At 53.0% G+C, this 70,071-nt stretch overlaps 2 protein-coding genes across 2 annotated transcripts; one reads left to right on the plus strand and one right to left on the minus strand.

The window, feature by feature from the left end:
• The first annotated feature begins 547 nt into the window (after positions 1-547).
• CDCP1 (CUB domain containing protein 1) lies at positions 548-38,742 on the plus strand. Its single transcript, XM_054594592.1, has 9 exons — positions 548-629; positions 21,453-21,656; positions 26,857-27,219; positions 28,124-28,492; positions 29,817-30,038; positions 30,990-31,382; positions 32,983-33,345; positions 35,862-35,949; positions 38,313-38,742. Exons 1-9 carry the CDS (start codon positions 548-550, stop codon positions 38,740-38,742), a joined length of 2,514 nt encoding a protein of 837 aa, XP_054450567.1.
• Positions 38,743-51,500: 12,758 nt separating this feature from the next.
• Positions 51,501-52,373, minus strand: TMEM158 (transmembrane protein 158). The gene has a single exon (XM_054594620.1). The coding sequence runs from the start codon at positions 52,371-52,373 to the stop codon at positions 51,501-51,503; it is 873 nt and encodes a 290-aa protein (XP_054450595.1).
• Between the last annotated feature and the right edge of the window lie 17,698 nt (positions 52,374-70,071).

The raw sequence follows: 70,071 nt of genomic DNA on the forward strand, positions 1-70,071 counted from the left end.
CTCGCAGCTGAGGCGCCGGCTTTCGAGTCCAGTGCGCTCCGCCCCAGTCCGGTGGCCCAGGACAGAGCACGGAGGAGGAAGTCGGGGCTTGGGGGATCCGTAAATACTCCCGTGGGAAGTAGGGGGCACAGTGGCCTCTCTGCTGAACAGCGAAGGGAAGGCGGACTAATGTCCGCCAAGAGCGACCACCAAGGCTTTAGACCAAAAAGGAAAACAAAGCAAAAAACAAACGAAACTCATCACTCTCAACCTTGAGAGGACTAGACCCCAGAAGGTGAAGCCAAGTTCCAGTATCCTGGGCTCTGAAGAGGCGGGTGCTGAAGCAGGAAGAGGAGGAGGGGAGAGGGGGCGGGACAGGTCCCGGCAGCTGGGGCTCCCGCGGCGCAGGGCGGAACCCCCGGCCGGCCCGCCCGCGCGCAGGTGAGAGAGCCGGGCAGGGCGGAGCGCAGCGTTGCCGCTGCCAGGCTCCGGCGCCCGCGCCTGCGGTCGCAGCTCCGAACCACGGGCCACAGTCGCTTTCCCCGCCGAGGCCGAGGCCCCCGGAGCCATGGCCGGCCTGAACTGCGGGGCCACACTCCCACTGCTGGGGATCCTGCTGCTGGGAGCCGCGCGCCTGTCGGTCGGAGCGGGTGAGTGCGGGGCTGCGGGTGCGCGCGGCGCTGAGGGGCCGAGGTGGCCGCCGAGTGGGCTCCAGGCGAGGAGGGGAAGAAGGGCGGCGGGGACAGCGGGTACAGAGTTGGGGTCCGGGGACGAGCAGTCGTGGTGCGCGGGCGGCGCAGGGTCCCCCGGACCGCCCGATTTACGGGCGCGGCACATCGGGCGCGGTGGCCGTGCCCTCCTGGATTTCAGGCGACTTCGCCCTGGGCGCAGGTCGCGGCGGCACGTGGGAGTGGCCCCGAGCCGGGAGCCCCGCAGTCTAGGGCAAGAGCCCGGCGCGGATCGGGAAGGAAAGAAGAGCGCGTGGAAGCCGAGCCCGATACCTGCCGCGGTCGCGCGCCGCGCCCGCAGGGGCTTTAGCTGGATTATTGGGGGGCGCCTGGGGAGGCAGGGAGTGGGGAGGGAACTTTCCCCACTCCCCGTCCCTCTCACCCCCACCTCCTCTACCAGAGCAAGGAGAGGTTCAAGGAAATAGGGTTTTGGCTTTGGGACAACCCAAGGGAAGTTCACCTTTTCCCCTCTCCGCGCGCTCCACTCTCGCTCCCCTGAAGTTCAGCAACACTAACAAAAAGTGATAGCGAACGGCCGCCGCGGAGGTTCCTGGTTCCCCGCCCCCGCACCTGGTGCGGGGGACCTTGACTGCTGCAGGGGTCGGCGGGGCCAGGCGTTCCCGATCTCTCCAAATTTCGAGCTGTTCAGGTTGGGGGAGGGCCCGGCACAGGCCAGCTGTTTGTGCCTTCGAGGAGGTGTTCCGCGGACGCTGGGACTATTTAAACCATAAATAACCTGGTTTCTTGTAAGAACTTGATTTGAGGCCTTTCCTGAGACTAGCACAGGTTTTGTGGTTTGTAAAGAGCTGTCCCGGAAGCGATCTGGGTCGTTGATGATCCTTCTGCTGCGCCGAAGAGGGGTGTTTGTATGTGGCAGGGAGGTAAATTAGGGTCACTTCTAAATTAAGGAATATAACTGAGCTGGTGAGGTGAATTTGGGCGTTTTGGTTACTGCCGTCGTTATAAATCCGAGACAGGAAAGCTTCCTGGTTCCTTTCTGCCCGGTAGATAGAATATTTAAAGACGTCATTTAAAACATTGTGTGCATTTTTACTTTAATTCAAGACTGAGTTTTCAGGATGTCCCTTGAAGAAAAAAAATCAGGTTAAGAATAAAGAGTAATTTATGCGCTGGTCGGGACGGCTCGGTTGATAAGAGCATCGGCCCTGACGCGCCAGGGTTGCGCGTTCCATCCGGGGCCTTGATACCAGAATCAACCAGTAGTGCTTAAATAGGTGGAAGAACAAATCTATGTTTCTCTCTCTGTCTCTTTCCTTGCCTCTCTTTCTCTCTCTCAAGTCAATAAATAAAAAAATTTACAATAAGAATAAAGTGTAATTTAAATGTATGAACGTCTCCTTAATATACTGTATTTTACCGTATATCATGCGCTCCCATGTATAATGCGCACCCACGTTTCAGTGGTGATTCCCATGTATAATAAGCATCTTTATTTTTCCCTCAAAAATTTGGGCAAGAACTGCACATTATAAATGGCAAAATACCTTATCGATTACAAAGCAAAAAAAAAAAAAAGAAGAAGAAGAAGGAAATAATTTAGAGAACGAAAGTGTGAGTGGCTACGTGTGAGAAAAATGTGCGCCCACCCCACTTGGGAGCTGGGTTGAAGCTCTGGGAATTATTCGAAATGTTTCCAGCGGCCTGCGGTAACAGCTGAGAACTCCCCCAGGAGGAATGTGGTGTTCATCGAGCCATTCCTAATGACAGCAGTGACAGCCAGTTCTGAACTGGCTTCTATTAGCATCCGATTTCTCCCTGGAGACTGGAGAGGCTGCCCTTTGGTCTCTGTAGCTCAAATGGAGCCCCTCCTTCCAGGAAGTTCTTAACCTGGGCACCCTGTCTCATGGTTCCGTGTGCAAATAGGATGAAACCTCAGCACTTTCATTTCACGTTCTTAAATCCTTTCTGTGGCCTCCCGAACTGGCCCTGTGAGGCCACATGACAGACTTCCGAGGGCTGTGCCTTTGAGGTTGGAGAAGTTGCCTATGAAACATCTGCTTTGCCGAAGTCTCAGGGTTGGTCTGACCCACCTGGGCCTCGGAGAGGCTGCTGGAGTTGGCCCTGAAGGGAAGGAGAGAGCCAGACAGAGCCCTGGCACTCGTTACATAGACTTGGCAGAGTGAAAATGAACCTGGCGGAGCTGGAGGGTAAAGGGAAGTTCGCTTCTTGCTGAGGCGTGTTTGGGTGAGTTGGGTACGGGACCAGCTCCCCTACTTCCAAGAGTGCAGGGCTGGTTCCATTGGAATTCAGTTATTAAAACCTCAGCTTAGCATCCTTCCAAGCGCCATCCAGATACCAGAGTCAGGCTCAGTGACCCCATTCTTGCCTCTATTGTTTCTGGCCGGAGATGAGAGCAGACATCAAATGACGAGCGCCCTCGCCTGGGCGCGTGTTCATCATTCTTCACGTCCAAACGGGGAGCTGCCAGCTGGTGTGTGCCGCACGTGCCTGGCAGGCCTGGGGAGCACCCCTCCCCTGCACCCCATGGGTTTGCAGGACTTGGAGTCAGATGCTGCTGTTTCGTGGGCAACGACGGTTCCCTGCCCCGCCCCCCCGCTATTCTAGGGATTCTCCCAGGCTTCATCACGAACCTGGGCCGTCTCGTTTCAGAGAGCAGGCTGTTAACCACCCCATGCTGCGGCCCACTGCTTCCTGTATTCCGTCCAGTGGAAACTAAGCATAGGCTTTAAGTGAGGGAAGTGCGCTGAATTTCCTTTCAAATATTTACTTTCAGTTAAGTGGCCAGAATGCCATGAGCACTAGGTATCAAGGAGACTGAAGACAGGCGTGGGCTCTGGTAGCTTCTCATGTTTACATTGATGAGTAATTAGTTCTTACTGACTTTTTTACATCGATGAGTCTATATAACACACTGTAATCTGGTGTAACACACTGTAAGCTGGTGTAACACACTGTAAGCTGCTGTAACACTCAAACCCAAATGCATGTGCTGGCTCAGACGCAACAGGTGTCTGTTTATTTCTTGCTCATGTAAGGTGGCAGCCAGGGACCTGGGCTTTGCCCACTTTCTGGGTCCCCGTCTCCAATAGGCAGCGTCTGTGTCCCACCGACGTCCCATGCATTCTGTCTTCCCCTCTGCCTCACCCAGAGCCTGGGGTCTTCGCAGCATAGGACACATCTCTCAGTCTCTGCTCATTTAAGTGTGTCCAGGAGGGAGGAGAGGGGACTGAAGGTGGGTTTGCAGGAATGCAGCCCCCCTCCTGGCAGGTTTCAAGGGAATAACCAGAAAACGGTGGTGAACGGCCTGTGGAACAGTGTAAGCAGGGTGTAGAGGGTGTGTATGTGCAATGTGAGTCTAGTCGTGGTATCTTGCTGTCTTCCTGGCTAGATCTCACATGAGCTTAGGGGAAGAGATGGGAAGGAATTGGTTACACTGGATGTATCTGGCCTCGCGGTGTAGCTCAGCAGAGGCCGCCTGTGTGAAGGGCAGATGTTGGCAGCCCTCATGATCATGACAGGGACTTTGTATTGTTCTGCCATGATAGTCACATCGCTCCGCGGTCCCCCAGCTCGGTTGGTTTGGTTTGGTTTGGTTTGGTTTGGTTTTCTCTAAATGGCAATGCTGAATTGGTGAGAAAATACAGTCCAAAACCAGAATTGGCTTTACAGGTTTGCATTTCACAAACTTTTATGAGATTAAAAGTTCTTTCTTCATTTACAATAATTACTTTAAAAATAATCTGCACTTACCAGCTCTCCCCTGAGTGCGGCCCAAGCCAAGGGCACCGCCGAAAGCCTCGTTGGTCTGATGAGGACAGGGAGGGGCCGTCCACTCTGCCACGCAGGCTTGCAGCTCGGTGGCACGACTCTGGGGCCATTATTGCTTCACAGCACAGCGTAAACATCTTTGAATAACACATTTGGAAATGTCTTTTTAAAAAAACAAATGAAAACTGCACCATGAGCACCGGCAGTGTAACTTGCTTGAAGTTTCAACTGAAGTGCGAACACTGCTACCCTAGATGACAGAAACCTTAAGCATTCTGGGTGACCTGTGCCATTTCTGCAGAAAGGTTGGAGGTGCCAGCCTGCTGCCTTGGTCTGGGACACTAAAAAAAAACAAACACAACAGTCTCCAGAAGTGAGTTTCGTTAGCTTCCCACATCCGCAGGCTACGTAGTGCTGAAGTTGGGCTGTCATTTTTGCTTTGGGGCCTGCCCACTGGGCCTTGTGAGATGTCACACAACTCTTGGAGCCACAGAGAGGCTCCTGCAACACTTGACACCGTCCGGTCCAGCAGGGAGCTGGGCTGCGATGGAGTAGGTCCAGGCACGTGCCGGCTTCCCCCAAACAGACACCTTGTCGTCTGTTACTGATCCCAAGGCAGGAATATCATGCTCTTCTAGACGGGGATGTTTGGCTAAAGCCTTGCGTAATCTGAGAACAATTCACATACTTAGCTGAGGGGTTTCAGGACATCACAGAGGATGCAGAGGTGGTGAGGTGAAGCCCCTGAGTTTGAAGGACTCGGGGCATCTCCTGCACCCAGACAGACGCTCTGCTCTTGTGCATGGGCGTCCAGCCACGGAGAGGAAGCCACGAGCCAGTGGCCTGGAGGGAGGGGTGATCGGATGCCGCTGTCCTGCTGGAGGCTCCGGGCAGCCGTGGGCGCTGTCTCTGGAGGACCACCCTGCAGTTGGGTCTTGGAGCATCTCTGAGGCACAGACCCGGTGTCTTTCAGTCACTCTCAGCCTCCGGATTCCTGCCCTCCCCTGCATTTTCATTTCCACAGGCCACACGTCCCAGAAGGCTCCGACTCCCACCTGCAAACTGGTGGAGGGAGAAGGGCAGAGATCTCTCTGGGATGCCGGTTCCCTTCTAGCTTTTTGGAGACAACCGCATCTGACAAGCTGTAGAACTGGGCAAAGCTTGGTTCAAATCCTACCTTCACCACTTACTAACTAGTCACGTGGGCAAGTGACTTAGCCTGCCCAAGACTCAACGTCCTTAGTTACCAAACTGGGACTCCAGCACCTGGTGGGTGGCAGGATGTCTGAATAAAATAAGAGGCGTAAATCACTCAGCCCAGCGTCTGGCCTCAGACAGATTCCTCCGTGAATGGGAGTCGTTCCTACTTCGATTATGTAAGTTGGGCCCCGGAACAGCGAGATTTTCAACAGCAGACGGTCCGGACCCCTCCGCCAGGGCAGGGCCCGTGCGACCAGGCCGCTCCAGGGATCCATTGTTTTCAGGCTTCTGCTGCCATCCACGAGCCCCAGTTACCATCCCAGTGCGGCTGCTGTCGGGCATTTCTGAGCAGACGGGGGGCGAAGGTTCTAGGACCGAAGCTGTTAGAGTAACAACGGCAAGAAATTTTCTTAGCCTGGAACAAGCTTTTAAAAACTGTTTGCAAGTCTGCACTGTGCACCTGAAACTCATATAATAATGTATGTCAACTGTAATTGGAAAATAAAAAACTAATAAAGTGTTTGCAAATGGCTTACACACGCGCATGCGCGCGCGCACACACATACACACACTTCCTGTTACTGAGGAACTGACCGGACCAGTTTTTTATAATATCTGTGTGAGAAATGAATGAAAACACCCCACTGGCTTCTGAGGAATCAGCTCGGCTTCTGAGCAGGTGTCTGCGGGGCTGGTACGGGCCAGGCCGTGAAACCAGTGCTGGGTCTTCCGTGGAGCTTGGCAGGGCCCCGGCCTTTCATCCTCGCTGAGAGTGGAGGAGGGTTGCCAGACGGGCCTGAAAGTTGCTGGCAGCCTGAGCGGGCACTTCAGCCTTGGGCCAACTCTGTCAAGGAGAAAGGTCTCAACATGTCAGAACGTAGAAGGCATTTTTCAAATGCAAGCGGCGCTTGGATGTCTTGCGGAAGCGGGCCACGGCCCAGCGGACTCCCATCTTCCGCCTCCTCGGCCGCTGCCTCTGGGAACGCAATCCAAGTTCCAGGCGGGAACCTGGGGGGAGGGGGAGGCGTGTCCCACAGGCACTTTGAAACTCTAGATAGGCATCTTCTGCTCCTTGCCCTGTTGCTGGAGAGTGGCAGCAGCCCAGCGTTGTGAGAAGGAATCCTGGGTAGATAAAGTATGGCTCCGCCAAACTGTGGGATGCTCTGCAGCCATTTAAAAGGATGGGGTACTGCTTCTCCGTGTACTGATGTGGCCGATCTCATGGACAGAACACCTTCCCTAAGAACCATCCTCTGATGTAACAGATTCCATAATGGCTCTCCTCATTGGCACAACACCTCCCGGGGCTGTCCTCGTCCCCCCCGGTGAGGAAAGCATGTGTCTGCCTGCCCCAAAGATTTCCTGGGGAGTGCAGCCTTCCTTTGCTGACCTGGTTCCCCCACCCCCAGGCTGCTTGGTTGGCCAAAGGGACCGCTTTATTGACTGGGACCGAGGTCACTGAGAGAGCTTCATTCAGAGACTTACATAGTCTACATCCTCGTTACTGAGTAGCTCAGTTGCTTGGAGGGTCATCCTGTAACTGAAGGGTTGAGTGTTCAATTCTTGGCGGGGCATGTGCCTAGGTTGCGGGTTCGGTCCCCGGTCCAGACACGTACATCCTTGGTCAGGGTGCTGACCCCTGGGTCAGGGTGCATACGACCCCCGGTCCAGGCATGTAGGGGGAGGCAACCACTCCATGCTTCTCTCTCACATCAGTTCGATGTCTTCTCTCTCCCTCAAAGCAATAAAAAAAATGTCCTTTGGTAAGGATTAAAAAAAAAAAAGACTTATTGTCCATGTCATGTGGGTTGACACCCCTTTAAGATGGCTGGAAGGAACAATAACAATAAAAGGTACTAATCCCTAGTCCCTAAAACAGGAGGTTTACGCAGAAGGCTATATTCCCAGTTGGCCACCCTGGCTCCCAGGATGGTGATTCACCCACAACCCCCAATCACATCCCCCTAAGTGATGAAGAGATTGGGCCCTTGCAGTGAAGAAGGAGGTGGAGTCCTGGCTGGTGTGACTCAGTGGATTGAGTGCCGGCCTGCGAAGCAAAGAGTCGCGGGTTCGATTCCCGGTCAGGGCACATACCTGGGTTGCAGACCAGGTCCCCAGTAAGGAGCACGTGAGAGGCAACCACACATTGATGTTTATCCCCCTTCCTCCCTTCCCCTCTAAAAATAAGTAAATAAAAATCATAAAAAAATAAAAAGGTAGACGAGGCACTCCCTCCCCCAAAGACCAGACCAGTTTCACCAGCTGCCACTGGTGAAGGCGGAGGGCCCAGGTGGCCACTGCCTCTCACGCCCTGGCTGCCGCGGGCGGAGGCTGCAGTCCACCCGCCTGCCAGGTGCCCCAAGGCTGGAGCACGGGCTGCGGCAGCACCTGGTCCTCCTCCAGACGAGGTAAGGGCAGCGTGCAGACGGCTGCCACCGTCTCAGGAGTAAAGGCAGTGAAGGAGGCAGTGATGATGGCAGAGAGGATGGCCAGATGTCACCCCTGGTTGCCCAGGACCTGTCATTCCTGAGGCCCAAACAAGTCTCCCTGCCGTCTGCCCCTCCCTAGCCTGTGGACCCGCGGGCAGAGATCTTGGAGAAGCGGCAGACGTGTGGGCCTTGGAGTCAGGCAGTCCTGGGTGTAAAGCTCAGCTGTGCGTCTTCCCAGCTGTGAATCTGAAAATAGATAGATAGAAACTGAACAAACGGGGGCTGGTCAGTTACTGCCATTTTTCCTAGATGTCACCTCCGACCAGCCTTGAGCCTCAGCCAGCGCCTCTGCCGCCTAACACTTCTGCACCTCTTGGGGTTTGAGGCCAGGCTTCAAACCTTCCCTGATTCCTGCTTTTCGTCCGAGCTGCCCGCAGGTCTAGGTGAGACGACCGGTCACGAGCTCTTTCGGCTGCAGCGTCACCTTCTCCTGGACCTGCTCCTCCCCGTCACCTTCCAGCATCTGGACACTAATGTTGTATAGTAAATTCGGTGTTTTTAGACCTCCTCATTGGTGTGCCCTGCCATACAGGCCGTCCGCATGGCATAACCCCATCCGTAGTGGTAACTCAGCTCAGAAGCGGAGGCTGGGGTGCCAGACGGTACCTTCTACTTCTCTAACCCCCTTTCCTTGAGCAGCTTCGCAGGTCCTGCCTGGTATTCCATCTGGTTCCAAGTCCTGTATTTTCTCGTGCCGCATGCCAAATTGTCAACAAACTTAGCGACTTAAAACAACACCCATTCATTAGGTGACAGTTCTGTAGGTCAAAAGTCGAGCTGTGGCTCGAGCTATGGCCTAGGACGGGCAGGCGTTCTCTGCTCAGTCCCACAAGCCTCCAGTCAGGGCGCCGGCCAGGCTGCGCGCTTATCTGCTGCTCGGAGTCTTGGCCTAAACTCCCGTGGTGGCAGCAGGACTCAGCTCCCTGGGCTGGAAGTCTGAGGTCCCCGCCCCCTGCTGGCCGACAGCCAGGGCCGCGGTCAGCAGCTAGAGGCCACTCATGTTCCGTGTCCTGTGGCCCTTTCTGTCTTCAGAGTTGGCCGCAGAGAATCCTTCTCATGTTGAATCTCATCGCACTTTTTGAATCTCTTTCTCCAGGGAAAGCCCCGTCTCTTTTAAGGGCTCAACGGGTTTAGCCCTTCAGGGTAAGGCCACCTGGGCCCCACAGGGGACATCCATCTCATTCACAGCCCCACACTCAAGGGGATGGCAGGACCAAGGGCACGGGCCATTGCGGTTCAGAGACTCGGTCGCAGCTTTGTCCCGCCTGTAGGGATGGTGGTGACGGCGGCCGTCAGAGCCCCGTTCTCTGTGCGTTACACATACGGTCTCATTGCAAGGCTTGTCGAAGCCCCCACGCAGTTCATGTATCTGGCCAAATGTTACAGTTGAGACACCTGTGGTGCAGGGAGGCAAGGCGGCTTGTGCAAGTGGCCCAGCGAATGACCGAAGTGCCTGTGCTCATGAAGCGGGAGCGTCACGCGCATCAGGTTTACTGATGGAGGTCAGTACTCCAACGTCCCCAGAGCATGTGTCTGTCTGAACAGAACCTTCTGTCCCGCTCCCCCTCCCCGCTGCCTCAGGGGTGGGTTTTCAAAGCTGCAGCTGGACTTGAATGCAAGGTGGAGGGTTTAATAACGAACATTTTCCTGCCCCCTCCTGACTTTTGATTCTCACATTATCCTTTGAGGGATGATGAATAATAAGGTAGCAATGGGCTAGTGTAAGCTTCTGGAAAAGCCCGTTTTAAGTTGAACTTATATTTAGTTTAGCCAGCTCACGGCTGATGTTCAGACAAGTAAGACAGTTTTCTTTTATATCGCTCCTAATCGCCAAGGAATGCGGCCCTGTCAGGATGATTCTCCAGGTGGCTGTACGTGCCTGTCACCAAGCCCAAATCCATCATTCAAGGAAGCCAAGGACAGGAAGCAAGTGCCCCTGAGCGCTAGTGGCCAGAATGTGGTCAGATCGGACCACATTTTTACTTTGCAGAGACATGCTCCTGCTTATTTCTCATAGCCTTTTGCCATCTTGTGAACTTCCTAGTTTTTGGCATCGTTTTTGGTTCAGAGAACAATTCCTCCCCCTCTCGCAAAGCGATGAGTATGTGTAGGTATGACTTTGCGTCTGCGGAGTTTAGCTCAGTTTTTGGTGGTTATTCAAATCAACGATCAGCAATGAATTCCCAGGTTTAAAAGCAAAGCACCCCGACAGAATGCTGCGTGACAGGAGCGAGACACGAAAGGGCGGATACGGAACGATCCCACTTCCATGAGGTTCCTACAGTACCCAGGCTCTGCGGAGGCAGGAAGTAGAATAGCGGCGGCCAAGGTGGGCGAGGGAGGGGGCACGGGCAGTTAGTGTTTGGGAGGGACAGAGCTTTGGTTTGGGAAGGTGAGAAAGTTCTGGAGATGGATGGTGGTTCTGGTCGTACGATATTGTGAATGTACTTGATGAACCACACACTTAAAAATGGCTACCGTGGTAAAGGTGGTGTTTTGTATACTTTATTACAGTTAAAAAAAGGAAAAAAAATGTTTGCAGGGCTTACCCATGCGTAGTAGAAAGTGCTTTTTCCTTTTTTGCTTTATTTTTTTACCCTCCCCCCTCTGCCTCCTGACACACAAAAGCAAAGCCAACTTTACGATTTCAGGGCTTGCTTTGTCAATGTGCTCGTGTAGCTGACTGTAACCCTGAGCTCAGAGGAAGTCTGGACACACCCAGGGACCCTCCTCTCACCCGCCCCGGGACATCACTCAGGCTTCAGACCAGACTCCGCTCCATTTACTTAATCAGAAGCCAACAGGCTTTTCTCCTCCATCTTCGGAGCAGGCGGACAGCAGGTTGGTGTAGCAGGAAGCGTGAGGCTCTGCCAGAACCTCGGTCCCTAAGGACAGAGTCTTTGAGTCATTTGTCAGGAGACCCCAAGGCCAGCACCCCACGGGCACATGGTTGACTCGGGAGGGTGGGGCGCCTGCCCAGAGGGCCAAGAGTGTTGAGCGTCAGAGAAAGTTTCAGATATCAGTTCAACGGTTTTCCTGAGTTTTAAAATTTGTTTTAGTGAGGCATACAATAAGTACACAGATCTTAAGTGTACAACATGATACATTTTACAAATACGCTTGTGTATCTCATTCCAGCACCCCGGAAGTTTCCCTCTTACCCCTCCCCAGTTCATACCTGGCCCCCAGAGGCTCACTTAACCAGCATGGATTGGTTGTCTTCTTCGACGTGATGTAAATGGAATCATACAACATGTAGCTTTTTCTTGTTTCATCATCTCCCTGCTTTTTATCAGAAGACTTTGAACAACTATTTAATCTCAGATGGCAAGGTGAGGCCCTTTAACCGAAGTCCTCTAAGGCTGGAACACTAAAGACGTCGGAAATTCTGTAACCCCTGAACATTTAGCCAGTGGGGAAGGGGCGCCACGGCCCACCGCTCTGCGCCTATCCCTGGGCGCACGTACACGTGGGACTTCTAAGCTGCCCTCGATTCTCCCCGTCAGTGCGATCCTCGCAGACGCTCACAGCCCTCACGACTCGCACTTCCCGGTCTGACAAAACGAACCTTTCAAACATTGCATAAAACGTTCAAGTGACTTAAATGGGCCCTGTGACATTGTAGCGTATCACTGTGAATTATTTACAGGGGCCATAAACTGACTTGTATTTGTTTAATTCTGCAATCCTCGCCTTCCCGGTCGGTTGTGACGCAGCTTTTGCTACCTCTCTGGTCCTCTTGGAAACCATCCCTCCAGCCAGCGCAGTTTGATTCAATATGGAGTTAAAGTCTGTGTCTTGGGTTGGCCATCTAATGGCCAAAGGGGCTTACACACACACACACACTCTCTCTCTCTCTCTCTCTCTCTCTCTCTCTCTCTCTCTCTCTCTCCAAGTGAGTGTGTCCGTTTGCTGCACACCGTGGCCCAGGCAGGGCCCCCAGCGTAGCTGTGGGTCTCTGATGTGGCACGTATGTGACCCTGGCAGGGAAGAGACACCGGGAGGGTTTGGGTGGTTTCTGAACAAACCCTTCACTGCATCAGAAAAATAACTCTCAGCCCAAGCGCTGCAGACAGGTGATCGCCAGTATATCCCCTGCAGAGGAGCGTTTGGTTACTTTAGAAAATAAAGAACTGGCATCGTTGCCTATGAATTTAAGTCCTGAACAGGTTGGGGAGTGAAGGTAAGGAGTGAATGGACGCACATAACAGTCCCCTGTTCTGAGAAGTCAGATTAACTAGGAGTTCCGTTGAACTCTTTGAACTTTATGTTCTCTCTGATCCTCTAAGAGCTATGGAAGCAATAAACTATTTTAAAGGGAACTGTGGGTCTCTCACCCCAACGAAAGGAGAAGGACATTCGGAAGATGGGGGCTTGGGGACTCCTCGAAACGCAGGTCGGTTTCGCCCATGCGCCTCACTGGCGGCGGCCTGGAAAAGGGAGCCCCACGATGCGGCTCCGCCAAGGCCTGGCAGCGGCCCTTCGCACCCAGCGCTTTGCTCCTGGACCCATGGCCGCTCGCCTTGTGCCACCAGCTCAGCCACCTGCCCCCGTGGCCACACCCCTGGCAAATGTGCCAGTTTCTCTCTCTCAGGTCCCTGCGCTGAGACACTGCCAAAAATACGCACAGAAAAAGAACCACGCCCAACGCACTCTAAATTCCAGGGAACTTGATGTTTAAATTCAGACTCCACCTTCATGTTATTTTGAAATGAAGGGTTTGTATTAATGCACTGTGCCCCGTTGACAATTTCAAACAAACAAACATCTGTCCCTTTTGATAGCCTGGAGATCCCCCAGATAGCCAGCCATCCGCTGGGAAGTGTTGTATTGCATCATGATCGACTTTGCTGGTGAGAGCAAACCATCCTCACCAAAAAACCCCTGGCTGTGTGCGGAATTCCTTGGGCAGGGCCAGCTCTGCCGAATGGTCGTCTGGCAGGTGCTGGGCTTCAGGGTCAAACTGCTCGGGCACAAAGCCCGGCCCCGCCTCTTATTCGTCATTTAGGCCTGGACCGGTTCCTTAGCCTCTGTGAGCCTTGGTGTCTTCATCTGTGAATGGGGATTAATATTAGATACTGATATTAATGTCTGTGGGGTTGTGGGGACTTGTAAATACTCACCAACGGCATGTACATATGAAGTGCATATGGTGTGTAGATTTCAAAGGCCCCTCACCCGAGAGAGACCCGGGAGTTCTGAAACAGCGACTTGAGCGGTGGTTCTCTTTCCTGTGGACCCAGGAAAGGAATCCTTTGCGGGTGGGCAGATGGGTGGGCCTCCTGCTATGGGTGAGACGTTCGCTTCCATTTACCAGTCTGTGAATAGACCTGGCCAAGTCAATGCCAACTGGATGTAGGGTGGCTCAGCCAGTTGTTCCTCTGCTGCCGGCAGGTCTTGCTGCCCCAGGCCACTGCCCCAGTAAGACCCCGAGGCTGGCGGTGCCATGGCCTGGCACCCCTTCCCCACAGCAGGCCCCGTTAAATGGATTGACGATGTTGGTGGTGCCGCCCAGCCCTGGGGTCAGCCAGCAACTCCGCGCACTCCCTCTGCGTTGCTGGTTGATTTGGCGCAGGCTTGGCAGCTTCCATGCCTGCGCTTCCTGGGGAGCAGAGAGGGCGGGGCGCTAAGGTCAGACCAGAAGATCCCTGCTGCCTCCTGAGCTCAGCAACGGGAAGGGAGGGCCCTTCTGTGAGCCTCAAAGGGGTGCTGAAGTCACAGGAGTCACCGCATAGAGAAGGGCTTCACCAGTTAGTGAGTGGGCCCAGGACGGGGCAGGGAAGACGTGGACAATTTAAGGAGGCACCAAACTGGCACAAGCCCGACAGTAGGTGCAGCTCCTTAGACTCTGTCCCTAAGTGCCGTGCGTGTCTCACTGTCCCCCGTCCAGACAGCCAGGGCTCTGGCCTTCAGACTGAGAGCCAGGCTGCCTCTCCCAATGCTTCCCTGCCTCATACCTGTGTCCTGTCACTCGTATTAGTAGACGTGACCTGCGAGCGTTTGTAATCTCAACGGAAACTAACATCGATTGACTGCCGGTACTGTTCTAAGTGCTTTAGGGCTTATAGTCCCTACAGCAATTTGCAGATGAATAAATTGAGGGACAGAGAAATTAAGGGGTTTGCCCAAGGGGATGCAGCTGGCGTGTGGTAGAGCCAGGAATTACCCCAGGCAGCCAGGTTCTAGAACCAAAGCCCTTCATCACCACGCGGAGCAGCTAAGATACGCTGGTCCCACAGGGTGAAGCCTGAACTCTGGGGCCAGTAACCAAGCCTTCCCACCAGCCTGGCCTGGCCTCCATCTGCAGCCTCCTCTACCCAATCTTTCCTTGGCTTCCTGCCTAAACGAACTCCCTGCACTTTCCGGGGAAGCCATGTTCTTCATGCCCCTGTGTCTTTGCATCTGCTGTTCCCTCCACCTAAAATCCCCCCTGATGCCCCGGGCTCGATGCCTGGCTGACAAGCTCCTGTTCATATTCCAAGACCCGCCTTCGGTCATGCCTTCTCCCTGAAGCCTTCCCTGACCACTGCCCCCAGAGTGTTAATAGCTGATCCTGAAGGTCTTCAGAGAACCTTGAGCCTTCTTGGTGCCTTCAGATTGCTCTCAGGTGGGGGCTGGTAAGACAGACAGACAGACAAATGAGCATTCAACTGACATGAAGTCGGCAGTTGCTCCTGCAGGTGATCAAGGCAGGAGAAATCATGTAATTGGCATGAGTGTCCCCACCAGGTGGAGGTGAGGTGGAAGGAAGGGTGAATCACCTACTCTTCTGCCCGTGTCACTTCCGCGGGCTCCCATGATGTGAGCATCCCATGCCCGAAGGGAACATCCACAGTGTATTTATTTTATCTGGTGCTCGGTTGGAGAGGCAGGGATCTGCTCCACAGCGGAGCACATCCAGTCGCTACTGGTGAACTTGTTGGAGAGGGAGGTTGGTCTGCAGTGTTGCACCTTTTCAAGAGAGGATGGGGGTGTGTTGGTCCAAGTGACTTCCCTCATGGGCTCGCTTTGGAACCCGATCCCACGCTGGCTGCGCCGGATCAGCCCGGCTGATTCACGATTATGGTGCCTACGCCTGCCTATGCTGCTTACGCCACCGGCGCCTGCGCCTGTCTCCCTCTGCGTCCCGGGGGCTCCTCCAGGGCACCGTTCGTTAGCCTTCGTATGCATGGCTCCTGCTGCCCAGGCGGTGCCTGGTGCCCGGCCCAGAGCCGCTCCGTTCCCCTCCACTGGACAGAGCGACTGGGTCCCGAGCATCCCAGGGGACCACACCCAGCTTTGAAGCAGCTGGTCCGACCCCATCCAGGAAAATTTAAATCACATTTGTCCATCTTTTAAACTATTTAACAAATCTGGGAGCAAATAACTTCCTCAGGTTTATCTGTTGCAATCCGCACCCCCCCAGCCCCGCCCCCTTCCCTGTGTCTTTTTCCCTCGAAAAGAAAATCGAATGGCAGGGAGAAGAAAGAACAGGGCGTTTGTATAGCATCCTGTGATAGAGGGATTAATGAATGGTGATTAATGAATGGCGATTAAAACGATTGGGAATTCCCCCCAGAAAAGCTGCTGGTGAGGCAGAAGCTGGTAAAGGTGCCCTAATAAGGAGAGGTCGGAGGCAGGAGAGTGAGGAGGAGCTGTGACTCATGGGCCCAAGGGTGGCGCCCCCGCACGTTCTGAATGCTCCCAGGTTCTTTAGGCCGGTGAGACCTCAGCACCACAGTGGAGTGCGGAGCTCTGTGAACTTGGCCGGCTTTCTGTGAACTTGGGTGGTAGATCTTCCGAAATAGCACAGCAATGCAATACCAAGTTCCTGGGGAGACCAAGAAAGAGCTGGTGAAGAAGAAAACACTCTCCCATTTTCTTTAAATGACAGTACACGTCTCGAGCGCTCCCTTGGGCCCTGCCGCCCCGCTGGGGGTGGCATGGCCCGGCCGGGCGGGCGGCGGGTGGGGGGGCGGCAGGAGGGCTGAGGATTATGCCGCAGTGCTGGGATTTCTGATTTCAGGGTATGATCAATGGTGGTGAGTGGAGAAAAGGGAAGGTGCACAAGCAAATGTCCTTCTCAAACCCAAGCATTTGTGATCAAATGAGTTCGTTATTTTACTCACGCGGCGGGGATCTGTCTGCTACTTTCGTAAGAGTGAAAGACGTCCTTCCGGAGTGCAGTGCAAGTGGCGGCGGGCGGGAGAGGGGAGTCCAGATTTCGGGTCTGTGCGTGGTTGAGTCATTATCTTTTCACTGTCCGGGGAGAGTTGAAAATGACAGTCCTGTGGGTGATGTGTCATTGTCTGGGACCCCAGGAAACAGGCCATAGTGTCAGTCGTCTCCTCCTGCTTCAGAGATGGTCATACCCGGCTGTGGTGCACGTGCCTTTAGCTTCGCGTTTCCTCGCTCTGGGAGCTGCAAGGCAGGTGGGGATTATGCCACGAGGTTCTCTGGTCTCAGGGACTGAGAGAGATACGAACTGTGGCTGGGCCGGACAACGGGCTGGGCTGGCCATCTCAAAGTCAGAACGGAGCAGCGTGGTCAGGTGTTAAAAGTAGACCCAGGGCCCTGACCCGTGTGGCTTGGTGGGTTGGGTGCCGTCCCACAAAGCAAAAGGTCGTCAGTTTGATTCCCGGTCAGGGCACATTCCTGGGTTGCGTGTTTGATCCCCGGCTGGGGCGCATATGAGAGGCAGCCGATCAGTGTTTCTCTCCCTCTCTTTCTCCCTCCCTTCCCCTCTCTCTAAAAATAAATAAATACACTCTTAAATTTTAAAAAAAAGTACACCCAGAGTGAGTCAGGTAACCCTTACAAGGCCTGGTCTTTGTTTGCAAAATGAGTTTGGGTGAAAATCTGGGTCATAAGTTACAGAGATAGCATTAGTGATTCAAGAGGGAAGGCTTGACATATTCAATAATTAGAGCTGGGATGCTTGCCTTTCCATACGGGGTGCGGCGGGGGGGGGGGAATTGGATCCCTACCTTCTACCATAGACCAAAAAAGTTTCCAATACAGATCCTCAGGTCTCGCGCTGGGCCTCCTGGGACTGGAGCTTCCTCGCTTTTAAGCCCCTTCGCACACCATTTAGAAACTCGCCCCCCGCTCCGCCCCGGTCCAGTCTGCTCACTCCCTGGGTACGGGAGAACGGGGGCTCCAGCTGATTTCGTCATTCAATCATTTGCACCCAGCATGGCCCCTAGAACATATTATGAACCCAGAAAGTGTTTGTTGAGTGAAAACACAACTTCAAGGATTCTAAAAAAGAATTTCCAAAAGAGACTATACGTTTTTCTCTGGCTGTCATTAATAACAGAATAAGTTGTCATGTCCCCAAAATTCCCCGGGGGGAGGGGGACAGTGCGGGCCTGCCTGCCTGAAAGCAGGAGCGACGGTAGTGAGAACAGCCTGGCTCTCCTCGGAATCTAATTTAAAGACAGTTGCAAATATCACACATACCTTGAGAGAAACTAAGCCCACCCCAAGATATTATTAAGCCATATTTTAACCATGGGCGTGATGAGTCTTTTTTCACTTATTAAGAGCCTACTTTGTGTAGAAACACAATCTTTCTAACACAGGTTTGTTTCCCCTCTTCTGTGTTTATTAAGACATAACTCACATGCAACAGACTTCCCCCATGTTTAGTGTACAGGCTGACGAATTGTGGCATTTGTGTGCAAGACGCAGCCACCACCATGGTCAAGACACAGAAGGGCTCTCAAATCCTGGGGTTCTCTCCTCTGCCCCTTTTATTCCACCCTCTCCTGCCGCCTCCAGCCGCACGTGGCAGCTGATCAGCTTCGTGTCTAACACTTTCTTAAAGTAATATAATCACACTTGTAGAGTCAGGAGTTTTTAAATAATGCTTTGGCCAAAGGGTATAAAAGCAGAGAGGGGCGGAAGGAGAGAGAAGGAAATCGGCAGCCCGCCTAGCTGGGCTGCAGACCCCGGTCTGGGTGAGGCTTCCCTGGGCACTAGGGCCTGGGCACTGAGAGCCAGGGCTGGAGGCCACAGGAGCGCGAGCAGAGCCTTCCCAGACGGGCTCTCCAAGGGGTTTGTACAAATAACACGGCAAGACGTGTTTGGGATGTCAGGACAAGAACGCAAGGGCTGACATACACCGTGTGGGTATGAATCTGACCACTGGGTTTCTGAATACAGATCTAGAGGCAAATTTTGAATTTATTTATTTATTTATTTTTAGAGGGGAAGGGAGGGAGAGAGAGAGGGAGAAAAACATCAATGCGAGAGAGAAACATCAATTGGTTGCCTCTCGTATATGCCCCCAACCGGGGACTGAGCCTGCAACCCGGGTATGTGTTCTGACCGGGAACTGAACTGGTGGCCTTTCGCTTTGCAGGCTGATGCCCAGCCAACTGAGCCACACCCATCAGGGCTTGACTCATTTTTTCATTCGCCGTCTTAAAGAACCCTTGGTCCTTTTGATCGATCTCAGAAGAAATAGCTACACTCCTTGAAGATGAAGTGTTTGAGTGAATAAATTTCTGCCTCAGAGGATGTTTTCTCTCTCTCTGAGGGTATTAATGGAAAAGCTCAGAGTCCCTGGTTCCCACCCGGATTTACTAGCCCCAGCTGCGGTACAGGGACAGTGGTGTGTCTGAGACACGCCATGCGTCAAAGACAAGGAGGTTCACGTTCTAGTTTTTTATGGGGCTGTTGGGAGGCTTCTGGCTCCTGCCTCCACGTGGGCACCAGGCACTGTCCCCGTCCTGCGGATACCACTGAATTAAGCAAGGTCCTGCTGCATTCCTGCAGGAAGAACATGGGATGTGAACCCACATGAACAAATAGCAGGGCACTCTGAGTCGGAAACTAGAGCGGGGATGGACAGACAGGAAGTGCTGGACGACCGGGTGGGGGTGGGAGGAGCATTTTATGTGGCTGGTCAGTAAAGGCCTCTCGGAGGAGGTAACTTTTGAGCTGAGGCTGGAATGACAAGGACCCAGCTCTCTCTAGAGAAAGCATTTTAGGAATCAGGACCAGCATGTGCAGAGCCACTGAGGTGAGAAAGGGGTTGGCACATTCAAGAAACAAGGCAAAGGTGGCCACGTACAGTGACCAAGGAGAGAGGGGTGTATGCTGAGGTTGGAGGTAAGAAATCTTGCTCTGGAAATGCACATCTATGCCGTCTGGGAAACAAAGTCGCATGGGCCACTGTGCTGGTGCCCTGGCGCTCTGACATGTCACTGCTAGGCAGTAGCTGGCAACGCTTGCACTTGCAAAGCCACTTCTTACTTACTTGGCTACTGATCATCGACTCTGAGCTGGCGGGGATGGAGCGGTGTTCTAGCCCAACCCCCTCATTTGACAAATGAAGGAACCTAGAGTTCGTGCCTGATGGGGGATCCTTTGCCTTTAACTGAAAATAAACTGGGGGAAAGGTTTGCAGTCCATTATCACAGTTGAGGGTTCAGTTCCCTCATTTGCTTTCCGTGCTCACTGGAGCCGAGAGAGCGAGGGGGAGGGGTGCAAGGAGAGATTGGCTGAATTCCAGATATTCGGCCTCCACGACTGCTAGGCTCTGGGGACACAGGAGCACTCCTCCACGGTGTGGGAGCTCCGCTCTGGTCCTGGCTAGAAGTTCTGGTAAAGTTACAGCACATGGCTCGTCAACTCCTGGAAGGAACCCAGACGGCACTCAGCAGGTGCATGCATCAATCACCTGTGGTCTAGCCAGGCAGTGGGATACTACGGAGCAATAAAAAGGAACAAACTACTGATCCATGCAATACCATGGATGAATCTCACCGCCATGCTGAGCAAAGGAGCCAGGTGCCAAAGAGAGTCTTTTGTTAGATTCTGTTTATATAAAGGTCTAAATCTGGCAAAACTAAGTGACAGTGTTCTGGGGTCTGGGGTGAAGGTTGACTGTAAGGGATGCCACAGGAACTTAGAGGGGTGATCTCATGTATGTATATTTGTCAGAACTCTGAAAATGAGTGGGTCTTTCTTAATGTATGTAAATTAGAGCTCACTGAAGTGGATTAAGTGCATACAATTTTTAAAGGAAAGGGAAAGCAACAGCTGGAAAAAGAAGAGAAGCTTTAGGGTGGGTTGCTGTTCGTAGGCTAGATGTCTGCTGAGCGCCTTCCGGGAACAGGTGCTAGGACACGCATTGGCCATCTCTTCGCTGCAGAGCACGATGGGACAGGGGCACCAGCTGCAGCCCTGCGGGCCTCTGTGAGCCCCTGGGTTCCCTCCGCGGGACCTGCCTGCGGGCCATCGTCCCTCCATGCGCCGCTCCCCGGCCGTCAGCCTCCCGGAGCCCCGCAGTCAGGACTCGTCAGGGAAGGGTGGCCGCCTCCCAGGAGAAACACGGTTCTTCCCTGCTAGTCTGAGAAGACTTAAAGGTCAATAAAGCAGAGGGAGCGGGAGAGAGCGTGTGCTTGTTCCTGAGTCAGGGCTCCGTCCTGAGCGGAGCACACCCCTCTGTTCAGTAACCAACCCCCGTCTCCCTGGATTGGTCTTGTTTGCTTGCTCAGGTCGTGCGGCTGAACCCCAGCCTGAGGTATTAGCATTAATTTGCTCTAACTTTTCCAAGTTTGTTGACATAATGTATTTATATCTAATTTCTGTAAAAGTTTTCCTACCCTCCACTACTGTATGAATGTGTATGAGTGTATGTATGTATACATGTATGTACACATGCATGCACTGGGCATGTGAAGCACCCCGAGCAGGAGACAGCTGCTCTTTGCAGATAAACGTGTTTGTAGTGTCTGTGTGTGGACTTTGATCTGCAGTCATATTGAGAAGAAATGTGGTAGTTTCTCTGATTGCTCTTTAATGCTATTTAATACAGACAGGGTATCTGAAAACATATAGCTTAAGACATATAGGACATGATATAGCGTTTTTAATTTTTAGAAAACCGAATAAACCAAACGAAACACACATCAACGCTCAGCTTGCAATGGCCCGATTCTTCCCCATTGATAAGGACAGTACTGTTGCCCTCGCTGGTGTGGCTCAGTGGACTGAGCGCTGGTGTGTGAACCAAAGGGTCACTGGTTCAATGCCCAGTCAGGGCACATGCCTGGGTTGCAGGCTAGGGCCCCAGTAGGGGGTGTGTGAGAGGCAACCACACATTGATGTTTCTCTCCCTCCTTTCTCCTCTAAACATTAAAAAAAATAATAATAAAGCACTGTTGTTTTATTCCATCCCCCTTCTTAAGCTGGGGAAGAGGAACAAAGTCGTTGAAGACGAGAGGGTATCCTCCCAAGACCAACTCAGGGGAAGACAGCAGGTCTGCAGAACTGAGTCACCCTGCTCACTGCATTTTTCCCCTTCCTTCCAAAGGTTTTGAGATTGGTCTGCCCCACGGAAGTGGCATAACAGTCTTGATAAAGCTTGGGACCCCGCTTCTGCCTGGGAAGCCCTGTTACATCTTTAATGGGAAATTTTCAACCACATTGCTCATCAAACCTGGAGAAACAAAGCGCTTTTCCTTCAGCTGCCTGAGTCCAGAGAACTACTTTGTCGTTGAGATCCAGAAGAACATAGGTAAGTACGCCCTCGTGGGTGGCTTGGCCACCAGCCTCCGAGGCTGGGGAAGGTAAGATCTAATTTGAAACTGCACTTTATTCAGCTCTTTATGTGTTTTATGTAGGTTAAGTCGTTAAATCCCGCCAACAGGCCTAGGAGAGGTTCCCAAAGAAAGTGACTTGCCTGAGAGGGCACAGCCAGTAAGTGGCAGCAGGACCGGAACCCAGGTTCTCGGGCTCCAGAGTCTGGGCCTGTGACTCCTGAGCCACGCTGTCTCTGAACAGAGCTTTAAGTCTTCAGGTCTGTGATGCTCAGTCTGATGTGCTAAACACGCCCGGCTGATGACAGGCAAAAGTCAAAGGATTGGAGGACAAAAGAAATGAAGGTTGAGGAGGTAAGAGTAGAGAAATGAGCCCGTGAAGCACAAAGCAACACAGCAGCTTCAGAGGCTGAGGGAGCTGGGTTTTGGCTTCACGCTCCAGGGCTACTGATCATGTGACTTCATATAAGTTACTTAACTCTTTTGTGACATAGTTTTCTAGTCTATAAAATAAGAGCCATTGTACCAACCAATAGGGTTGTTACGAGGATGAAATAAAATAATGAGTTGAGTGTGTATGATATATGAGAATTCAACAAACTATAGGTATTTGGTATTATTATTATTATCATTCAGAACTTGAGCTTGGGGTAGGAGATTGACATAGAAATATGTCAATCAGTGGACTGAGCGCCGGCCTGCAGACCAAAAGGTCGCTGGTTTGATTCCCAGTCAGGGCACTAGTGGGGGTGTGTGAGAGGCTACTGATCAATATTTCTTTTGTACATCGATGTTTGTCTTCCTCTCTTTCTCCCTCCTTTCCATTCTAAAAATAAATAAATAAAATCTTTTTTTAAAAAAAAGAAAGAATAATCGGGCAGAAAACAACAAAGCTATTATTTCCCAGTTGCTTGGAGGTGGGCATGCCAGCTAGACACTAACAGAGGTAGTGACAACAGAGAGAACGCTTTGTGATCCAGTCAAAGCCATACTCAGAAGATTCCTTCACCTTTAACTGAAAATAAATGAATCAGGTAAGAAGAAAAAGGATAAAAGAAACCCTAGGAGGAAGGAATTCAGAAAAATAAAAGGAGAAATTAAAAGTCCTTAAAAGCGGTTATAAAACTACATTTGATAACTAAAACCAAGACCTGGTTTTTGACAAAGGCCAATTACATAGACAAATCTCTGGCTCGTCTCCTAGAAAAGAAAGAGAAAATACATATATGCAGCATTGAAAGTAGAAATGCAGACTTAATGACAGATACAAAGGCAACTTCTAAAATTGCAAGAGATTACAACATTATGCTACTCAGTGTGAATTCCTGAATGACATGATGATTTTCAGGAAAATCTTAACAGGCCAAGCTGACTTATAAAAAGGCCGGAAACCTGAATGAATAAATAATAATGGAAGAGATTTGGAAAATGTCCAAGATGGAGGAGAGCAGGGATTGGGTTAGTTAGAGATGGTTTCATAGAGGATCCTGTAAAACCTGAAGGAGCAAATCATTTCCATGATATTTACACCATTGGGGGGGGGGGGCAGGCTTTTTTATGTGAAAGTCCAGATGGTAAGTATCTGAGCCCAGATGGTCGCTGTCATGACGACGCAGCTGTGCTGTACAGCACACAGTCAACCATGGATAATAGGGAAGCGAATAGGCAGCGAAAGTTCCAGTGAAACTTTCTTTATAATAACAGGTGTTTGGCTGGATAGATCTCACGAGATGTAGCTTGCCGATTCCCATTCTGAGCACAGAAAGAGACGTTTCATAGCTCGTTTTATATGGTTCTTACAACCCTGATGTCAAAATCTGTCAAAGGATTAAAAAATAAACAACAACAACAAAAAAACATAGACCAGCCTGTGATGACTATACATGTAAAAACCAAATCCTAAGTATAAGGATATCAAGTCCAAAAAATGCATGAAAAGAATAAAGCAACAAGAACAGGGAGACTGGAAGACTGGAAGGATCGTCCTGAGAGAAAAAAACTTATATGATCAGCTTAGTAGGTATTATACGTGTTTTTAATGCAACATTCTTAGTAAATCAGAAATAGAAGGGTGTTTTCTTAATCCAATAAAGTATATCTGCCAAAACCTGATAGCAAATACCACCTTCAACTCTCTGCCAGAGAGGCGTTGCCGGTAACACAGGAAATGACAGAAGGGCTCCCACCTTGCTTGCTGTTGGCCACCATTGTTCCCACCTTTAACCAGAAGTCCTAGTTAAATAAACATTTAGGGATCGTCTTAATAGCCACATAGGATGTATATAAAGTAAAATAGAAACTTTTACTGAAAGACAAAACAGAAGACATACGTAAATGGAGAGGCGGACCATGTTCCTTGATGAAAATCTCAGTACTTTTTAAATGTCAGTTCTCCCCCCAAATTAATCGGTCAGTTTGAGTCGAGCACAATCAGCCTCTCAGTGAAGGTTCTTCAGCGCCGAGGAGAATATTGATCTACGTGAGGGTTCAATGGAACGCTGTGCTGCTCTTAAAAGAGAGGAATAAATCTGCCTCTCTGACATGGAAAGAGAGTTTTATTTTATTGAAAACAGCACAGCTTCTAGTAGGAAAACAGCTCAACCCCACTTTATTAAATACACACATTTGCAGATAGGCTAACGTAATCATACAGAGCGCAAAGTTTAGAGCGCTAAACACCAGAACGTTAGCCTTACAGTATTTCTGTAGTGGGCAGAGGAGGGGAACAGCGACATTCATTTTCTTCTTTCTGTTCCTCCATGTTGTCATTTTTTTTTTTTACAAGCACGCATGACTTTATAATCATTTCAACCAATAAAGTGACTGCCCTTTTGGAAAAAGAAATCGGTTAATGTAATGCTTTGCACTAACCAGTGAGAGAGAAAAACTACCTATGATCATCTTAACAGATAATCATCCCACAGTGAAGTGTTTGACTGCATCAGCCTCTGAGGCCCAGGATGCTACCCGGTTTACAGTCAAAACCTATGCTCACAATTTTTGAAAATGATACAAAGATATGCACTTCTGAAATAGTACATCCAGTCCCGTGTCCTGCCTGCCCCTCATTTTAGAAACGTGTCCTGAGTAAGCATTCTGAGTTTCAAAGTTTGAGATCTCTTGTTACCCTTTCTTGAGTAGTGCCATTAAAGTTCATGACGGTAGAAGTCTGCGCAGGGGGCATGGGAGTTGTGAATCACTTCTGGAAGGACACTTCTCCATCCCCTACGTGGGAATCTTTAGTTATTTAACATTTTGGCCGTGGACGGAGAACGGAGACTTGGAGGTGTGCCGGTCATTGTGACTGCTCCTTCGTGGGCATCCATCCTCCCAACTGAAGCTCTTAGCAACAAAGAGAAAAGTGCTTTCACACCCCGACTCTCCCCGCGTCCGCGGCGGCCAAGGAGCCGTGGCTGAGGGGCGGAGCCTCGGGACTCCAGGTTCTTATATAGAATTAAACCATAATCTCTCAAACGACGCGGGGATGTGTATTTTTTACACGTTTTCCACGTGAGTCTGATGGGGAGCGAGGGCCGGGGAGCACTGCCTCAGCGGGGTGAAGCGATCCCACAGGCGTGCAGGACCCAACAGGAGCGGCTCCCCGTGGCCCTGGGCACGCTGGAGCTGTAGATGGAAAGTTTACAAAGCCAGCTTTTAAAAGAAAGAAAGAAAGGTGGCTTGACGTAAACAATGAAGTTTGCAAGAGCTCCTAAAAATAGGTACTGACCTTACTGACACACAGAATCTAATTTTAGCCACATTTGTCAACCTTGTTATCTAAGGCTGTTTTATGGGTTAGGTGACGCAGCGCGTTGGCAAGGACACGGCTGAGCAGACGCAGCCGGGGCCTCTGTCCTGGGGTTGTGCGAACTGCAAGCGCGGTGCTCACCTGCGGACGCCGGGGCTCTTTTGCAAAAAAGGAGAGGTTTGGTGTGGGTGACCTCAGACGTCCAGTTCTGAAATTCTCCCATAGTTCCAGTCTGAGTTGGCAGTAGTTCTTTTTTAATTGATTTGAGAGAGAGACAGGGAGAGAAACATCCATTTGTCGCTCCACTTATTTATGTACTCATTGGTGGATTCTTATCCGTGCCCCGACTGGAGATTGAACCAGCAACCTTGGCATATTGGGCGACACTCTAACCAGCTGAGCTACCCGTCTAGGGCTGGCAGGACCTTCCAATAAATACCCAACTGGAGCAGCAGCGGAGTTTCGCAGACTTTCACAGCGGCCAGAACCCGTCACTCCCTTCAGATTCCCTGCGCCCGAGAACAAAAGCCTTACTGTTGCGTTGCGTGCACCCTGTTCCTTCTGCTGTGCGCTTCTCTCTTATTCCTCCCTGGCGGCAGCGTTTTTCCCTTTGTTTGAAGGGCTTAGAAAACAAAGTACATCAGAGGATGTCATTAGTTGTTAGCCTTTAAAAAAACCCAATGTGGTAATAAAATAGGAACCTTGAGGCCACAAGGCAGGAAGAAACCGTGCCCCTGGGTTCCAGCCATTAAGGGGCTTGCACCTTCTGAGTGTACTCAGTGTGCTGATGAGTGTGCAGATGGGAAAACCAGTTTTTAAAGGTAGAGCTTGGCACCGCACCCTGAAAGTTGTGAAACTGCGGCTCCCAAAGCACAGCCTCCGTGGCAGAGGACTTACGGGAAGGCCCACCGGCTGACCTGCACTGATCCAGTCTGAAAACACAGGAGTTAGGACGTGTCGTGGGTGTGGTTCCTGGGAACAGAGCCTGCGTTGGGGATTTTGATTCAAGTCATTTGTCAAGAGCGTGCCCTTGAAAGCACCCTGTGAAGAAGTGAGTAAAGCAGAGGGGGGCAAGGGAAGAAGTGAACAAGGATGTGTGGGTTTAGCTGAAGTGTAGCCTCCCCTTGAAGCCTGAAGGTCAGGTGTTTCCACCCCACGACATGAGCCACGAGCCGAGATGGGCCGTGGGCTGCTGCTTCCCGCTGGGATGGGCAGTGAAACCCCTCAGGTTTTTCTGGCCCCAGGAGGCACCACCAGGCACTTAAGCAGAGAACCGGGCATCTGTGTGCTACGGGCCACCGACGCTCGCGTGACCTGGAGGTGGGCGTGCCCACCCAACGGTGCTCCCAGAGAGCCTACTGAAGGGGTAGGGAGGAGCAGTGAGTGGCCCGCTAGTGTTTGTGACCAAGATTGTTTTGTGACTGTTTCAGACTGCATGTCAGGCCCGTGCTTTTTTGGGGAGGTCCAGCTGCAGCCCCCAACATCGGTGTTGCCCCCCCTCAACCGGACGTTCACCTGGGACGTCCAGGCTCACAAGAGAATTGGCCTGGAGCTGCAGTTCTCCCTGCCGCGCCTGCAGCAGATCGAGCCAGGGGACAGCTGCCCAGACGGAGTCACTCACACCATCAGTGGCCGCGTTGACTCCACCACGGTCAAGATTGGAACCTTCTGCAGCAATGGCACTGTGTCCCGGATCAAGATGCTAGAGGGCGTTCAAATAGCCTTACACCTGCCGTGGTTCCACGACAGAAACGTTTCTGGCTTCAGCATCGCAAACCGGTCATCCATAAAACGTGAGCATGCCACGCCCTCCTGTTACTTGCTGAGGTTGAAACATACAAAATCCCCACTTTCTCTAGGTCAGAAAAGACTGGGTGTTGCCAGTTTTGTATGATTCAACCTGAGTAGCTTACAGGGAGCTCCTGCTCTTCTGTGAGGCACACAGGCCACTGACGCCTGGAGTGGACCCACCCTTCTCTGTTAACCTGGGTGGTGACTTCTCTCTGTCCTTTGTGCATGTGAGGTTTGTTTTCAAGAATGAAATGGGATTGATTCTACAGACCTGTTGTAATCTCTCCTTTTATCGTTTCTTTGTCCCGACTTCTTGCTATTTCATTTTCTCCGATGGCATTGGTCACGGGCTCGCGCTGGCTCACACCAGCTCCCTAGAGCTGACTGTTCCATGTGCAGGAAGTTTGTGAGCTGGTGTTAAACAGGGCTGTTCATACAAATAAAATTATATGAATGAACAAGTAAAAAAAAAAAGCTTAGAAACAAAGGTCATAAACACTCAAAACTCACTGCCTCTTTATTTCACTGCATTTTCCCATTGTCTGTGTTCTTGAGGTTGTTTATGCCAATTGCACCGTTAGGCGGCAATCCTGTATGATGATGAGTTGCTGCCCGTCTCTTCCCAAGGCCACGTTCAGTCATCTCACTTCGGTAGCTTGAAATCAGCTATGGTGGGAGTATTTACACCAAGGAAGTGGGCACACCCTACTTATTAGGACTGTTTCCCCCGCTGCTGAGTCAGTTATTAAACACTGATTCGCACACCACCGATGTCTGCTCCTCATACCCTATCCAGACCCGCAGCCCGGGACCTGAGAACCGCCTTCCCCTCTCCTTAGCCCGCTCCTCCATCGTGGACAACCAGGACAGGGTCTAATCGCCTGGCTTGGGTTCCCTTCCCAATAGGACTGTGCATCATCGAATCTGTGTTTGACAGTGAAGGCTCAGCAACCCTGATGTCTGCCAACTACCCGAATGGCTTCCCTGAGGATGAGCTTATGACATGGCAGTTCATCATTCCCCCGCCCCTGCGGGCGAGCGTCTCTTTCCTCCACTTCAATGTCTCCAACTGTGAGAGGAAGGAGGAGCGGGTTGAGTACTACATCCCGGGCTCCACCACCAACCCCGAGGTGTTCAAGCTGGCAGACAAGCAGCCCGGGAACATGGCCGGGAGTTTCAACCTCTCTCTTCAGGGCTGTGACCAAGACGCCCAAAATCCAGGGATCCTCCGGCTCAAGTTTCAAGTTTTGGTCCAATATCCACAAAATGAAAGCAGTAAGTGAGCCTACCTTCCTTTTCCCTCCTGCTCTAGCACTTTCTTCTCTTCCTGGGTAGTCTGCTTGGGGTGAGGTCCCCTTCCTGTTACTCGCCTGTGGCTCCTGGACCGCTTGGACTCTGGGCCCTGGAAGAGTCGCCGGAAGTGCGTTGCTAGGCAGCCAGACAGACTTATTGGCGAACAGCTGGCATGAGCGTTTGTTTGAACACAGTAAGAAGCTGCTGTCATGGGATTAAGTCTGGACCAGGATGGCCGTGGTGGGAGAGCAAAGGTCAAAGTCATATCCAGGATGGCCGGGCAGCACATTGAGGAAGTTACCGTAGCGGGGCTCTCCGTGCCCCGCCCCCCCCCCGCGTGTGAGGGGCCCATCTCCCCATCTCCCTCCCCAGCACCCCATATTGTCAGGCTTTTATGTCGTCCCCTGTCTGATGTAGGGGGAGACATTAACACTTTGTCTATATTTGCTTTTCTCTTACTACAAGTAAAATCACACATTATAACAGAACTCTTCATATTTTGTATATTTGGACATTTATATTTCCTTTTCTGTCAAGTGCTCAGTCATTCCATGTCACAGACACATTCTCCCCTTGTGTCCCTTGTCCCTTAACATTTATGGTGCCTGTTACAGAAAGATGTTTACATTTTTTCTTCTATAATTTGGATTTACTCTGTAGTATATGTATAAGGACATTCTCCTTGTTTCTATTGTGGTGACTGCTTTGAGATACTGGTCTAATTTTATTCTTTTACTAATGGGAAAGATGGTTCTCTTGGCTTAGCCTATGGAATAGGCCGTCTTTTTCTCACTTACTTGAAATGTAGTCTTTGTTAGGGACTATATTATAACATCTGAGGCTTCATCCAGTCTATGAATCTTCTATTCGTACATTAATACCACACTGGTCTTGATTACTATTCATAATAGGAGAGTTTCTGTAAGTGATGATAAATCTCACTTGGTTGACTCTTATGCAGCCGCTAAGATTAATGAATATTTAAAAAGATTAGTGCCTATGAAAACTATAGTAAAATATGTAAAAGGGTATAAAATAGTAAAGCGAAAGCTGAATATAAAATTTTATGTTCACTGGACTTGTAAGTAGGTAAAAATATGCATGTGAACAGGGACAAAAATGAATCTGAAGAGAGGAAAGAGGTTCAATAAGGGGGGGTAGAAATGCACCCACTATTTTTCCTTTTAAATTTCTTCTAAAGTTCTTGTGCTGCTGTCTGAATAAGAACCAAGTGCTCCCAACGCTCCCCACTCCACGGGGTTGCTGCTGGCACGTTTTCACACCTGCCCCCTCCGTGTGCTTCCAGATAGGACCTACGTGGTTGACTTGAGTAACGAGAGGGCCATGTCCCTCACCATCGAGCCGAGACCCAGCAAGCAGAGCCGCAGGTTTGTGCCTGGCTGCTTTGTGTGTCTGGAGTCTCGGACTTGCAGCTCCAACCTCACCCTGACAGCTGGCTTCCAACACAAGATCTCCTTCCTCTGCAATGACCTGACACGCCTGTGGATGAACGCCGAGAAAACCCTAAGTACGCTGCCACTGCTGCCCCCACAGCGCGTGGTGTGCTCCTCCCCGCCCGCGGGCTCCTCTCCCCATCCTGCCCTACCTCTTGGCGGGGTCCACGGGGTAGGCGGTACATAGTATGACCAGAAATGGCCCCCACAGTGCAGGGTGAGCAGGGGCAGCCAAGAGGCAAACCACGAGGTGGAGACGCGCGTCCTTGGGGACCGGCAGCCGCAGTTGGAACATGCGTCCTTCAGAAGGGCACTGTGTGACCCATGTCCACGCTCATGTCTCTGTGCAGACTGCAGCCTCGTCCTAGGCGTAGCTTCCCCCACCCTCCCGGCTGCACGCCCCACGCCCCCACGCTCACTGCCCACTTGTCTTCTCTCACGAGACCCAGAGTCTTAAGGTCAAGACCTTTGACTCATTCCGTTTTTGTACCCCTTTAGCCCCTGTGATGAGTGCTAGCTGAACACGTGCTAGTTACGTAATAAATGCATGATGAGTGGGGGGCAGCCAAACCAACAGTCTCCTCCCTGAGGGGCCCCCATTTTCTCCGACGTGGGTGCCCCAGAGTCTCTGCTGAGGCCACCCCGTTAGGGGGTGGCAGAACTGGAACGTGAGCTGAGATCCCTCCGACTCCACTTCTGGCTGTAGCCAGGGCTAGGCCTGCCTCCCCGTAGGCGGGCGCGCTCGGCAGTGGGCCTGGGCGGAGGCAGACCTGCGCCCTGCCCACACGGCACTTGGCATCTAAGACACAGGCACACGGAGGCGAGAACCAGACAAACAAGAAGTTGGCCTGCCAGTTCAGAAAGAATGTGATAGAGCAGGAGGAGAAGCTAGAAGCCAGAGTGGAGGACAATGGAGGAGGAAAGACCAAAGAGAACGGCCAGAGAGCCGTGGGCAGACTTGAGAGTTGGGAGGATGCTCTTCCCGTCTCCTCCCTGCTTGGGTACCATGAGCCCTTCTTTTCCAGGCTGCATGGACCACCGGTACTGCCTCAGGAGGTCCTACCCCCTCCAGGTGCCAAGGGACATCCTCCAGCTGCCTGTGCAGCTCCATGACTTCTCCTGGAAGCTGCTGGTGCCCAAGGACCGGCTCAGCCTGGCACTGGTGCCAGCCCAGAAGCTGCAGCAGCACACGCAGGAGCGGATCTGCAACACCAGCTTCAGCTACCTGGTGGCCGGCACTGGTCCCGGCCCCGGCCCCGGCCAGGACCTCTACTTTGGTTCCTTCTGCTCTGGAGGCGCCATCCAGCAGATCCAGGTGAAACAGAACATTTCGGTGACCCTGCGCACCTTTGCCCCCAGCTTCCAACAAGATGTCTCCAAGCAGGGCCTGACTGTGTCCTTCATACCCTACTTCAAAGGTAAGGGCATCTTTCACTCTCCCTGTCTCCAGGCCCCTGAGCCTTTCCTGTGTGGGCGTTCATCTTATTTTGCTTTCGTGGTCGCTTTAATCAGCCTGTCAACTGGAAGCAGAGAGAGAGCTGAGTGGGCTGGTTTTCAGACCAGACATTTGAAGGATGGTGGGTCCTGATGCTGCCTTCACCGTTAACCTAGTGTGGAAAATTCCAAGAGGTAGAAATAAGGTCGTGTGACAGTGGGTGCCAGTGGTTGATGGCAGCAAAACAAATGATCGGATTCGAGTCTGTTTTGGAAGCAGGCTGAGCATAAATTAGAGTTAGCCACGTATCCCCACGTCCTGGATTTTGAAGGTGGTAATGTTAAGAACCCTTGCGCAGACATATTTATGATCCTGTTTTCAGAATTCAGGATGTAGTCCAGAGAGCGCTGGGAAGGAATGCTGGGAGAGAGAAGGCTCTAGATAGAACTCAAGGGTCCTATTTTCTTGGGAGGCAACAGTGGTCTTCACTGTCCCAGGCAGGAAATGAGGTCTAAATCGGCCATGAAAGTGAACTCCAGATCTAAGTTTAAAAGTCCTCATCACCATTATAAGTTAATGTGAGAGGCCATTTCAACACTGACCAAGGGCTTGATGTGAGGTTGGCTTCGTTCATTTTGTTTTCGGAGGCCTGAGTGCGAGGGGTAAGAATCTTGGGCCATGAGATTAAGGTCAGTCTAGGTGGTTGGGTAGCTCCAGGACTATCAGAGAAAGGAAAATCTCATCAGCGTGGAACGTGGGGTTTGTCTCACCTGAAGGTAAGGAATAGATTGGTTGACATGTCAAAGGCTCTGCTATGGCCCAGGGGTGTCCAGCCTTTTGGCGTCTCTGCACCACACTGGAAGAAGAGCTGTCCTGGGCCACACATTAAATACATTGCAACATGTAATCACAAGAAAATCTCATAATGTTTTAAGTAAATTTACGATTCTGTGTTGGGCTGCATTCTCAGCCCCCCTGGGCTGCATGCGGCCCATGGGCCACAGGCAGGACACCCCTGTCAGCTATGCAACTCCGGAATTCTTCCCCGAACCGGGTGTGTTTTAACCTCGGAAACAGAGATTGGTATGTGGCCCTCCCACTGTGGGGCACAGAAGAATGTTAGCCACGTGGAGGGCATATCTGAAAGGAAGCAGAGATAACTGCTGACTTGGCACACTGGCCTGTGTTTTGCTTGTTTGTATTCTGGGGGGTTTTTTTGTTTGTTTTTTGTGTTTTATTTTTTGCATAAGACCCAAGCACCTGATTTGACTGAGACTCTAATCCTGCACTGACCAATACAATAGCCATTGGTCACATTGGTGTGGCAATTTAAATGTAAATCAGTAGTAAAGAAAAGTGAAAGTTTAGCTCCATAGTCACACCAAGCACGTGTCATGTCTTCAACAGACATGTGTGGCCATGGCTCCTCAATGGAACGGTGCCGACAAAGAACGCCGCCGCCGTCACAGAGCTCTCGTTGGACAGGCCGCCCTGGGCGGTTGGCCCGTCTCCGGCAGCACGACTTTTTCTCTCTGTTCCGATTGAGTGAAACGTCCGTGTGGCTTCTCTCCCCTTTCCTGCAGAGGAAGGCGTTTTCACAGTGACCCCGGATACGAAAAGCAAGGTCTACATGAGGACCCCTAACTGGGAGCGGGGCCTGCCATCCCTCGCCTCGGTGTCCTGGAACATCAGCGTGCCCAGCGACCAGGTGGCCATCCTGACCTTCTTGAAGGAACGGACCGGCCTGGTCTGCCAGACGGGACGCGCGTTCCTGATTGTCCAGGAACAGCAGTCGGCGACCGAGGAGATCTTCAGCCTGGAGGAGGTGCTGCCCAAGGCGACCCCCCACCACCACAGCTTCTGGGTCAACATCTCCAACTGCAGCCCTGTGAGCGGCAAGCAGCTGGACCTGCTCTTCCAGGTGTCACTTACCCCGAGAACTGTAGGTAAGGGCCTTCAGGGTCTTTCGGGGATGGTCATGGAGAGCGGATTGGGGGCTGCGGGGTAAGGAGCAAGCCTAGGAGGCGAGTCACAAACACGGATTTGAGTCCTGGCTGTCCACGTATCCATCAGTTATTATTATATCGGTAGTGCTGCATGACAAAGCACCCCAGGACTCAGTGGCTTAAAAACAGCCATATTAGCTCTGGTGTGGCTCAGTGAATTGAGTGCCAGCCTGTGAACCAAAGGGTTGCTGGTTCGATTCCCAGTCAGGGCACATGCCTGGGTTGCAGGCCAGGTCCCCAGCAGGGGGCACGTGAGAGGTAACCACACATTGATGTTTCTCTCTTTCTCTTCCTCTCTTCTCCTCTTTCTAAAAATAAATAAATAAAACCTTTTAAAAAAAACCCAGCCATTGTTATGGTTCTCCTGTTGGCTGGGATGTTCTGGTCTGAGCTGGGTTTATCACAGTTCATTCACTCATGCGCCTGTGGGCAGCTGCAGATTGGGGGGCTTTGCTGATCTTGGCGAGGGGCACTCTCACATGTCTGGGGCCCAGCCAACATCAGCTGGGATGACGGGGCTTTCTTGGTTCCCCTCTGCATGGTCTCTTATCCTTCAGCCTAGATCCGTTCTCATGCCAGAGGAGAGAAGTCTGAGAGAGGCTGGAGCTGGCATGCAAGGTCTCTTGATGCTTTGGTTAGGAATTCAGGCACCATTTCTTCTACCGCATTCTTTTGGCCAGTCCATAGTCAAGAGGTAGACAAATAGACTCCACCTCTTGATGGGAGGAGCTACAAAATAACATGGGAAAGGATATGGTTTAGGAAAGAGAGAATTAAGGCATTCTTGTAGTCAACCTACCACCATCGTTGATTTTTAATCTCTCTCTGACATAGGGGAAGGCTTTTCCCTTCTCGTCTTCTTCACCTGTAGAGAGTTGACGGTAAAACTGCCTCCTGAAAGTATCAATGGGCCCTGGCCGGGGGCCCTGTTGGTTGGACCACTGTCCTGTACACAAAAAGGTTGCAGGTTCGATCCCCCGTCAGGGTAGATATCTAGGTTGTGGGTTCAATCCCTAGAAGGTCGTGTACGGGAGGCAACCGATTGATGTTTCTCTTTTAATGTTGTTCTTTTTCTGTCTGTCTGTCTCTCTCTAAAATCAGTAAACATATCCTCAGGTGAGGATTAAAAAAAGTATCCTTGGGCATTCGGTGTTGGTGATTAAAATGTGAGGACCTGGAAAGTGAGACAGAGGCCCATGGTCTTGGCCTTTTTATTTAGTTCCGAGACGCACTGGAGTCCACGGGACGCCCTTGGCGGTAGCCTCCGGGCCAAGAGAGGAGTCTGCCCTTATGCTCAGGGTTGCAGGGTCCATGGAAGAGTTCCAGGCAGGGTGTGCGTGCACGGCAGCGCAGCCTGGTGGGGCCGTGCTTGCCCTTTATTCCAAGGCAGTCACAGAGCATCCTAGGCTGTTGGAACCAGAGCGGGCCGTGCAGGTGTTTCCTCCTGGCCTCTTCCCTTTCTGCTGGTCAGAGAGGTGGCATCTCCGCCCACGGCCAGGCAGAGGCTGGTTAGTAACAGGAGAACTGATGGGAACCAAAAGCCACACAGTAAAGGCTCTCCACTCTCAGGTTCCCTCCTGGGTTCTCTGCCTCTCTTATGTTCATTTTCTGTTGTTTATTTCTGCTCCTATTCTCTCTTCATCTCCCCTTTTGTTTTCTTGTGGAACAAGCAAGAAATTCTCCATCCCTGGCTGGTGCAGGGCTTGCTCTCTGATTTATTTTCTCTTTCCTTTTACCACTGTAGGAAAAGAACAGCACAAAATGAAACGACCCTCTCCTTAACGCCTTCTCTTCTGGCTTTTGACTCCCTGCTTTCTCCTGCACCCCTTTCCTCTTCTCTCCTCCTCCACAGGCTGTGGCGACTGGGGGAACACGCCAGTGTAGGCCCAGAGTAGCCTTTGAGTAGATCTGGTAGGTTCCCGGTTTGTTGTAGTTACTGCATGGCCCAGCCAATGACCATTTTGTTTGCTCATAAGTCCCTGGGTCAGGGATTCGGACCAGGCCCAGTGGAGCGCTCGCCTCTGCTCTGAGATCGCCGGAGGCTCGGCCAGATGCGTGGAACAGCGAGTGGTGGCTGGGTGGCTCCCCTGGACCCAGATGTCTGGGGCCTTGATGGTGGCACTCGTCTGGGCTCTTCAGCGTGTTTTCCTCATGGAACCCCACGCAGCAAGCTCGGGCTTCCTCACAACACGGTGGTCTCGGCAGAGTCAGTCTCCGTAACTGGTGGCTGGCCGCCCCCTCAGGCAGAAAGTGCGAGAAGCTGCCGTGCCTCTCCAGGGTTAGGCCCAGAACCTGCAGAGCCTAGAGTCAAGAGGAAAGAGGCTCCCCGGAATGTGAGAGCGGCACGTGGGTGCCGGGAAGGGAGGCACGGGGGCGGGCCTCTCTGGAGACGAGACAGTCACGTTCATCACACACCTCACCCCACACGTCTCTGTCCTTTGTGTCTCTGTTCACAGACCTGACTGTCATCCTCATCGCCGTGGTGGGAGGCGGCGCCTTGCTGCTGTTTGTCCTCGGACTCATCATTTGCTTTGTGAAAAAGAAGTAGGTGGAATTTCTCAAACTGTCTTCAGCTGATCCGGTGCCTCCGTAGATCACAGAGAACTATCATTAATTATGGACCTTTTTTCTTGCTTCCCATTCTCCGCTCCCCCCCCCCCGCCGCCACGAAATTAGTGTGAGATCATATCGCCAGATGTGAGTTATGCGTGGTGGGGGTGGGGGAATCTCATACTTAGTGGGGGTAAAAACCCAAAACTCTAAACTATGTGTGTGGTGACATTTTCGCCTGCAGTTTCTATGCAGCTGCCTCAGCACAGGCCTCTGGGAACCACCTACAGGCCCCTCGTTGGCCTGTGAGCATCGCGGGGGCGGTCCTGGAAGGACAGTGGCCCCATGGGCCGCGGCAGATCAGGACTCAAAACCGGCTCCCTCTGTCGCCTTGAGGCACGAGCGCTACGGCCCCAGCTTGTTCCCTCTGGTTTCTTAAACAGTCTCAGGCGTGTTCATTGGACTTGACACAAGCTCCAGAGGAAGCCAGTTCCGTGGGCAAGAGGAGGGAAGGCCTAGGGAACTGAGCCAGTGCCTCCTCCCGCCCCCTCAGCGTGACAGCTACTGCTTCCTGAAAGGAAGGCGGCGACCTCTGTAGACGGAGTGCACGCTGCTACCGGATTTGACCAGTTCTGCTCATGTTTCTGATTAAAACCAGGAAGGAAGGGCAAATCGGTCTCCCCTAGCATGATTCGATATTCCAAAAAAAATTTTTTTTAAATTAACTGGGACCATGAACAAGCAACTGAAATGCCCGATCAACAGTGGCACTGCCTAGAAATGTCCCCACAGCAGAGGAAGGGCCTGCCCACCGGGGAGACCCAGGGCAAGGCCTCTTCTCTGTGAAATGGGGCGGCCCATAGGTCGCACAGGAGAGAGGGCTTTTCACAAAGCGACATGTCATTACTTCTCCCAGGAAACTTCCTTATTTGGGGTGCACAGTATGCCCCCCAGATCGGAGGCATGGCATTAACCCAGGACCCCAGATTTCTCACCAGGAGGGAACTGGGCAAAAGGAGGGTGCAGCACTTGCCCCCTTCTCTGCACAGCCCCAGTCCTGGCCGCGGGTCCCCAGCCCCGGCCTTGCGGTGGGGGAGGCCGCTGGCCCGCAGCCTTGCATAAGGAAGGCTCATCCGTCCCCATCGTGGTGTGGGAGGGTGGGCGGGTTCTGCAGCAAGCATGGGGGAAGGCAGCAACATTGAACGTGTGTGTTAGGCACGTATTTCTGAGCATCTCCTGGGCACTAGGAGCCGTGCCTGGGGCCAGGGCTACAACCATGCGCCAGACACAGGCTCTTCTTCTACTACCCAGGGGAGGAGGGACTAAAGAGTCAGGCAGGTAAAGCGGCCGTCCCAGGACAGCATGAGGAGAGCTTTGGTGGGGACCAGGAAGGGCAGCCATCACAGGCTCCAGGCTGGAGCCTTGGGAACCCACCATTCTGGCCAGTGTCTCAGTGTGACAAGCTAAATGTACTAGATTTATTTTTATCTCAGAAAAGTACAATTAGTGAGCCGCCAGCCTGCACATTATATGGCCCATTATGTTCTGTGAGATAATGTCCCTCCCTTTGAATCAGCAGACAGCCAAAAAGCCAGCACCCCCCGCTTTTGGTCCATGGAGGTGGAGGGCAAAGCTTTGTTTTTCACAGCGGAGAGTGCCGGTGCCCGTCCACGCCCAAGTACCAGGAACACCACAAACCAAAGGTTAATGGTGTCACTCAGGAGGCACTCCAGCCTGAATTTTGTCTTTTTTTTTTTTCCTCTCTCATTTTGTTTCCCTTGTTGGAAGTTGCTGCTGAAGGGACTGGATCCCCCTGCTAATGCTGGGTTCTGCTGTCCCCAACTCCAGCTTAAAACAAAGAAACAACCTGCCATCCTGAATCTTGTATGTTGTTTAGAATTTAAATGGTCAGATTCTAGAGCTTTTTACCCATCCAAGAGAGGGATGGAGCATTAGCTGTGGGAAAAGTACTGAGCGTGGCAGGTTGGCCCAGGCATTACCGTGCCCGGCGTATCCGGGCTGGGCCACCACCCCTTTCTAGTAGGAAAGAGGGGTTGTCAGATGTCCCCAACATCAAATTCTGTGTGGCTATTGAAGCGAATTCAAGCACAGGTATTGTTAAAAGTACTATCTCTAAACCTCTCTCTATCTCCTGTTTTCACCTTGACAACTAGAGACAGAAGCTGGGCCCTTTTAAATACTCGCTGAGCACAATAGTTCAGGTTCAAATGCCAAGTGATTTGTCGGGGACGTGCGGTCAGAACCTTGAGGGATCTGAGGCCCAGCAGGGATGGACAGTGGGACGTGTCTAAGGTCACTGTCTCCCTGACTTCTGCCTGTTCCCTCTCTCTCGGTAGGAAAAAGAAGAAGAACAAGGGCCCGGCCGTAGGTATCTACAATGGAAACATCAACACCCAGATGCCGATGCAGCCGCAGAAGTTTCCGAAGGTGCAGAAGGACATGGACTCCCACGTGTATGCAGTCATCGAAGACACCATGGTGTACGGGCATCTGCTGCAGGATTCCAACGGGTCCTTCGTCCAGCCCGAGGTGGACACCTATCGGCCCTTCGAGGGCCACGTGGGGGACTGCCCTCCCTCCCCGCCCCCCACATGCTCCAGGGTCCCGACTGTAAAGCTGACCCCTGAGGAGCCATCCCCTGGCTTCAGTCCAGAGTCCGAGAGCGAACCGTACACCTTCTCCCACCCCAGCAAGGGGAACGGAAGCAATGGGAACACAGACATTCCCTTGCTGGACGCCCACGATCCAGAGGGGACGGAGGAATAACTTGGACTCATCCCCAAGACTTTAAATGACGCAGGGCATTGAGACGCCCTGCAGGGTGTCCACCAGCAATCCTAACGGAGAAGAATCCTAGGGAAGGAACAGCAGGAGGTTTTCCTGGACACCACCTACTTCACACTTCCAAGTGGACTCGTTCTGATGATGAGGCGCCGAAAATGATGAGTTCTGGTCTTGGTACAGTTATCACTGCTCACGTCTTTCTAAACTCAGGTTGGGTTGTCAACCAGGCCATCATGAGCGAGAAGTGCGAGTCACCCCGTACAGGGTTGCGGCAAGCCCTGGGTTTGGGTTTGGATCTCTTTGGGGGGCCACACGTTTGCCTCCTACAGCTTCCTTCCACTGCAGAAGAGGCTACAACATGATCCAGCCCGCAGGTGTGCTTTGTTTAGCCGACAGAATCTTTAAAGAATTGATTGCTAACATTTAAAATGATCAAGTGTTTACATCACAATCCAGACCAGAAGATCTGGCCAGGCTGGGGCTCACATTCTCACCCAGCAACAACCAGCTGCATTGAGAAGCCACGCCACCTTCAGCTGGGGCATCTGGTCTACCAACTGCTCACAGTCCCTCCCCTCCCCCCACTCTCCCTGCCACCTCCCACAGGGAGGCTTAGTGTCTGTTGCTGTTGATCAGTTGCCCCGGAGTGTTGCTTTTCTCACAAGGAAATGAAAAGGTTGGGACCCGTATTGCCTATCAAATGAGAAGACAGGCCTCAAGGCTTGGTATGCGCTTCAGGAAGTTTTCTTACACACAGCCCACACCCCTCATTTATTGTAATTACCCACCCAGCTCCTGTGAGTGTTTGTTTGCCTTCTTGGGCCCCGCTTTCACCCGGGAGGAGACAGATTGTGTGATGGCTTGTCAGCACAGTCCAAAGTTCAATATTTCTGTGGCAAAGCCTCCTCTGAAATATAAACGCGTTCATTCAGCTCGGCGAATTCACCTTGGAAACTCACCGTCTGGACTTGTTCGTGGGCTCCTTCGCCTTCATGAAAAGGAGTTTTGCAGTCTCCTCGGGGGTGTATGTTCTAAGGCCCGTGGAACTCTCCCCAGCAGGAAGTTTGTTGTTTTGAGTTTTCATCATCATGCCTTTGGGGCTGCTGGGGCGCCTTCCCTTTCTCCAAGGCTGGCTCCCGCCCGGCGCCCCTGCCTCCTGGCCTCTTCTGAGGGTCACTGGCTGGGCGCTCTGCCTTCTGCCCCGAAGGGTGGCTGGCCATCTTTGGCATGGCTGTCTGTCATCGCACACATCCCCTTTAATGAACGACAAGGGTACCATGGGGTCATTTTCTATTAACCGAGAGCTCAAAACTGCAGGCCGCCTTGCCGTCTTCCCGAGACCTCAGGTGTTCTGAGATGTGCCTCCCGGGAGCAGCCAGCCCGACGTACTCATGGCTCTCGAAAACTCAGACCCCACTTCGGTAAACTGTCTCGGGGTCGCTGGAAACCAGTCAGGCACATTTGTTGAAGCCTCCACACGGGGGCTGTTGCCACCTGGGCTGCCCTCACGCCCACCTGCCACGGCTCTGAGGACCCGCTCAGGCAGACCCCTTCTCCAATGCTGCGGTCACCTTGCATGGGAGGGGCGAGTGCCAAGGAAGAGAAGAGGGGGAAAGCATAGGTCCACGGGGCATAACCTTGGTCACCGGTAGCACACTGGTGTGTGCGGATCTGCAATGCATCACTGGAAATAATTTATTTGTTGTAGATACTTTTTTAGGTACCGTTTTATTTCCTATGCTTTTTAAAATAAACATGTACCAAAAAAAAAAAGGGGGCATCAGGTTGTTTACATGCTTTGGCTGCTTGTCTGTGGTTCAGCTGAGGCCCCAAATTTCTCGGGGGTTCCCTGTGACACTCGCCACATGGGCTCAGCACAGGCTGCCCCCTCTGTGTCCGCGGTGCAGGAGGCTGCGCTGGGGGCTGCCAGCGGGTCATTCAGAGGCCAGAGCGTGTCCTGTTCTTGTTGAGGGGACGTGAACCCCCCTCTGTGTGGCCTCCCCTAGTACCTGGCCCCCACAGAGACCTGCGTATGCCCGTGCCTGACCGCAGCTGAGCTCTAAGCCAGTGCCGGTTGGCAGCCACTGGAACAGAAGCCAAAGGAGGGTGGCGGAGAGGGGAGCTCCGGACGTGCTCGCCATGCACTCGGAGAAGAGAACGGATGTTGCTGCAAAACAAACCACCCCGCATTTGAGCGACTTTAAACAATGGTTATTTCGCTCACAAATCTAAGGTGAGCATGGCACAGCAGAGGTGAGAGCTGAGCCTCCTCGTCACTTGGACCCCTCTAAGGGCTTTTTGGGGCTTCCTCGCAACATGGTGGCTGGGTTCCCAGAGTCAGGAAGTCAGGGCTGCCAGTCTTTAGTCTACGGGTGGTGCGTCAGTCAGAGCCCACCCAGGTTTAAGGGGAGGGAGCAAAGCCCCCACATCCCAATGGGAGAGGGGGTTAGAGAATGTACAGGCATCTTTTATACGGCACAGCAGGGCTGGGCAGGTCAGAGCCCAGTGCCCATGCCCTTGGAGAACACTGACCACGTCCACATCTGGGCCGCATCCCACCTCTGACTGCCCCTTGTCCTGGATCCTGTTCTTGGACCCAAAGCTTCAGTTTTTGGACTTCTGGCCTTTCATCTCTGCACACTGCCCCACGGGGTTCCAACCGTGTCCTCTGTTGTGTGGTGATAACGCTGTAAATCCTAGCTGGACCCTCCCTGGGCGCCTGCCACACATTTCGCTGCCTGGTGGCTTTCTCTGCTCATACATCTCCATTCGCCTCAACCCGATTACTCCAGAGGTAAATCCATCCTCTCATCTCTTGCCCCAAATCTTCTCCCTCTTTCATGTGAGTTCATTTCCGACTCCGCCCCTAATCAGCTGTGTGCCCTTGAGTTAGGTCCTTTGTTTTCAGATGCCTACACAAGATTAAATCTTCCAAGGTGGCTTTCATCTCTAAAAGGCTTTGATGCCTCCAGTCACCCAGGCCCACAATGCAGGACCCAGCCTTTGGCTCATCCCTGTCACTGGCCCCGAGGGCTTTCATTCTCCGACCCACCCTCCCCCCTCCTTACACCACTCATCACGTGACTCCCTTGCGCTGAAATCTGTGCCTCTGAGATGGGTCCCTCAGAACAAAGTCCTTAATCTCCTGCCGAGCTATGGCACCTCCTGTTTACTGCCTGGTGCTCCTTACCTCTCCGGACCTCTCCTGCCACCCAATCCCTGGCCTCAGAGCTCCTTCCCAATGCCACTTCAATCTTCAGGGCTCATCAAGGACACTCCTGCCCGCTTACTTGCTCAGGCCCCAGTTCTGAACAACATCTCATTCAAAAGCTGCGTTCCTTCCCTCCCTGGGAAAATCCTACCAGCACTTCAGAGTCCATCACAAGTCCACTTTCTCCAGAAGCCCTTCAGCCCCACCGAGCTCTGCCTCTAAAGGCCAATGGTCCTTCCAATGTCTAACACTGCACTTCGGGACATGCGTTTCAAGACTTAGAAATTTGAACTTGCAAGTCTTCGCCTAACAAGATAATATTGTTTTGTTACTCAAACAGCTCGGGAGTCCTGGGAGCACGGAGACACTTCTCAATTCAGATTCCGCCTTCTGCAGAAAGGCAGAAGGTGGACACCATGGTTCCTGGGAGTAGTAGCAGGGCTCAGATCTATGAATACAACTTGCTTCTATCTCCATTGTCTGCAGGGCCAACCTGAGCCTCCTGGAAAGAGCGCCACCTGGTGGCGGGCACTTGAGATGGGAGAGCTCTTTACATTTCTCACTGGCTCAGCTGGTGCACACGGTGGAGGTGGTGGCTTCAGGAGGGATGCTGGGGTGAAGATTTACCCTCTCCCGTCTCAGGCTTCCCTGATAGGCCACTGCCTGGGGGACACTTGCTGGCTTGCCGCGAGGGAGGGCGTGGCTGGGGCCCTGGAACCGGGTGCTGAAATTCAAGCCCTAGCTTCCCTGCTGTGGGAACTCAGGCAAGTTCCCGAATGTCTCTATGCCTCAGTTTCTCATCTGTAAAAGGGAGCTCAAAGGATCTGCTTCCCTGTGTTCTTTGTAAAGAATAAAGGAGATTCTGCATTATCTGAGTTGGGATCCCCCAGAGCAGCTCTTCAGAGGTTCCGATGTAAGTAGTTTATTTGGGAGGTGATCTCAGGAAACACCCCTTGAGGAGAGGGACATGAGACAGGAGGGAAAGAGGACAGCAGGAGTGACTTTCCCAGCAAGTGTGCTGCCACCGGGGGCCCGGACTCAGTCTCTTATTTGTTACCTGGCTGGGGTGTTGGAGCTGGGATATTTCTCCACCAATTCCCATCAGCCCCCCAGGCTCTCTTCATTGCTCAGCACTTCCGGCTTATTTGGTGCCTGGGCATCGTGAGCTAAGATAGATTCCGAAATGATGGCATTTGGAAGGTGGGCCAACACGCACAGACGTTGTCAGTGGAGAGGGGCTATGGGTAGGGAAATATCAAAATCTTCCCAAAGTTCTCAGGACAGAGTCGGATGCTAGTAACATCTCAATAAACAGCGTTCCAATCAAACCCACCCGTCCCCTCTCCACCACAGTGCGGCATGGCTGATAAACCAGAAGGAGGTACAGACAGGCTGCGTGCTGCGGGGAGTGCTGGGTGACAACAGCTGTACAGCAGGTGTTTGATGTCCCCCACTTCATAGGTGACAAAGCGTATGCTCCTGCAGTGTGGAGCCTCGTCATGGGCGTCATGGGCGTGGGTCCCCTCACCTCCACGCCTGGGGTGGTCTCCCAGGGGGCAGGGGCTCCTATTCCCGCCTGTGCAGGGATTGTAACGAGTTTTCATCCTCTGCTTGAATTAAGACTCTCTCCCTCTCTCTCTCTCTCTCTCTCTCTCAGCCCAACCATGACTATGCAGAAATTTGTTTCCTTCTGTAAAATGTCAAGGCTGCATCTTTTTTGTCCTGCCCTGGGTGTGGGCACCCCAATGAACTACATCCAAGCCTGAAGCTGCCTCCAAACCCTGAGATGCCTTGGGTGTCTTGGAAGAATAACGGGAGAATTCTCAGTGGCAGGAGAGAGCAAGGAAGTGTTTATTTTTTTCCCCCTGCAAGACCCACACCTGAGAGAGAAGAAAGGGGAACCGGCGGAAGCAGGGAAAGGTCACGTCCCTCTCGCTCATTTCCGGTCCTGCCCCCAAGGATTTTTGGAGCTTGTCTGCCCACGGGGCCTGCTTCAGGTCTGCCCTCCAGGAGCCAGAAGCCAGAGGTCCCATTGCCTCCATCACGGTCGGGAATAGAGGGTCTGCTTAGCTCTCCCTCCTGAAAGTCACAGCCGCAGGTGGCGGTGCCGGTGACCAGGAAAAGAAAACTCCAGGTACCCTCGTTCACACTGGGATAACAAGACAGCAGCCTGGAAGACAGTGGGGTGGGGTGGGGTGGGGCTGCCACGATGGGGCGGGGCCACCACGGAGTGGGCGGGGCTGCCACGGAGTGGGCAGGGCAGCATAGTTTTCACAAGGAGCTGTTTCTGGTTCACTCTACTGGGCAGGGGACAAAATCCATCTTTTATGGCCCCCGTTGAGTTCTCGGTTGGAACAAGGTAAGCCTTTCCTTTATTATTATTATTTTAAAAACAATTTTGTGGGAAAATCTGTATAACGTAAAATTTGCCATTTTAACTATTTTTCTGTGTGCAATTCAGTAGCATTAATTACATTCACAATGTTTGGAAACCATCATTAGTCTCTGTTTCCAAAACTTTTTCATAACCCCAAAGAGAAACCCTATACCCATTAAGGAATAACTCCCATTACCCCCTTCCCCCAACCCCGGTACCCTCTGCTTTCCATCTCTATGAATTTGTGTATTCTACGTACTTCGTGTAAGTGGAATCTTACAATAGCTGTCCTTTTGTGACTGATATTTCACTGAGCATAATGTCTTCAAGGTTCATCCGTGTTGTAGCGTGTGTTAGAATTTCTCTTCAAGACTGAATGACATTCCATTGTGTGTTGTGCTCCATTTTGTTTATCCATGATTCTGTTGATGGATGTTAGTCTCTCTTTTACATCTACACCCAGCTGTTTGATTTAAAAAGAGGAACAGAGAGGGCGCTCAGCTTCCCGACGACACTCTCACAGCACCTGCCTGCCTTGCTCAGGCCGCCGCCGCCGACACCGGTGGTTACTGACACCCTCTGGTAATGCTTCCGCGAGCAGTGATTAATAGTAAGAGTAACTTACACAGGTTTCCCTCAGTTACCCATAAGCATGGATTTAATCTTTTGGTCCTCAGAGGTGGCTGGAATAGGCTGTGTGTTCCATGCGGGCAAGGTCCAGGACTGTTTGATCTTCACTCTGTACCCAGGACTCACCGTGGCCCACTGGGCATAGAGCAATACTTAAGTAAGTATTTCCTGAATATGGAATGAGAGAGCTGGTCTGCAGGACTGGAGGGGATTACTACCTTAGCGTAGTAACCTGACTGGTACTGTTTGCTGAGGATCTGCATGTGCGTGGTACTTCACGGACATCCTCACTCTTCCTCCCAACAGCCCTTCAAGGATAGGTGTCATTATGCCCATTTTACAGACAAGAAAACTGAGGATAAGTATTTAACCCAAGTACGTGGCAGAGCCAGGACTCCAGTTGGAATCTGTGTTCTTGGGAGGGTTTGTCGGGGGGGGGGGAGGGACTGAATTCTTTGGTACGTTATCTTTTAAAATCTTTACAGCAGCCCTGGCTGGACTAGCTCAGTAGACTGAGCACAGAACCAAAGGGTTGCTGGTTTGATTCCCAGTCAGGGCACATGCCTGTGTTGCAGGGGAGATCCCCAGTGGGTGGAGTGCAAGAGGCAACCACACATTGATGTTTCCCTCTCTTTCTCTGTCCCTTCCCCTCTCTCTAAAAATAAATAAATAAAACCTTTAAAAAAAAATAAAATCTTTACAACAATACCTATGGGGAGATACTGTTGCGATTCCTATTTTCAGGCAAGGAAACTGAGACTCAGAGAGTAGCTAGAAAGTGGCAAGACCAGGATTTGAACCTGAACAGTCTGGCCTCATTAGCCTCACCTCTGCTCCACCTGGCTGGCCCCAATCCTCACTCCATTCTGCAGGAAAAATTACCCCATGAGCTGAAATAGCAGACATGACTGGATTTTTGGCTTCGCTCTGAATACAGGGATTCTGCACCTCGTCGGGCTAACGGAGTGAGCTCTGGGGGCTCCCGCAGGGGCGGGTGTGAGTCACAATGAGCCCCGGCTCATCTGAACCCACAAGCACACTAGTCATGGATCTATGTTTAGAAGGGGTTTGGGGAGCTGCGAGATGGAGCCGGGGATTCCCGGAATGACGGGGGTGAGGGAAGGGACATTCTCCACAGGGCTCAGGGAGGCTTTGTGGGAGAGCTTGAGAATCAGTTTGCTGCATCATCATGCCACGGTGCCAGCGCGTCCGGCCACTAGCTCCTGCCTCTGTTGGCCTGCCCTGTTCACTGGGCACACGGGCTCTCGTCTGGTGCTCAAGGTCATGCACACCTGCAAGAGACCTGGTGCCCGCCCTTGGAGGGGGGGGTTGTCAAAAAATATCTCGTGCGGGTGCTGTGAGGATGCATTTGGAGGGCCAGGCTCCTGGCATGTCCTAGGCGCACAGTCCATGCTAATTTCTCCTCTTTCCTACCTTGTGCAGACCTCACCTTAAAGTACGATACCCGATGTTCAGTGACAAAGTCAACAATGTAAACAATTTCTCATTTCTTATTTGCCTCATTGGCCTAAAATAGCTTTATTTCATGGCAGTAGCCATGTGAATAGAGGAATGCAAAAATCATAAGTTTATAGATTATGAGACCCACACAAATAGCCAATTTAGACAATCCAGTGACAATAACCCTTATGACCGCCATTTTCTTATTTGTATCATGTTTCCCCCTCAAGTCACCTAGAAAAAGCAGTGGCCTTGGCCCCTGATTCAGGCTGCCTGGTGAAGAAATACCTGGGGGTGTTTCTCTGTAGTTGTGCCTGAGAGACCTGGGAGGTGGCGAGGGGCCAGGACGTAAGCTGAGGGCCTGGAGCCACCCGGCCTGGCCTGCCCAGCAACCTTGTTCTGCAGCGGAGGAACCCAAGGGTCCAAGGCGAGGGCTTTGCCCCTGGCCACACAGCTCAGGATGGCAAAGGAGGTGCCCTGGTGTCCTGTTTCATGTTATTACCAGTCTGCTGGCAGCCGCAGGGATACTGTTACTGTATCTAATACCAATAATATCAATACTAATACTGTGGGACTTCCCTTCTAATAATGCAGTACTGGGGAGCCAGGACTTTGCACACAGACACAGGACAGGGACTTCTGGCTTTATCAAAGAGGGCCAGCATGACACAGCGCGCTGCATTTCAGTCGGCACAAGGGCAGGACACCCAGAGACGGGCAAAGGCCCGGAGGTCGGCGCGCAGGCCAGATTGGGAGCTTAAAGTTCAGCCCGCACGGTGGAGCTTGGCTCCCCACCCCGCCATCGCCGTTCCTGGGAATGGGTCTCAAGAGCAACGCGAGGTCTGCGGTGACTGCAGTGGGGCCCCGCCCAGATTCCCTCCGCAGGCTGCCGACCGCCCCCCAGCTGCTGTGAGCGTGGGCGCCCACAGTCTCGCAGCTGCTGCTCCTCTGGAGAACTGGGCGCGGTGAAGGGGAGCTGCCAGGGAGGCTGAACAGCCCCCAGCACCACAATCTTGCCCCGTGGCTGAAATGGGAAGACAAAAGGCCAGCCCTTTCCCTTCCGGTGGGGCAACGTTGAGGTGTAATTCCTGCTCCAGGGTGCGCCCCGCCCCGCCCCCACCTGCCGCAATAATCCCTTGTATGAGTCCCTCCATCCCAGGCTCTGCTTCTAGGGAACCCAATCCTGGACGAGATCCATCACAGAAAACCTCAACACAGTCCACTTATTGCCAGTGATGCTGAATACATTTTGCCCCCCTGATGGTCTCCTTCCTCCCTCTGAGTGGTCTGTCCAGGGCACCCACCCAACAACAAGGCATCTGAATTCGGTGGTTACCCAGCCACGTGGAGCTGCGACAGCCTTTGGGGCAGCGTCGTACAGACACAATATCCGTCCTGCTTTTTGAATCTCAGAATTCATTTTTGCACAAAAGACATCAGATAGACCCCAGGTGCTGCAAGGCAGCTCTGTGGTTATGACGCGAGATGAATCGCATTGTTCATCCTGCAAAGTTACTTTCTGTTCCCTTCCTTATCAGCCACGTCTGGGACCTCGAACTGGAGAGTGGTGATCTTTCTCCAGAAGGGACAGGAAATTCAGTCCGGCATTGAAATGTGTCTGCAAGTGATAAACCTGGGATGGGAAAGATACAGCACACCTTCCCCCACCCCTCATCTCCACCGGGCCTGTGGTCCTCAGATGGATTTCAATATCCTGTGCAGCTGACCTCTGACCCGCATGTCTGTAATATCCCCATGTGTCAGCCTTCATAAACCACCTGCCCTGAGAAGCCTTCCATTACCTTCTGCAGAGGGAGGGGACCACCAAAGGGGCCCTGAGTGGGGAAAACAGAGCCCTTACAAGGAGGCGCCTGCTGGGTTGAAATATGTATAATACATGCATTTGAACATTTTTGATAAATACTAGCCACGGTCCCTTATGGGTGCTGGGATTGTTGCTGTGATATCAATTCATTGATCTTATGAAGGGAGGTTTCTCATTTTCTGTCATAGCACTTGTATAATAAAGAAAAGTTTTAAAAACCGTTAAGAACAGCACAATTCCTTTTTGAGCTTTGTCACCAGTAACTTGAGCTGTCCCTAGAAGGCTTTAACAGTGGGCTGGATTCAGGGGACCCCGCACTTGTGTGCACACGGGCTGCGTCTGCATGCTTCTCCTGCGGAAGCAGTGGTCGGCCTTCAGTGAACTGCATACTCAGAAGGGTTTCACCGCTGAGACGATGCAAATCGAACTGACCAGGGGGCGCAGACCCCATAGCTGAGGCTGCCTGCCCCTGGCTTCCCTCACCCACTGAATGGCCCCAATCTAAAGTGACCACAAGGACCCAGGCTCTATCCTCTGTTGGCAGTCTCCGCTTGGAGCTCCAGCTCTCAGGAAGCAGCCAACATCAGGATAAAGGAGAACTAACCAGTCCATCAGATTTATACATATGTGTACAGGGACGTGTGTTTGTACACACATGCCTCCCCCCACAGGCTCTCTGGCAATTCTGAAAATCTTCTTTGAGGAAGGTCTATTGCTCTAGCAATAGATACGGGTATTTCAAACCCGCCCTAAGAAAGTATTCTTAGGGACACCCAAAGAAGGCATGCAAATGGAAGTTATGTTACGTGCCAAGGGTCTCATTTAAAATTAATGCTCCCTGGCCCCTTTGGGTTTGTGGCTCCTAGAATCTGATGGGGACAGGGGTGGATCAACAGAAAGCAGACTTTGAGTGGCCAGCTCCTCATTCTCTTAGGAAATGAGGTTTCCGGTGATGAAGGAAGGCCAGCCAGGGCGGCGGAAGACCCAGGTTTGGTCTCTGCTGCTTTGTCTGCCTGTGGCGGTGTGATTGTAAGAGAAATGTGGGGTCTTTGAGCCTCAGCTTCCGCCTGGGGAAAAAGCAGGGAGTGGCTGCGTGTGCGTTAAACCAGGAATACGTAATGCGTCTTCCAGACGTACAGATGCTATGATTGTATTAAAATAGACCACGGTTAGCAATTATTGGTTTTCTCCTGCCGGTAACTGCAGGGGGGAAGACGAGGTAGTTCACAACCCGCCCTGCTTTGGGGCAGAAGATTCACAGGGAATTGCAAAGCTAGGGATTTGCATTAGTCGCACTTCCTCGATGCTTGAGAGGCGTCGGAGAGAGCCCTGGACGCCAAGAGCCAGAGGGGCAGCTGACACTGCAGGACAATGGCCCAGCCTCTCCTTCAGATAGAGTCCCATGAAAAAAGGCTCCTGTTTCTTCCATACGATAGCTAAAAGGAGGCAACGTATGTTGAAGGTTCTCCGATTTGAAATGCATCAGGATCCATGGGAGGGGGGGCTTGTTAAAACAGACTGCTGGGCTCTGGCCCGGAGTTTCTGGCTCCACAGATCCAGGGTGGGGCCCCCGGCCTGCATCTCTAACAAGCTCCCAGAGGGTGCTGATGCTGCCGGCCCGGGGGCCACACATTGAGAGCTGGAGGTTTAGAGCAGTACAAAGTACTCACTTGGCGGTGGGGAGAGGGAGCGAGGGAGAGCACTGTTGAGGTGGTTTCGTTGTGAAGGCACTTTAAGGACTTCTCATTTATTCTTCTGAAAAGCAGGGTGAATCGGGAACTACTCCGCAGACACACATGGACACTGGGAGTGAGGACAGTCTTGTGATCGTTGACTATTTAGTCCCCGAGAACTTACCTTTAAAAATAATCTTGCCTGGGCCACTGTGGCTCAGCATCATCCCGTAACCGAAAGACTGCGGGTTCGATTCCCTGTTAGGCACATTGCCTAGGTTTTGGGTTCGGTCCTAGGTCCAGGGACCTGTGCTCCCCGGTCGGGGTGAGCATGGGAGGCAACCAATCGATGCTTCTCTCTCACATTGATGTTTCTCTCTGTATCTCTAGGAGCAATGAAAAAAATATCCTCGGGTGGAGATAAAAAACAAATCTTAATGCCAAAATAATATCTCTGGTTTTAAGGCCTGCTTCTGAAATGTGCTCATGTGCTCAAGTTTACACAAATGAAAAGGAAATCTACATGCTTTTAAAATGAGTCATTTCCGTGAGGCACCCGCTCAGAATATGTATTGATTTTTCCATTTTGGTACTTTACTGGATGCTTTGCAGAGCCTGGGTCAGTGGGGAAAGCGATAAATCACACGAAAACCCTGTTTGCCACCATGATAAATGGCAGTGAGCTGAGGGATGGGAAGGGGGGCAGCATAGTGCCAGGCAAAGCCATTGCCATCAGGCAAGGAACCTGTCCCCATCTCCCACCTTTCCCAGCCGGGAAAGGGAGCCAGAATGAGCCCTTTTCTAACTTCTTGGCAGTCCCTCGCTCCATGTTTCCCGGGAACACCTTATAATTCTTAGATTCTTTTTCTTCAGTCAAATAAAAAAAAGCTACATACGCAACTCTGGAGGAAAATGTCTGTATTAAAAGCCAAAAAAAACCAAAAAACAAAAAACCACAGAAGTACAAGGAGAAACGCCCACCAGGCCACGCGTCACTGGATAGATCAACTTGGAAAAGGGTCATAAAGTTCATTTTCAGCGGTAACAATATATCGGTGTTAAATCATTCCCAGGCCCCGCCCCCTCTTAAATAAATTTAAAAAAACAAACAAACTTCAAATACTGTTTGGATACAAAGAACTTCTCTTAACTACAGCAATAGCAATTTGATTTTTTTTTTTACTAAAACTTTCATTTAAAACAGTTATTAAATATATAAAACAAATACACAGGATTTGGTCATTTTCTGCCATGAATCTAGGGCACGTGGGTGCGGGAGGGGGGAGGGCAGGGGATGCAATGGAGGGGAAAGGGCCCAAGTCCCTCCTCTCCGTCTTCCCAGCGGCGGACCCCACCCCTCACAAGCGCGAGGGCTGGTGGCATCCTTTCGGAGCCCGAGCGCCTCACACACCTTGCTTTACAAACGCGCCGCAACCTTTCTGGCGACCCCCTCCCCGGAAGAACTAACGGTCACTACAGCACGAAGCACACGGGCCGAGCTGCCGGCGGGAAAGGCCCCCGAGAGCGCGGACCCCGGACGGACGCAGGGAGGCGCGGGGCGGGTCACTTGGTCGCGGCCCCCGAGGTCACGGCGGCGGCGGCGGCGGCGGCGGCGGCGGCAGCGGCGGCGGCGGCGGTGGTCCCCGCGGGCACGGCGGCGGGGGCGGCGCTGGCGGCGCTGGCGGTGGTCCGGCGCTGCTCCATGCCGTTGGGCAGGAAGCCGGCGATGATGGGCACCGGCCAGATGAGGGCGGCCACGCTCCACACGACGATGACCAGGGTCATGAAGCAGGCCACCAGCGTGGACTCGATGGGCTTACGGTTCAGCCGCCAGCCCGGCTCGCCCTGCAGCTCCTCGAGGCTGAAGTCCAGGCAGCAGAAGTGCAGCGGCTCGCCCTGCAGCCACAGCGGCCCGGCGGGTTCGGCCGCGGGGTAGGCGGGCAGCGCGGTGGGCGCCCCGGCGGCGGCGGGCCGGAGGCGGCCGGGCGGGCGCCCGCGCACCCAGCCGCAGCCCACGCAGAGGCGCAGGTCCTGCTGCGCGCCGCCGGCCGCCAGCCCCAGGTGCTCGATGAGCAGCGGCGGCCCGACGCGGTGGAAGGCGGCGGCGAAGAAGGCGCGGCCGTGCGCATTGGTGGAGAAGAGCAGCAGGTCGCACTGGAAGCCCCGCGGGCGGCCCCAGCGCACGAGCAGCGAGCTCAGCATCTGGCGCTGCACGCTGATGTTGCACGGCGCCGCCGCCTCCTCCGGGCCCGGCCGCTCGGGGGCCCCGGCAGCCGCCGAGGACAGCAGCCGCGGGGTGGCGGGCTCGCCCGCGGACGACGCGTTGACGGAGGCGTTGGGGGGCGCCCCGAGGAGGCCCGGCGCGTCCGCGACCCCGCCGCGGGCGGGCGGCAGCGGGCAGGCGGCGGCCAGCAGCGCGGCGAGCAGGGGCAGCATGGCCTGCGGCGGATGCCTTACGCGCGCGGGGCCGGCGGCGGCTGCATGGCGCGCGGGAGACTGGCTGGCGAGCTGACGGCGGGACCGCGGGAGCTGGGGGCCAGGCGGAGAGAGGGTGGCCGGGCACCTGCCAGCCCGCGGGGGCGGCGCGGAGGCGGCGGCAGCGTTCCGCTCAGCGCGGGGATCCTTCCCGGCTCGGCTGCTCTGGGGTTCCCCGCCGCCCCCGGCGCGGGGGCCCTCGGACGGCACGGCTGCTCTGCGGGGTCCGGCGCTCGCCCGGAGCAGGATTCCCCGGCTCGGCTCCGCCTCCCGCGCGCCCCGCCCCGCCCGGCCCCGCCCTCCGCCCGCGCGGCTCGGGGACTGGGGGAGGGCGGGGTTCCACCGGAGGGATGCGGGGCAGTGCGTTGGGACTCGGAGACCAGCACGAGGGCCGCGCCGGGAGGAGGATGTCGTCGGATGACCCGGGCGGGGTGTTGGCCTGGCCGGGAAGTCTGCGCTCTGGCGGTCCAGAGACACTGCCGGAGTGGGGCTCCAAGCAGAAAAGGCGCTCTGGGAAAACTGCCTCGAAGAGAGGCGAGAGGGCCCAGAGACCGTTCCTTTGTCACGCCTTGGGGAGCCTGCGACATCTTCCCTGGTGCTGACCTGGGGCTCACCTTGACCCTGCTCATTTTACAGAAAGGGAAACTGAGGCCAAGAGAAGGGGAACGACTTCCCCAAGTCGCCCCACGAGCCAGAACTGGAACCCCGGACCACTAGCTCTTTCTGCCTTTCTAAGGTGTCTCTTTAAAACCTCAAATCTGGAGAGTTTGGCTGGTTTTTAATGTCCGCAACACAATGGACCCGCTTGGTATTCTCCTCACAGCAAGTAAACCCTGAGGAAAATTGCAAGAATTCTCCAGAGTTTGGGGTCGAGAGGGGCTGGTGGGAATGTGTGGCTGGTGGTGGTGGTCGCTTCCTGATGGGAAATTTCAGGGCCCCTCCCTGCCTGGCAGGTCGAGTGAGCACGTGTTTATGAAAGATTATTCTGTAGAATCCATGTCAAGGGACAATTCATTCCTGTTAGGTTAGTAAGTGCAGGGCAGGGGGAGGCCTGCCAAGTGTAACAGTCAGATTTCTATTTCAAAAATACGTTCCTGGTAAATTTGGCTTCTTACACTTGGAGAAACATTTCCCTGATCCCACCCACTCTAAGGGTGACCCTGTGGTTTGAAGTCACTGTGCTCTGGGCACCAGCTGTTCCAGAGTCAGGTGGGTGGGGGGAGGAAACAGGCAGTCAACCAAATGGCCCTCCCTCTAAACCCGTCAAGTTCCCTGAACAGAACTACATTGCTGGGTATCCTGGCCAGTTACATTTCTGGAAGCTTTTGTCCAATTGTTTCTAATAATGAGGAAAAACCAGATTGAGAAAGATATTTTTAAAAAGCCCCAAATGTGGGTCCCAAGGCTCCCTAGCCTCTTTCCAGGTGGGTAAGTCATAATTCTGGCTTGGCCTTGGTTTCCCTGTCGAACAGCGGGGCCGGGGGTACCTGCCTGGCAGGACTGCTGTGATAAATGCATTGAGCCCAGAGTTTGTCCCTCTCCCCACAGAGGCGCTCACGTGGTGGCTGCCGTGACTCCGTGGCTATCAGTCCAGCCCCAGCCGGCTGTCTGGAATGGTTCTCAGTTTCTGCAGAAATGGTTAATTTCCCTAAGGGGATCAGACGTCCCTTTTGTTTAAACCTTTATCACTTTTCTGCTGGGAAGCGGTGCTACCAGAGAGGACAACGTGACGTTCCGTGCTTTTATTAAAAATTGCACGTCAGGAACAGTATCTGCTGTCTGCTGTGACGGGACTGTTTTGGTCTGAGCCGTGTGGCTGGTGAACAGCCCCGGAACGCGCAGTAATTAATCCCGAGGGCCGAGAGATGTCCCTGGCTTCAAGGAGTGCGTTTCGAGTCAGGTCACTCTCTATGACAATGGTGACACTCCTAGGGTTTCGGCCAGAGGAGGGGGCTTCCTGGCTTTGTCTGTGCAGCAGGGACGGCAGCAGCAAAGGCAGAAGGCACAGATCCTGGGGAGCTGAGCAGATCCCTGCAAAGTGGCACCACAGCAGCCCTGTGTCCTGGCGACGTACCTTCTGCCCGCTCTTCCAGCGTGCACTGTGGACCGCAGCACCTTGCTCTCATTCAGAGGGATGTTAACATAGTTCCTGTGTTTCCTAGATTGATGCTCTCTTTTGGACCATTGGAATTTGGGGAAAGAAGATAAAGACTAAGTTACTTTTCTGCCTTGTTTACTGCTGTGTTACCAGAACAGGGCATGTACTCAGCACAGGGCAGAGGCTCAGTCTCCATTGACTGAGCAAGGCTGCCACCTTGCTGAAGCTCGGACTGGCCACTGTTTGTTTTGTGCTTTCCATGTGCCAGGTGCTTGCCATGCGTCATCTCGACTCTTCACAAAGATCCCATGGGTGTGATACCTATTTTAGGATGAGGAAACTGAGGCTCAGAGAGGGTGAGTGACTGACCTGAGCTCCCACAGCAGTGAGTGGCAAAGCCAGAACATTGGCCCCGTCTCCAGTGACTCCAAAGTCTGTGCTTTTTAGAGAACAAGTGGCTTCTCTTCTTGTTCCAAAGTCTGCACCAACTGAAAGGGTGCCATGCTCTTTTATTTTGAGAAAAGCTTTTGGTTAAGTTTCTTTCTAAGAAATTTATGTTTCTTATAAACATACTATAGCAGCATGAGGCAAAGGTTGGAAAACTGAAGGAAACATTGATAACCCCAGCCGCCTGATAACTACTTTTCTGCATCCATGTTATGATTCTTCTCTGCATTTTCCATAGTCTCTAAATCTACAGCTATTACTTTTGTCGGGGGGCGGGGGGAAGACAATGATGTTAAAGTGCCCCTGTCTTTTGCAACTGTTACCACTTTGTGCTCTTCCCCTCAGCCCAACGGGGATGTGGAGGGCTGACCAGGGGCACAGGGCACTGGATGTGCAGTGGCTGACTGACTGAGCTGGCCTCCTGCTTAAGTCGTGGCCAGCCTGTTCTTATTGTTGTTGCCCCCTCCCTGATCCATCTCCTACCGCTTTCCCTTCCCCTCGCCCGCCCTGTTCCAGGCGTGCTGGCTTCCTGGCTGTTCCTGGGACACTGAGCGAAGTCCGGGCTCGAGGTCCTTGCTCAAGCCGTTTCCTCTGCCCAGGACACTGGTCCTTCTGATATCTGTCTTGCTCGCTCCCTCGCTTCTGTCAGGGAGACGTCTGCCAGGATGTGAACTCCTCAGAGAGGCCTTTTCCGGCCACTCCTGTAAAACTGCACCCATTTATACCACCCCATCTCCCTCCACCCCAGCTTGTGCATTGTTCCATATCTTCCTGCTACTTACGGTCGCTGATGCAATGTTTGTGTTTCTTCTTCGCTTAGTATCTCTCCCTGCATTGGAATGTCTGTGCCTGAGAGGAGGGATTTAACTATTTTGTTCAATAGAATGGCCTACAGCAGGTAGTATAGGCTTCAATACATATGAGGCGGACCTGAAAAAAACCCAGAATTTATTTATAAAAAATTTGTGTATGTATTCTTACATGTTTAAACTTCAGTCACCTTCTAAGTACTCTCCATTTGATGTACTACACCTATCGAGACTTTTTTTCCACTGCTCAGAACAGTATTTGAACTTGTTGATTTTGATGCCTTTTTGTGCTTCTGCTGTTTTTTTGTTTCACTTTTTCCACATTGGCAAAACATTTCCCTTTGAGGGCTTTTTCCATCAGGGAAACAAACAAAAAAAAAGTTGCTCAGGGTGAGATTGGGTGAATAGGGAGGGTGGGGCACGGGGGTCACGCCGTTTTGGTCAAAAACTGCTGAACACTCAGTGCGGTGTGGGCAGGTGCACTCGTAAATCACCCATCATGATACGGGCACACGTGTTGGAAGAGTCTTCCAAAAAAATTCACTGAAGCCGAACGCAGCCTCTTACAACAACACCAGCCGGTACTCTGATACAGATAGGTTGTTAGAACACTCACCTAGCAGGGGAAGCCTGCAATACAAGGGCCCGCCCTCCAGAAGACCATTCTGGGCTTTGGGAGGGTTGCCCCTCGTAGTTGATGAACGAGTGAGTGGATTCAGTAGACTGGACTCCCCAGCGGGCAGGGGTGGGCGGCAGTTTAGGGAGTTGAGATGGATGGGGAGAGCCACAGCAGCCCCACGGCACCAAGACTCACGCGGTTCCCATCAGCCTGTGGGCCTAGAGCTGCCCGCCTCGCTGTGCCCTGCCCTGCCCGTCCGGGGCTGGCCGAGGAGCCAGGCCCCGGGGGGGAACTGCCCGGCTGGGCGGAGTTTGGCGCGGAAGCCAGCCCCGAGGAGCACCAGCCCGTGCAGGCCTTGTTGCTGTACAGAAGGCCCCAGCTGAGCCCAGACTTCCCTGGCATCAGATTTAAGGAAAGAAAAGCAAATGAGACTCCTTTCATTTCTCCAAATCCTGTAACTTTCTGTAAAATGCATGGGAGATGTTGCTAAATCTCTGTTTTGTCCATTAAATACGGATAGCTAGCTTTTGTTCGTGGACTGCCATGCTAGAAAACAATCGTTGAGGACTTCAAAGAAAGTAATTAATGATGCACAGTCATTCTCAGCATTTCCTTTGTCCCTGCCTGGGATCAGCTAGTTTTCCCCGATGCTGCTCGGGTGGCTCTCTCCGGGTTATGCTGGATTCCTTCCATCCACTGACCTCAGAGTTGCAGCAGGTACAGCAATTCGTTAGTCCTCCCCTCCCGTGTGGGTGGAATTAAGATGATACTATCACACCTTGTAGACTGAGAAATAAGCAAGAACCAGAAAAGAATCATAAACAATAGGAGAAAAGGGGCTGAGAAACCAGTGGTTCAACTATATCAGGATCACTGGGCGGCGGGGCCAGGGTGGGGGGTGCTGTGAGGTTTGTGTTGGGGGGTGTGTTGCAGGCAGAGCCCGCTGGGAAATTTCCTGCCTGTCTCCCTGAGAAATCCCGTTCCTCAGACGGAAGCTCCAGCGCCGATCGCGGGAGCCTCGGAGGCACAGGCCTCCACAGCGGCCTGCCTTTGTCGGGACAATAACATCTGGCAAAGGTGCCAGCGGGAGGGCTACAAGCACCCCCCGTGCTCGGCTGATCAGATCCCGCCCATCCCAGGCCCTCGGCCTCCACGCAGATTCGCGGCCTGCCTTCGCCAAGTCTCCGGCGTGTGGACGTTTATCCTTCCCAACCGATGTGGGCAGAAGGGAGATGTGTCACCGCACGATTACAGCGGGACAAGGCTGCTCTTGCCAGCTCGAGCTGTGGCTTGGCCTTCCTTCTGTCTGGGACACTCGTGGTTTGCTGTGGCCCCCCGGTGTGCAGGATGGGAAGGGCTCCTGCCAGTGTGGCATTTCCATCCAGAGACCAGAGCCTCACACTGGGCCTCTGGGATGATTTCGGCAAAGGCTTTTTGAGGAAATTAGAAGCCTCTGCTGTTGTGGAAAGATGGAGAGTGTCTAAAGGAGAACTGGGGAAAGAAGATGGTGCTAAAGAATTTAAAGGGAGAGAAACGCCTGCCAAGCCAGCACCTTTCTGGGTTTGGCCTGGTGCTGGCACCTTCGCCAGATGTTATTGTCTCTTAACAGACGCTTCCTGTGCTCCAGGCACTGAGACTAGCACTTGAAATGCATTGTGGTTCCCCACGTCCGTGGCTCTGCCACCAGGGGCGCCGGGGTGCCTGGTGCAGAGTAGCTCTTTGGGGGACCCGGAATGTGGGGGGCACCGCTCCGCTGGGCAGGCATCCAGCCTGGCGCTCCCGAGGTGCCCGGGAGCCCGCAGGTTGGCCACAGGTGAATTTTGAAAGAACATGTTTACACAGTACTTGGAGAGCTATTTAAGAGAAATGTAAACAAGGTCGAGCATAATGACTAAGTCTCAGTGAAGGGGACAGCAGAGCGGTTTCTATGAAGCCTCGGCCACGGAGCACTGATTTCCAGGGTTCGCATCCGTCAGCGGAGACCAACGGAAATGGTCCTTTAACAACACTGGTTTGGTGATAGGGTGGTGTGCGTTTCCCTGACATTGGTGCTCCTTAAAGTAACTTTGTTGGAAAGACAATTCTTAAAGCAAATGGTGTTTTGTGCTGCTTAGATCCATCTCATTAAAAAAAATTAAAATCTCACTTAGCATTTATAAGTGTCAATTCTGAGGATTTCATTAGGGCAAACCTGGGAGACAGAGCTGGGTCATCAGAGCCCAGGCGACTGAGTTGTCCCCTCAGCCACTAACAAGCATCGTAAAAATTTACTCCTTGCTGCTTCTAAAAAGCGCGCTCACCCCCTTCCAAGAAAACCACTGGGGGTTCCAGCTTCAGAGGAAGGGAGGGGCTTCGGGGAGCAGCTGGGACCATGGGCACACAGTCCTCAAAGTCCTTCGTGCCTTCTAACTCCACCCCTTTCCGCTGGACCTTCCAGCCACACAGGCGTGGGGACATCTGCCGTTTGCCTGCGCACGCTCAGTCATGCCTGTGTCCTGCCTGACATTCCCTTCGCCTTGAGGTGGCCTACCCATTCTCTCTTTTTCTACAGAAGTCCCCAAGTTTGAGGATTTGAGAGAGCTGTGACTATGAGCACAGCCTTTGGAGCCAGGCCTGGATGCACGACTTGACATTTCCGTGTCTCAGTTTTCTTGCCTGTGAAATGGGCCGAATGGCGGTTCTGTTGTACGGGTTACATGCGATCTCTGCTGTGGACTGGTCAGTTCAGGGTCTGCCCTGAGGGAGGGCAGCACTTTTAGTTCCAGAAACCTGGGCGCGTGGCTCCTCTCCATTCTTACGCTGCTGTGGGTATTGGTATGTTTCAGGAACTGGACATCAAACGTGAGGAGTAAAGAGAGAGGGACACCTCCTGGCTTAAAAGAAGCTAAACTGCTGTCTACACGGAGCCATCCTTAGCAACCAAGCCAACCCGGGATCCAGTGGCCATGAGAGTTGGAAGGGATCCCAGAGGCCACCTTGTCCAAACTCCTCATTTTATACCTGGGGAAACTGAGGCCCAGAGAGGGAGGCGGCCCTTGCCAAAGATCACAGTCTGGTTGGCGGAAAGACTGGGGCAGGAAGCCAACCCCTTGGCCAACCGAGCGTCAGGCGCGGCGGCTCAGTGGAGCCCTTGGCAGCCCTTCCACAGCTGCACTTTCAAAATGAGGTCCAGTGGCAGAGTGAGAGCAAAGAGCCTTTCTAATTGAGTTAGAGAAGAGGAGGAAATGATAGGCTTTATAATTGCCGGAATCACACTTCTAACCCTGTTTACAGTTAGGAGGATTGATCGCATGGGTCGAGCGTGTCCGCACACCCGGCAAGCTGCTGTTCTGGTGCAATGAAACCTTGCTCGCCCCCGCTCTGCCGAGGGCCTGGGTCAGGCCCCAGGAGACCAGGTGTGAGGTGGAAGCCCCGGCTGGACCAGCTGCAGCCTCAAGGCCTGAAGAAGTTCACGGGAATAGGTAAGAGCTTGGTGCCCTCAGTCCAAGCGAGGCCACTGGGGCCATCGGATCATGCTTCCTGGACAAGCCCCTGGGATCCTTCACGTGGTATCAGAACCCCCATGTGACAGCCTGCCTGAAGCTGTGTACCTCGCCGCCCACGCCAGCCCTCTCGGTGGCGGTCTCCATCCTGACTGTGCCTGGGTTTGCTCTGCCCTTTACAGCTTTGGCGATGCTCCCGTAAGGTCTCTGTGGAAGAGCTGCATGTTGCCCTGGAGCTGGACCTCCAGTCCCAGCCCAGCAGCACTCCCCCCGCCCCCCTCCCACCAGCTGGCTGTTGCCCAAGCGATGGCGCACACAGGTGGGAGGGGTCAGATTTCCCCAGAAGGCAACCCCCTGTGGAAATGTAATGAACGAAGCCCAGAGATCTCCTGAGCTGCCTACTTGCAACTGACTTGTGAGTGACAGTAATGGAAAGAAAACATTTTGGCCTCCTGTAGACACAGAGGCTCATAATGTCCCATATGCCATCAAAAGCTGAGCCATTTCAGGCCATGGAGACTGACGCCTCTGTCACCCACAGTCTCAGGGGTGGGCACCTCCCAGGGCGGGCCCAGGAGGGATCAGAACCGCTGACCCCTGTGGCTCACACCTTCCTTAAACCTGGTCTACGTCAGTCTCTTGTTCATCCATGGTCTGGCCTCTTGTTTTCAGCCCCAAAATGGCACATCACTTTTGTCTTGCAGTTTAACTTGGTGGTTGCCTGAGTGCTGTGTTAAGAAGGATTCTGAGGCCATATGTGGGCTCAGGGGAGAGTAACGCGATGGTAGCTGCCAGAGTGAAGGCCTGCGGTTTTGCCTGCCACTATCTCCTGGAAAGGACACCCTTTTCTCTTGGGTAGTGGCTGCTCGCTCATCCCATATATTCCTGGTGGGGCGGCCATAGAAATGCTTGTGCCTGGAGCAGCTGCTTCCCAGTCGCTCCAGAGAAGCAGAGAAGGGGAATCCCAGACCAGCCATCAGCTGGGTTTGCGTAACTAAGGAGATCTGATCAGGGCCTGCGGCTTAGAAAGATGATTCCCAGCAACTGACCAGGGCAACTCCCATGGTCTCCAGGCCAGAGAGGCGCCAGCACTGGAAGCAGGGCCGGGCCAGCAGAGGTTGGTGGCTGAGGCCCCAGGAGCTGGCTAGGGAGGAAGACCAGTCAGCACGACCAGCAACTGCAATCAGGCACCGCTGTGCCACGGGCATGTCAGGGATGGCCAAGGGCGCAGCTGGACCAGCCCTCCTGCTCCCCCGGGCCCTTGTCTCCTGCTGGCAGATACTGGGCCAAGCCAACGCATGGGAATATGAAGACGTCTTAGGCTTGTGGTGGGTGCTGGTGGAGAAGCCCCTGGTTCTAGTCCCAGCCTGAGCATTAGCTAAGGAGGCTTTGATCTTGAACATGTCATGTCACCCGCCTAGGGGTCAGCATCTCATTGGTAAGATGAGGAGCCTGCTCCATAAGACCCCACAGCCAAATGGGTCCTCAGGGCTGGCGTTCATTCCTGCACTCGAACTGTCTCCTTTTCAGAGGAGAAGACTCGCTCAGATACTGTGAGAACATGGGCCGGTTATGACCCCTTCATGCATTTTGTAGCCTCCTTTGTTGTGGGGCTGGTCAGACCGTGAGGCACCCAACGTCCTGTCCCTGGGGGACTCCTTTTGCTCTGACTAGTGAAAGCAGGATGTTGGGGAACACAGGTGTGGAGAAGGGCGGCATATGTGGCCTCCAGGTTTTGGGGTGCCCAGCACAGCTGGACCACACATGGCCCCAGTGGATCTGAAGGCCCAGGGAGAGAGGCGTGAACGGCTCCTGCTGGGCGTGGTTGGCAGCTCTGAGTGCTTAAAGTGGACCTGGGCTGGGAGTGGAACGGGGGTGCTCTGGTGGGAGGGAACCAAGGACAACCTGCCGTCTGTGCGCAGGAGTGCGGGTCCTCCCTGGAGCGAGCCGTGGGACTTGGCACTGCCAGCTACAGTATTGGTGGGGACTTGGGGGTCATTTATGTCACTTCCCCGGACTCTGTAGTCAGACTGGTCCCAGGACTTAGAGAGGGCTCATCTGTCAGGAGGAACTCCCGGTGGCCTTGCCAGCATCAGGCCGGGGCTTTTTTCCCTGTGCCCCTCTTCCCAGCGCCTTGGGAGTCTCTTGGCTGACAACTAGCTGAGCGCGTCACGCTTCATTGAAAAGTCACTACAATAATTACCAGATCATTAAGAGGGGATTTTGAAAAGGCCCTTCAAAGTATCTCTCCCAGAATTGCTAAGACAGGTGCAGAAGTCTCTCTGGGCAGAGAGCGCCAGCGGGAAGGGATGCTGGAGGCTGAAGAGTAGGTGCTCATGACACTGGGCCAGCAGCACCACGGACAGGTAACCTCCCCACGCCCACCCGGCAGCAGCCAGGCCGGGGGAGGAGGCCTGGCGGTTTCAGACAAACACAAAACGTACAGGCTCTGTTGCTCCTTACACTTTAATAAGGATCTTGCTCTAAGTCCTCCGTCTTCCATAGAAATCCAGGTGCCTGAATGACTGTCCAGATAGACAGATAAACTGTCTATCAAAAATCCTACGGGAAGGAAGACAAAAATGGCTAGGTCTCACGTAGGCGAACCCTGCCTATCTCAGCCCCGCACCTGACGGAAACCTTAATGCGCCCTGTTGCATCCTGCAGCCTGAACACTGTTTGGATGGTTATCCAACCTTCCCTGCCTGGGGGCCTTGTCTGCGGAGACCCTTGCCCACTTGCAGGTGATCTCTGGGCAGCAACAGCCTCAAGTTCTGACCTTAATCTTCCTGCCACGGTCTAAGTCAGTGGGTTCATCCCTGGCTGCATATGGGAATTCTAGGGACACAGATGTCAGGGACCCCTCCCCCAACCCAGACATTTGGAACCAGGATCTCCAGGGATGGAGAACTGGCATCTGTATTTTTAAACAGCTGTCCAGATGATTCTTATGCAATACTGGAGTCTGGGACCTACAGGAGCTGAAAATCCTTTCTGTGAGTTTTATTTATTTATTTAGTATTATTTACTTATTTAGTATTCAAAGCTACTCCAGAGCTCCACCGCCTTCAAATGTCGCCTTTGGGTCTTTGGCAACGTCACCTTGAAGAAGGCTGACTTGCGAGACGCGTTCCCTAGACCAGACAGAAAATGTAAGCCAAGCGCAGGAGCGCTTGGGCTCGTGGTGACCATCTTTAGCGTCCCCAAGCATCCGTCTGGCACCTGGTGCGCTGGCAGAGCAGCGTGCGAAGCAGCCAGCAGTCCGTGTTGTGTCACACTTGGAGTGTAGCCAGCTCCTCCTAGGACCTCATGCTCTCTGGCTGTGACTTGCTGAGATGCAACTGTGTCCATTTGTGCGTGAGACCAAGCGTGCTGTGTCCGTGAGCCTAATCGGGTGGGTCCAAAACTCCTCGGCCGCCCCAGAGACCGTGGCTGCCTTTTGCCACAGCTGTGGTGGGAAAGGGAGGTGCCAGCTGGTCTCAGAGGGGATGGATGGGGACGGGGTAGAGGGCAGGCTTGGGAGGAAGGTGTCACCAGCCAGATGGGGGTCCACGGCTTGGGAGACCCTCCGTCGCTCACACACCAACCCTCTTCCCCCCCACCCCAAGTCCTTCAATGGGCTGGTTTCAACTTGTCATTTTGGACTGTCGGGTTGAATCCCCTGGAAAATCAGCCCCGTTTCTATAGGCAACCTGATGTCCTCACGTACCTCGGGACAGTCTTGGGCCTCCCATCTCTCCTGCCTGTCTTTGGCCCTGATTCCTGCTACTGTGGGATTCAAATTTCTGTTCTCTTGTTCTCCCCATAGGGTGTCACCCACCTCACTCAGCCCTGATTGGTTCTTTCCCTGAGAGTCCCAGCTGCTTGAGACTGTGGGTGGGTTGATTTCCAGGGCCAGTTCAGCGGAGCCCAGGCATGTCACAGGGACACCTTTGCCCTCTGCCTGGTCCAGATCCTTTATACACAGGCTGCTCCTTATGCCACAGAAGCAAAGCGTACATCCCGTTCCTGACCCAGGTCCCCTCTCACCTTGCATCTCTCAGAGACCTCTGACACCCCACCTGCCAGGGCAGCTCGGCCAGCAAGGAAGGGAGAATGGAACGATCAACAGAGGAAGAGAGAGGGAATAACCTTCCCAAACATCTCAATGACCCAGCTTCAGCATTGAAAACAAATAGCCGGAGATCAGATTCTGCAAGCGTAAGCCAATTACATGCAAATTTTAACAAATCATATGCAAATAGCCCATGTGACTGCCCTGGATCACATCTGCTTAACGGTGTGGCACACAGGAGCAGGCACGTGGAGTTCATTGGCAAAGTGCATTCCAGATGTGGGGGCCAAAGGAGCAAGAGAGGAGAAGGTGGCGTCGCAGACCCCGGCGACGCGCCAGGGGATTTTGCATGTGTCATTCGCTCAGCTAGCCCTTCCTGAGAGGCTGCCGTGGGCCTAGCAGCTGGCGAGATGAGTGAGGAGCAGTGCGCGCCCCACGCCATGGGCCCCCAGACCGGCCAGGACACAGACGGTCAACAGAGGAGCTCGCAAGGTCTTGGGAAGGCGATGGCGATGTGCGCAGGATGCTGTGGGGACCCAGCGGCCATCTCATCAGACTGGGGCGTCCGGAAGCCTCCTGGGGGTGGTGAGGCCTGGGCAGGGTGGACAGAAGATTCTAAGTGCATGCAGGGTGTGCATCCAGGGCTGCCTGGCACCCGTGGTAGGTCAGAGCGGGGAGGGGGTGGTGTGCGAGGCCAGGGAAGCAACAGAAACGGGGCTGCTGAGGTTCAGGAGCTGGCTCGTCAGGGTTTCAGTACTGAGCTAAGGAGGTGGAGCCTCAGCCCTGGCCGGGCGCTCAGTTGATTGGAGCATCATCCCCGTAGGCCAGAAGGCTGCGGTGTGGGATCCCCTGTTGGCGCGTGGTCGGGCCCCTACGGGAAGCAACCGATCGATGTTTCTCACATTGATGTTTCTCTCGCTCTCAAATCAATAAACATATCCTTGGGTAAGGATTTTTTTTTTTTTTAAGGTGGAGCTTTATCCTGAAAACATGAGGGTTTAAGCAGGAGAATAATGAGCTAAGGAGAGGTTTCTGGAAGCTCTCAGGCTGCAGTGTGGGGCGTGGCCGGGAGCAGTCCAGATGGAACAGAAGCCAGTGAGGACGGCTGGGACAGGACAGAGGTGGGACAGACACGGAGGCGGAAGTCATCAGGAAAGCTGTTAGGGGTCCTGAGGAGCAGCACTGTAGTCGTGGAGGGTGGTGGTGAGGGAGGGCCTATGATTAGCAGGGCTGGGACTTGGGCGAGGGACACGGGACCAAGGGAGGAAGTCAGGAGGACAATTCTATGTCGGACACGTCTGGTGTGAGGATCCGCAGGGGATCCAGGAAGCCATCCAAGATGTGGGTGCCTCTCACTATCCTCGGTTAGCTTCTCCAGAAGCAAGGGCCTTATTTAAGTGCAAGTATTTTACTATAGAGGTGCTCCCATGAAAAATAGGGAGGGGGGAAGCCACCAGGGAAGGGGAGGAAGCCAGGCCAGGGTGCCATCTCAGGCAGAGTCCCGTGGACGGTGGCCCCCCCATCCCATGGGGGAGTTCCAGTGTCCCTCCTCCCCGTTTCCCCAGGCTGAAGCAACGGGGCTGGGCCATTGCACCCCACTGCTGTCCGTCACGGGCTTGGGGCTGCCCTGGGCGGGAGTGGGGAGTAAATCAGCAGGTCTCAGTGCAGGAAGGCTGGGGGTGGTTCTCCTAGAGAGAGGCAGGTGTGGCTGATGGTAGCAAAAGCCCATTGAAGGAGGGGCGGGGGTGGTGCAGAAACAGCAAAAACCATCGGAGGGCATCTGGGCAGGGCACCGCAGTGCCCGACGACCCCACGATGACCCCTCATGGCTGCTCTGCACAGCCAGTGCAACCGTACTTTGCAGATAAGGGCACCAAGTTCAGAGAGGTTAGGTGACCTGCCCATGGACACACAGCCAGAGCGCCGTGGTGAGCCCTGGGACCCAGGGCCTGCAGGTTTCACACCACTTTATGCTCCTCGCAGTTGCTAGAGCACCCACTGCCAAGGGCTGACCTCGGACCAGCCATGTCCACTGGACAACTGCTTGGCTTCAAGCAATCCCAGGAGCTATTTTCACTCCCAGTTTGCAGGCGAGGAAGTGGAGGTGCATAGTCACCAGGTTAAGGCCATGATACTAATAAGCAAAGAACCTGGGATTCAAACCCGGTCCATCGCCGACACCACGGCCCAAGGCTGCAGTCCTGACAGGGGAGGCGCCATGCCAGCGAGTGCCCTGAGCGTCGTGGAGCATTTGTGGGGCGAGGTCAGGGGGAATATTTTAGGTGTGTTGGGGGTCCCTTTGGCAAAAAGATGGACGGAGCAGCGCCGGGAGCCTGCGCAGCGCAGACGGCAGCGACCGCCAGGCTGGCCGGGGAGGGAGGGCTGAGTCCCTGCGGTTCTGAAACGGGCTCCTGAAAGGGTGGTCTTGCAAACAATGCTGAGAAGCTGACTGTGGCAACACGTTACCATGCTAAAGGGAGTTATTTTTATCGCTTCCTGTGTTCTGGGTCCCTGAAGAATGCTGTAAACAAGGAGGCTGAGTGGGCTCTTCTGTTTGTAGGAGCCAAGACTGCAGGCACAGAGGGAGTGCATGAGTGTGTGCACGCACGTGTGTGCACGCACACATCTGTGCACTTGTGTGTTTCCACGCCTGCCTGCTTCTCTGCTTGATGAAACACAGGAGGCGGTTGCTGGGCCCTTCCGCGGAGGGCGTTCCCAGGAGCCTGAGGTGCTGCGTTTTCCCTGGAGACCGGCTGGCCCGGGATGTAGCGAGAGGGGTTGGCCTGAGGGAAATCATCGTCAGAGCCCGTGGTTGATTGGACCTCAGAGAAATGGGATGTGGAGTGGGGGGCCTTCCCCAGACACCCTCAGACGGAAAGGCCGGCCGGGACGGGCCCTATTCCACGCCACTGTTGGAGAAGGACTCGGTACAGGGCAGTTGGATGTACACACCTGATACAATTTGTCAACTTTCGATGAAGCTGAGCTACTCAGAACTGAACACACCCGTGCAACCAGCACCCTGATCAGAAAACAGAACCTGACCGGCTCCCCGAGAGGTCCCCTCCGGCCCCTCTCCAATCGCTCCCCCACCAAGGTGATCTTTTTCTCACTTGTAACAGTGTAGACCAGCTTTGCCTGCTTTTGTACATTATTTAAAAAGAATTAGGCCCCCTCGCTGGTGTGGCTCAGTGGAGGTGCATAGTCACCAGGTTAAGGCCACAATGCTAATAAGCAAAGAATCTGGGATTCGAACCCGATTCTTTGCTTATTAGCCGACCTGTGAACCAAAGGGCGGCTAGTTCGATTCCCAGTCAGGGCACACGCCTGGGTTGCAGGCCAGGTCTCCGGTTGAGGGTGTGCAAGAGACAACCTATCAGTGTACCTTTCACACATGGATGTTTCTCTCCCCTCTTTCTCCCTCCCTTCCTTTCCCTCTGGGGGCGAATGGATAAAATCTTTTTTCTTTTTCTTTTTTAAAGAATTATACAGGTGCCTTCTGAAAGGATGATTATAAACTTGAGTCCTGTAAAGCAAATGATAGGTTTGTTGTCTGGGTTACCTGTAATTTAAAGGAATCTTTGGTGTCTTTTGTAACTGGATTAATGGTCCTTGGACCCCAGCCTTGTACGTGCTAAGGTTTCGTACCACAGAGCACATCTTTCAGGACTAGGGATTTGTTTGGGGTTCTAGAAATTTGCACGAGTTGCAGGCAGAGCGTCAGGGAGGACTCGCCAGGCCCGATGCGAGTTTTCATGAAACAGGGCTGTTTGCTTTTCCTTTTGTGCTGGGCCGATGCTCCGCCTTGGCAGCCCACAGGGCCGCCTGGAGGGTTTGAAAAAGTCCGATGCTGGGGGTCCAACGCCCAGAGGTCCTGAGGGTTTGGCATTGATCCCTGGACCTTCACTGTCCTCAGGGTTGACCTGTAGGGTGTGAAAGGAAAAATTTTTCTGACACTCATTAACATGGTAAGACTGACTTACTCGGGGGTTTAGCGGGTCAACACCAAAAACAACAAGCGAAAGTGGAGATTTACACTCAAGGAGGAGAGCGAGGGAGGTCAGGGGATGGAACATTACTAGATGTGTAGTGGAATTCTTTGCTAAACTGACCTAACCGTTTTCTTGCTGAAGACATGTCGGGAGATCAGATATGACTCTATCAGAAGAGGAATTTGATCAGATTTCAAGGGTGATCGGAAATCGATGGGGGATTCTGGCTAAACTGACAGGATAAGATTCTTTGGCTCCTGCTCAGATCGGACCGTGCAAAGATGGGCGTGGGAGGCCGAAGGACAAGACTCACCGGGAAGAGGGTTCAGGGAGGCTGACTAAAGTTCAGTCAAGGACGCACACTCAGCCGAGGGTTACGTAATCTTGGGAGAGAAGGTTCTGGCATTTAAAAGGCCTTGGGGATACCGACATGAGGGAGGAACCAAACAATGCATTTGCCACCAATATGTTGCATTAAGCCCAGACGCAGGCAGGGGTCGTTTCTCTCATCTCCTCCAATGACAGCCCGGGCTGCTCTGGACCAAAGGTTGTTAGGGTGATGGTGGGTGGCGGTGAGGAGGAGGAGGAGGAGGGTGAAACAGAAAAAAAATTGTGTGGCCTGGGGGAGAATTGTTTAATATCTCCTCGCTGTTTTTTTAATCTATAAAGTGGGGTATGAAAATAATACCAAGTCTGTAGGTTTTCTGGGAGTACAAACAAGGTAAAGCATTTAAGCTATTTAGCATGGCAATGGGTACATCACAAATGCTCAATAGAATGTCACCATTATTGTCACTGTCGTTAAAATTGCCACAGGAGTGCTTGTGACTCTTACCATCTTCAGTTAAGATGTGCTCATCTGAGCCCAGCCATGTAGGAACAGCGACATCACCTTTGAGCCAGATGGGACTCTCTTTTCTGGAAACTACTCCAAGACCTTCGGGGGCCACAACCATCGAAACAAGGTCCTGGGGCTAATGGGGCTTCAGGGTGTGACCACCCCGCAGACTAGGTCTGGGTCTGCGTCATGGCGCAGGGTGAGAGGGGAGGGTGCCTTCTGGCCTGTTTAAGGCTTGCAAATCCGAGGCAGGGAAGCTTTTCTCAAGAAAAATAACGATCCTCTTCCAAGAACACAGTGAAATGTGATGGAGTCCAGCCAGAACCCAGAATGTTGTAAAATCGTGAAAAGAGATCAACTTTCCTACAGCTGAAAATTTAAATAACCACAGCTCCAAGCACTCTCTTTTTGGGGGGTTTTGATGAAATCAGAGTAAAGCGAATTAAGGATGGAGATAGTTTAGTAGGGAATTTAATTCCATTCCATTCCAGTGAACTGAAAGAGAAATCTAGATTCAACCAAACAGCAGGCTGTGTTTGGGCTGATGGCCAATAGTAGCTGGATGATGTCCCTGTGCGATTTCCTCTGGGCTGTCATGCTTTATTGCTTAGTTTTACATTCTCCAAGACTTTAAAAGAATATTGTCCTTTCATCTGATATTCACAAGTACCCAGTGTTTTACATCCAGGACGATACTGTCTTCACTAATAATGTCAATGTATTGAAGTTACACTCATTTTTACCCTCTTCTTTTTTTTATTTCAGTTTTGTTTCAGTAGCTACCCATACCCCACATGGCTCAGAAGAAGGTGAGCGTATCTCCAGCCTCAAGGGTAGATCTTGATTTAATAACCCCAAACCCTTCCAATGAATATTTCGTAAAGGACACGTGACTCGGTTTTGGCCAATGAGAAGTGAGAAGTGTGCTGGATATCATCAGGAACATTATCTTTGCTCCTCAGAAAGAGTCAACCTGAACATTGCTGTGCCTGGAAGCGGCTCTTGGGACGGCTGCTCTCATCTTGCTGCTAACCCAGTAATAAAGTCTATCAAGATGGCAGAGCAGAGTGAAGGAAAGACACTGGACCCTGGGAGACATGCTGAGCCTCCGGGTCTGCTGAATGCACCCAACCCCTGGACCTCCAGTTACGCGAAGGAATGACTTCCTGTACTGCTTGGAGGTTTCCCTTCCTTGCAGCCCAAATCATCCGAAATGCTATGTGAGTATCCTGGCATTTAGGAGGTGAGTGAATTGCTTATGGTCACCCAGCTATTCAGTGGTAGAGACCAGCTAAAACCTACATTTCCCCACTGTCTGTT

This window comes from Pteronotus mesoamericanus, unplaced genomic scaffold (genome assembly GCF_021234165.1).
Source record: "Pteronotus mesoamericanus isolate MK-2021 breed Mesoamerican mustached bat unplaced genomic scaffold, CSHL_Meso_final scaffold_533, whole genome shotgun sequence".
NCBI classification, from domain to species: domain Eukaryota; kingdom Metazoa; phylum Chordata; class Mammalia; order Chiroptera; family Mormoopidae; genus Pteronotus; species Pteronotus mesoamericanus.

What these genes read in the sequence shown, in the direction of transcription:
- TMEM158 (XM_054594620.1), bottom strand. Translation starts at nt 52,373, where the DNA reads ATGCTGCCCCTGCTCGCCGCGCTGCTGGCCGCCGCCTGCCCGCTGCCG.
- CDCP1 (XM_054594592.1), top strand. Translation starts at nt 548, where the DNA reads ATGGCCGGCCTGAACTGCGGGGCCACACTCCCACTGCTGGGGATCCTG. An exon ending in ATATCCACAAAATGAAAGCA is followed by an intron (nt 28,493 to 29,816) that starts GTAAGTGAGCCT and finishes GTGTGCTTCCAG; the next exon opens with ATAGGACCTACGTGGTTGAC. An exon ending in GAACGCCGAGAAAACCCTAA is followed by an intron (nt 30,039 to 30,989) that starts GTACGCTGCCAC and finishes CTTCTTTTCCAG; the next exon opens with GCTGCATGGACCACCGGTAC.